The 72,089-nt window shown below is 38.7% G+C and overlaps 1 protein-coding gene across 2 annotated transcripts; it reads right to left on the reverse strand.

The window, feature by feature from the left end:
- Positions 1-10,378: 10,378 nt before the first annotated feature.
- TMEM161B (transmembrane protein 161B) lies at positions 10,379-54,417 on the reverse strand. Of its 2 annotated transcripts, XM_065656116.1 has the most exons (12): positions 54,374-54,417; positions 43,380-43,483; positions 38,200-38,280; positions 33,184-33,281; positions 31,456-31,612; positions 23,885-24,036; positions 23,289-23,349; positions 21,458-21,598; positions 18,413-18,526; positions 17,127-17,301; positions 14,900-14,996; positions 10,379-14,006 (listed from the first exon to the last, which is right to left on the reverse strand). In XM_065656116.1, exons 1-12 carry the CDS (start codon positions 54,374-54,376, stop codon positions 13,729-13,731), a joined length of 1,461 nt encoding a protein of 486 aa, XP_065512188.1. In that variant the 5' UTR covers positions 54,377-54,417; the 3' UTR covers positions 10,379-13,728. The 2 variants fall into 2 exon arrangements, with proteins under 2 accessions (XP_065512188.1, XP_065512189.1); XM_065656117.1 differs by lacking the exon at positions 21,458-21,598.
- Positions 54,418-72,089: the final 17,672 nt, after the last annotated feature.

Genomic DNA, 72,089 nt, shown 5'->3' on the forward strand with positions numbered 1-72,089 from the left:
AGAAATACTACTAAACCTACTTAAGCAAATATGCCAACTTTCAGGGCACTTCTTCCTGCCTTACTGAGGAGCTGCTCTGTTTAACACAGGTCTACATCAAGAGACATCAAGACCTGACTTTGGGTATATTTATTCCTATTTAATGTCTTCTACAGCAGGCTACCTCCTTCTTTGCTACAGCTCTGCAATGGACAGAAAATACCTGTAAGTTTTTTGTGTTGATTGGGACATTAAGAGAACACAGATTGAAAGCCTGATATTAATCAAAATCTGGTAAAAATAAAGATTATTCCACTGAAAGTAACAATTAACCGTGTAATAAGAATCCCTTTTCTGTGAGTTTAGAATAACTTCATTTTGTATAGAAGCAAATGTCAGGAACTTTGTGGAGCTGAGAGAGATTTGAGGGTTTTATGAAAGGCAGCAAAACTGGGCTTTACACACTATCCCAAAAAGATAAATTTATGCTGCCGAGTGACTTAAGCATATGTCAAGTCTTGCAACAGCTTGTTCTCTAAAATGTGTAAGAAAAGTGATTTCTCTGGTGGGAGTAAAGAGAGAAGATAATAATGGTACCATGGAAGGAGTAAAGGAAACAGAGCGAGAAGAAAGCCAGATTTCATTCTTAACCAAACTCAGAACAAAACCAGCCAAACAACGGCACACAAATAAGAGGAAGCATTAAAAAAACCCTACAATAGGCAGGCAGGGACCAACCCAAGACAGCTAAGAATATCTAAGGAACAATGGAAATAAGAAGGAAAATAAATAGCTGTCTATTAATAATAGGAAAATTAAATAAACAAGCTGCTGGAATGCTCCTTAACTTCTTTATTTTTTTCACCATGGCAGGCCAGGATACAGAAAGAAAAGACTAATGAATATTAAGAAAAGTTGGATGCATTTAATCAGGACAGCTTGAGGAAGTTTCACTGGGGTCCTTATTGCCTGGTGACACTTTTTGACCAGTGCAATTATTGACTAGCCCCAAAAAGCTGATCAAACGAGAAGTTTCATGGGGCTGTAGACAGAGAAATATGACATCACCCTATAGAAAGTGTGGGGTAAGCTCGGTAATTGAACCGCCCAACTCGAACTCTAACAAGACAAAAACTGAACAGATTTCTGATCAGTTCACAAACTCCCAGAGGGCGAAGCGATCAGGAAAGCTGACACAGATCTTCCAAGGACGGATGACACCAAACCAACCTAATTTATTTCTTTCACGCAACTGGTCTGATGGGGAAGGGGAAAATAAGAGATTCCACCTGTCTTGCCTTTGTCAAGGTCTTTGAGGCAATCTAGCATGAAATTTTCAAAAACAGATTAGAATATTTGGACAAAGACTACAAAGCATGTACACGCCAGTTAGGACACAATGCAGAACTACTGTGAGCATTCCACTGTTAGGGAGTATATAATGGGGGTAGTGTTCATATATAAAAACCACATACATGTAAACATATACACAATGCATGTGTGTGCACAATCCTACAAGGACAATACGCTTCAATATTTTCTTAGCATCTTAGTATATTTGTGTAGAAAATACATAGTAAATCTAATAGACTCAAGTAACAATTTACTTGAACTTAAAGTAACTTTAATACATTGCAGAAATGGTCTAAAATTATTATTTTTAAAAAAAGTCAAGTATTACACTTAATAAAAAATAATATATACAAAAATAGGAAATAACTGTCTTACAACAGTACTGCATAAAAGGATCTGGGAACTATAAAATATCCAGAAACAATCAGTGTTGCAAAGTTGTTGCAAAACAGGAGGCAGAGTTAATAGTGAGAAGCATTAATAGGGTTGTCTCATTAACACTTGGGACATGGTCATCTGGGAGGGTTGGAAGAATTGGACTGGCAGTCAAGGGCAGTAGGAAAAAAGACCAAGGACATAGTAGCAGTTTTTGGGAGTATAGGAAGGGTGAGTAATAATTGGCTAAATGTGTTACTACAGGTAAGTAGTACAGACACAATGTGGGATGCAGAGAGATGGTAAGTGCACGCCTGGGCTGGCTGAAGGCGAAACCTCCAGGTGGGGACACGGCCAACTCAACAAACAGCTGAAAACAACACCCTACAGCTAAAACCCATGCTCTAGAGAGCAGGCTCCACACTGAAAACTAAGATATGAAAGAAAAAAAACAACAGATATGAATAAAAAAAAAGTTAACAGAATATAGATGCTATAAAGATGCCAATCCAGCTGATGAAGAGTTTGATAACAGACAAGGAATCACTGAATTCCTACTGAAATATCGTAAACCAATGGCAATAGCTTGCTTGAGCTACCATCTTCAGACATTCCTTTCTCAAGTAGGGTTCTGATGAAAAGATGGGGCTGCAAGGGGAGGATATATCTGCAAAGTAGAGTTTTGTGACAGTAGCACAAACGTCCCAATAATATATCCACCAAATGGGTAACAATAGTGATAAGAGTAAAATAGTAACAGTAGTAGTAATAATAAATATTAATAATACAGAAGAAAAGAACAAAATGGCTCTTACCTCTGGGAATTTAAAAGAAGTGGAACCTTAAATTGCAAGCTCAGGCCAGTGTGTGCACAAGCAAGTCTCCTGCTGACAACTTCTGCCGCTTGGAAAGTCAAAACTTGAACTAAAATCTAAGCACCAGTTCTTGATCTCTTACTCAGCTGCTTATCTAAGGAACTCATCTGCTCTATTATTAGCTGAGAAGTAAGAATCATAAAATTGTAGCATCATTAACAAAAAGTTCAAGCGCTCAGGACTTGGAACTTGTTAAGAGTAATGTTATGACTCCAGTCTTGACATGGAATTAGATTCAGCATCTTTTAGGAAAAGAATTTCCAGTTTTCGAAGATATCATTATGTCTTTAAAAAGACAGAATGTAATATTTACATTTCCTTTATATTTCTGTATTTTCAAACTTACCTTTTTTCTCGGTATCAGCAAAACTATATTTTAAAATCTTGCACCACTTACATTTCTAAGGCATTTAAACCTATGCAATATAAAAAAATGGCTACCGATAGTCTGTGTTATATAAACTAAATTTGTGCATTTCCTCCTCGTTGTGTGCCAATCCAAAAGTTCCAAAATTCCAATGTTTAGAATAAAAATGAATTAAACAGTGGTCTAGTTGTTTGCCCACTGGTTCCCTTTTTCTTGATTATCTTCGCATTGAGAGCAGTGAATTGTCACCCACAGCAGCTTATAGAGAGGATGTCTGAAGACAACCCAGTGCAGAATTCACCACTTCATGCTGTAATACAATTATTGACTCTCTATGTTAAAACCACAATTTCTACTACAGTTCATTTATCCAGCATCAAGTTCCAGTCTCTGGCTCTTGTTCTGTCTTCCTCTCAGATTAGGGTACTTGCCTATGCAGATTTTATTCCACATTAAGTTACTTTAACCTCTGTATCTTCCCTCAGTACTTTGCAGAGTTCTTCTTACATTTCTCACTAGAAGGCATTTTTCTAGTCCTTAAATCCTCTATAGCTTTCCCAGGTTTTTGCAATGAAAAACGACGACACAGAAAACCTCACCCTGCAGTTTTATGGCATTGGTCCCTCTTACCCTGTGCTACACAGCACAATCTCCAACTCACCCCTTTTGTATTTTTAATCTGAGTCATGGATTAAAAAAACCCGCATGGTTTTTAATCAAATATATCGAACTGCCAAATCACCACATTGCGTTCAGCTGCGGTCAACAAACTCCTGCCCAGATAAACTGCTTCCTACGTCTTTTATTCTGTAAATCGCAGCCTAAATTCCTTGGTACATGACTCTGCTGTGCCCCCCTCGTGTTCCCATCCTCACTTCCGTGAGCTGCCTGGGAGATGACAAGTCACAGCTTAATTGCACTCCGTGAACAAGAGGAACTGGCAGCTTTGGCAAAATACAGACATTTGGCCTGAAGACTTTTATTTTTCACTCTTCTAATCAGGTTGATACCAAAAAACAGGACCAAGGACCAAAACTTGTGGGTATATCCTTTTTCCAATATAACTCAAATGAATGGGAAGCAACCGGACAGTTGTAATCCTAAAACATCAGATACATTTGACTCCAACCAGGAGTCCACATTATTTTCGTTTCTGATGTATGCACAACTGCTTCACACTACACCTCATACATTTATAAAAATGAGCATTTCAAGAAATCATGCAAGTTCTACACTCCTTGAAAAACTGCTTTCAAATTTGACTGCTGAGAAGAACATGGGCACGTATTGGTTATCCAAAATGACTGAAATCAGGTTGTGAATTTTCGAAATTCAGAATGAAGGATGCTTTATTTTCCTTTCAGCTTTGAAGAGAGACAGAACCACCAAGTGGCTCCACACTTCACTGAGAAGCCACCTTTCCCCCAGACCCATCAGGGCTGGGAAAGCAAAACACAAACCCTCAACAGTGTTTCACACAGGTCTTTAAACACGGGTATTATGAGAAGCAGAAAAAAATTGCAGGATTGACGACAGAACAAGTCTAACAAATTATTTTCTATTTTTTGATGCAGATTTAGAGGGAAACTGAATATTTATCTGAGTGATCTCCCAGTCTCTGCTGCACCTCTTTTGCAGTCCACCCGTTAATAGCCTGTCTATATTAAGCAGGCAGGCAACAATAATTGTATTATATCTTGGAAAATTCTTCATAAAATGTGAATCAAAACATTAACATCTTCATTATTTTCTCAGCCCCGTCCAGAGCAGCTAGCACAGGACAGGTACCAGATGCCTCTTGGCTGGAGTGCATTTCCAGTCCTTCCTCCACCACAGAACGTGTCCTGCTAAAATTAAGATTTCCAAAAGCTGGATGGTCTTTAGGCTGCTACGCTGGATCACGCAGGCTTGTGCTTGGCAGCAGAGGTCAGCCTTGCTAGTTTTCTTCACTGAAGACCCAGTAAACGAGTGGGGCTTTGGAGTGTGAAGCTGATGTGTTCGAAAAGCAAGACTTCAGACAACCCTTGAAATCAAAGGCTCACCTCCCTTCCAGGGGCAGCTGCCAAGGCTTTCACAACTGCTTCTTGCTGCACAGCAAACAAATGTGAAGAGCTGGAAGAGCAGAGCACACATCTCCATGGCAGTGAAGGCTGTAGCGAGCAGAGGGATGGATGCTTTTTTAATTGTCTGAGCTCTGTATGACACAATCACAGAATGTCAAGGATTGGAAGGGACCTCAAAAGATCACAAATCACAGAATCACACAGAATCACAGAATGTTAGGGATTGGAAGGGACCTCGAAAGATCATCTAGTCCAATCCCCCTGCCAGAGCAGGAACACCTAGGTGAGGTTACACAGGAAGGTGTCCAGGCGGGTTTTGAATGTCTCCAGAGAAGGAGAATCCACAACCCCCCTGGGCAGCCTGTTCCAGTGTTCCGTCACCCTCACTGAGAAGAAGTTTCTTCATCCAGTCCAATCCCCCCGCTGGAGACTTTCCTCCACTCACCACATTGTACAGCTGATCCTTTCAGAAGAAGTTAAACTGTTCCCAAATTGTAATTCTAAAACACTCAGAAAGGAAAACATTTATATCAAATCTATAAGTGGTTCTTTGTGGGTAAACTCCTGCTCATGTGATTTAGACACTATCTACATTTACACTACAAAACTGTTTATTCTGCTGCACCCCAAACAAGGAGGGGATAAATGGTCTACTCAGTTATTTTTTAAAAAAAAACAATCTGGGCTACCACAGAAACTGAGAAAAAGTCTGGTTACTACACATGCTTTGGCAAACCTGGGGATTTTGCACAAGTTGATAAAAAGCGGGATGCATCATACAAAATTGGTAACAAAAAAATTCACACTGATAAGACAATAAACATTTATTGATCTTTGGCTTTAGAAATTGCCCTATTTTGGATATGGGAAATACTATATAAAATAAAGGAAGGTTTTTTAAACCTAAAGTACTGTTAAACAGTCTATCCTTTTACAGTGCACAAATGCAAGACATGCAGAGTACATGTAGGGATACTAAAATACTATAGGAGCATCACTGCAATAGACATTAAATGTCCAACATGGATCGACGCTTTACAAAGGCAAACAAGGTGATGGGGCAGTTGATACACAGCAGACATCACAGCTTCTCTTAGATTTGCTGTGGTATTACCACTAGCAACTAAAAGATATAAATTTAATAATGTGTGCATTATAAAAACGAAGTTAAATTATAACATTTCAACAGAGTGACCGGGGAATAAGAATCTTGCTTCACTTTGCAATATGTACTGATATTAAAGGAATTTTGGTGTTTAAAAGACAGATCAGTTCTTAGTATTTTCACGTTAATAAAATGCTGCCTGATCCGTGGTAACACTAAGCAAGACAAAACCAGCTTCTTCAGTGCTCTACAGTACAAAAAGCAACGTAGTTCCTTACACATAGTGTAAGGAAACGTTTAGTAAGCTTACTGGAGCAAGTTTTCCCAAACAGTATACTATATACAGTACAGATTGCTACAGCCACTTTTTAGAGCTAGGAGCTCAAAATGCTTTTATAAGCCTTCCTCAGAGGAAGGCTTCCTTTGGTAGATTAGAATCAGCAACACCACCTCAGCTTACAAGCACTTCACATTTAGAACACGCAATTAACTCGAGAGTAGGCACCTGCTGTTTCCTCACGTTTTTAGTTTCCCTGCTGAACCAGACCTGGCAGGTTCCACCTCCAGCTCTTGCTGTTCTCAGAGGCAGGGAAATATTCAAAAGGTAAAGGTGGTTTCACTACTCGATACCCTAATGGCATCTAAAAAAGAAAAAAAATAATAAAAGAATGTGTCTTTCTGAGCTCAAGCAGAACTACTTACCTGGCTGAAATCACTCGTGTGCCTGCGGAACTGGGGCATAACAACACCCAGGGTGTCCCTACAAAACTTTGTTAAAGTCGACCCTTTCAGAACTGTGCAAGTCCTCTCCCTCGGTCACAAAAAAAGAAAACTAGATTCACAGGCAGCAGTGGGGTGTTCTACAGCCAGAAAGGGAATGAGCAAAGCTGTTAGATTATCATTAAAGTAACAGGAATGGAAAAGATTTCTTCAGACTCTGATTTGTAATAACCCATAAACACACATGGACATTCTATATGCCAAAAACTGTAAGGAAACAATAATTTTATAGCAAGCAGTCCTTACATTTTCTTTCCAAAATTTAACCTTCTGCTATGTAGCAAAATAACTACAAAGCGACATGCAAAAAAATTAAAGCATGTCCTCTAGAGACCACCCACGTTCAGGCACTTCAGTCTAGAGTGTACAAGAATAATGCAATGTTACTGTAGGTTGTTTATTATTTGTTGTAATTGTACCTAAGTATTACCCACACCAACTCAAAAAACCCAAGAAACCAACCAACAAATGCCCACAAAATCCCAACCCAAAACAGAGCAACTCTCCAGCTTTTCCAATGTGTGCTGCGCTCTCCTGTTCACAGACCCTGATTAACCTCCAAAGCTTAAAGCAAACGAGACAATTTGTTCTGGAACAGCAGGTAAACGCAACACCCGTCAGGACAGGTCAATATAATGCACTAGCCATTTGACAGCACTGCCAGGTACGACAGTCTTAACACCTGTAAAGCTGTAACTATAAAAATTGTGTTTTAACAGTAATTTAGCAATAAGAGAAAGCTAGAATTTACATAGATAATATCAGTGTCTTTCCCATTTGGCAAATAATGAAATGAAGGGAAGGGGAGTCTTTTGTTTGTAGGTTTGTTCTAAAGTAGGAAGTATTATGTGCTTTTCACTTAAAAAGACAAAAAAAAAAGACTATTAACAGAACAACAACACTGAATTTATCTGTTCCCAGCAACAAAGAGACATATTTAAAATAAAATATTTACAACTTGGAGCATGTTCCCTGTGCAATTTATAACAAGTCTACCTTACGAGAAGTTTTAGGCTTAAATTATTTAATAGCATCTTTACATTAATATTTGCTCACACAAATGGGAAGACTGAAACATTAGACAAAGTTTCCCGTGATTGCTATTACAGAGCATATCCCCACACGTATTCTTTCTAGAAAACGTTACATATTGAAAATGTGCGAGATTGTTAACAATGGGACAAAGGAATGATTGAAGACACGAAAAATAAAAACTGTTTGTTGGCACATCATGACACAGGTATGAACTGTAGTTATGAAATAAAATTTTTGGTGCATTTTTTCTTTGTCCTAGGTTTTTATCAAAACTATAAATATGCATTCTTGAAGCTCAGAACATACATGGGAAGCAGAGTTACAATGAACACAGGAAAAGCAAATAAGGTTGACTTTACGCACAAGATATTTTAAGCCAGGTTTTAGAAAACACCTAGCAGCATCATAAAATAAATAGAAATGGCCTACTACTAAGGAATTGGTGAAAAGCTACTCTCAAAACTCTGAGGTGTTTACTTTTTTTTATAAATAGTAGAGTCATATGGATAGCATGCTGCTGAGAGAAATGCTGCAAATTCTAATATGGACAGATTGATGTGTGACCACATATGAAAAAAGTTTTGTGAATTTCACACGTCACTATAAAATGGCATACTTGTTAATACTTCAGTCCGGACATCAAGTTTAAAAAAAAAAATTTAGCATAGAAGTATTTGACTTCTACTTGCAGGCACTGATATTAATTAAGAAAACGAAAAGATGACCCATGATATCAGGATTTAAAATTATTTCCATTAAAAACGCCATCGAAACCAAAGTTATAAAAATACATGCACACTGGCATGAGAAACTATGTCCAGTGCAGCATCACTCTCCCGGCAATCCACAGTGAGAGACCTGAAAAAGTGCAGCATACACAGATCTCAGCAAGAGCAGCCTTGAGATAATGTCTTGGCCTCACAACCTCACCCATGGTGGAGGAAAACCCTTCAGTCTCGTGTCAGGACGGGAGACACCACATCCATTTCAGCCCCCGTGCTGCAGGAGCCACCGAGCACAGCAAACCTTCCTAAAGAAGTTGCACGCACACAAAAAATCACCCTGATGCACAGACTGAATGTGCCAGCTTGCTTAACTAGATCACGTATTTGTTTTCGATACTTGTTGCCTACATGCTCTTTAGAGTAAGAATCAGTGAGGTTAAAATATTGTTCTTAGTTTACCATATGGGATTTAGGCTGCAGATGCTGAAAATAACAGTCATAATGGTAAACATTCGCATTTAATACTTCATTTAGGATATAAAGTGACTTGCTGTTGCCTTCCCCTATTAAGATTTTGCTCAGCCATCATAGAAAGATTTCTCCAAGAGAACACACAACTTTCTTTGGCCTCATTTCCAATCAATGTTTCCATTTTTACCAAGCACTAAACTCTTCAATCTTAACTAAAAACATTCTAGTAACTTTGTAGTGACGAAATGAACTGTGGGGTTACGTCTAGAATTTTTGTGGCTAACAAACACATGTGCAGCTTGTGTCATATGACAAAACGTGAAGTATCGCATTTATAAGACTGTTCAAAAACCTTCCCTGGAGAAAAAGCTATTTTCAGAAGTAAAACAGAGGCCTTTGAAAATAAAGAGGCATAAGGCCTTTTACTTTGTATGGCCTTCCAGCAGCCTTAAGATTAAATACTTTTAATTTTCTATGTGGTAAATCCAATATTACCATTGAGCTGTAGTGACAAAATACAAAACTTTTAATAGTTCAAGGTTAGCTGACATTTTTTCAGTCACTAACAATTTTATACACTGTACCTAATTGTTATGTTCATGTATATTGGTGGCATTTTCGTTCATAGGTGAGTTTCACTTTACAACCCAGGTAATCACACATCTCTCGTCACACATCTCCAGTATTTGTGACTCGATGACGGTGAAGAACAACTGCCGTGGAAACGAACTTTCTAAAGCACGTCCTTCTGTACCAGGCATGTTTTCTTGTACTGATACTACCTGGTTTTGCCCCATTACTTTATCTGTTTACTCTTAAGCAAGAGAGTTCTGGAAGAGGAAAAACTGTGCAGCTAAAAATACCTCAAAACCTGGCAAATCCTGTATCTTTAGCAAATATCCAAAGAGGGTAAGTGCAAAGGGGAAGAATGGGCTTGTTATAATCCATTCTCCTTTTCGTGATCAAGTTCTCTAAGTTCAGAAATAGCCCAAGTGTTATGTTTGGACTTCTTGCTGGAAGACTTGGATTTATCACTATCTTAATACTTTGTCTAAAGCAAGGGTGTCAAAGTCATTTTCACCGGGGGCCACACCAGCCTCACGGTTCAATCAAAGGGAGGAATGTAATTTTAGGACCGTATAAATGTAGGAGTAGTTACATTATACGGTCCTAAAATTACATTCCTCCCTTTGATTCAACCGTGAGGCTGGTGTGGCCCCCGGTGAAAATGACTTTGACACCCCTGGAAGAGATTCCCATAATAAAAGTGCAGTATTTAAACAAGCATTCACAAGTTTGTTCATATTTCGGCTGGGATCCAAAGTGATTTAAACTATTTTAAAGGAACTGATCCTTCAAAAATAGATTAATTTAAACCAAGACAACAAAATTCAAAATATAATCCTGAACTAATTTACCCCAATCAATCCTGTGTAGGGGATGTGGGGAAAAAGCTGTGCCCAGGAAAAAGGAGATAAGCTAACGAGTCACATTACTGGAGTGAGAAAGGGAGATCTGAATCAAGGAGGGAAGAAAGAAAGAAACATACATTTGTTCTCAAAGGTACCTTTCCTTCTAAAATCTCTCAGAAATTAAGTGTTTAAGAATCCTGAATAACAACTACTAACCCCTCCATCACCTTTTACTTGGTTTTCCATTCCTGTAAGTTGCATGCCCTCATTGTCCCCCAGGTGCTGATAATGGACTCCACGGAAAAAAAAAAAAAAAAGGCATTTGCCAGCTGCTGTTTTAAAGGAACTTACTAAAGAAATTAGCAGACATTCCTTTGAAGCTTACATAATATATTAATATACAGAAGCCAGGACTGCCAGGGTTGCTATTTTACTTTAAAAGTCACTTTTGAGTATATCAGGTAGTTGTAGGAAGAAGTGCTCACAACCACAGCAATACACGCCCTCCAGTTTCACTGCCACCTCACATTTCAAAGGCGTTTACTGCTATATTTCAGTTTTTAATAAGCCTCCTAGACTCATATAAGGATTAAATAGATCCAAAGATCATCTCCCACGCAGATCAGGCTGCTGACCAGAAGGTCAACCATTGAGTTCTGCAGAAAAATGAAACAGCAACGGCCACAAGCGTTGATCTTAAGATGAGTGGCATCCAGGTGCTTATTTTTCACTGTGGTCAGTGTGATGTCTGAAGAATAAGACAGTGTCAGCTCCTACCAAAAGCTCTGTGAAGCTCAGCTACGTACATAATCAAATACCTTTGCTGAATGCAATATTATAGCGCTACAGTTTGCTTTTACTTATGAGCTTTCAGAATAAATATCTATGCCAACAGAAACTCTGTTACTTTACATTATTTTTAAGTCTTCTCCAGTATCCAAAGTTTATTCCTACCCTTCACGTTGCAATAACAGGTTCTCTCTCCTACACAGTGAGCTTCTTTAGCCAAGTTCACCATCAGAATCACACCGGATGATATTGTTTTATTTTCCTGAATAAAACATTAACATTGGATATCTAACTATAACTTCAAAGCTGGCTCTATTAATTCTATTAGTAGTGATACATTTTGAACTAATAGAAAGTGGGTCCAGTATTGTTGGACCTGTCATGTTTTGTCATTCTAATAATCTGAAAGACATTTCCTAGGAATGTTTCAAGATCTGAATCCATGAAGCCAAATATTTTTCTTTAGGCCAATTCACACAGCTAAGCCTTTGTCCCCGTTAGTTATAAAATAGTCAGCGTCAAAAAACAAAGCTTGCAGAACCAGCAGCACTGAAATACCACGCTGCAACGAAACCAGCAGCATCATGCAAAGTGTTCTCAAACATCCAAAACACATGCGGTAGGTACTAGCTGGTGCACACAAAACCTTCCCTAGTATCAGTAAATGCAATTTAATAAACTAATAAATAACTTAAAAGGTATTCAACACAGTAATACAGTTTGTCACCAGCTTAAATCCTTAATTTTCTGCATTTGTTGACAGTTTGTTTTCCCATATGGTAAGTTTGCTACCTATTAAATATTTAGTTAAGCTTCTCCATTTATAAATGCATATTATATTCCAAAGCCATACACAAATTCGAGAAAAAAAGAACAGAAACATAAAAACCAGCTAGTATTAGTTAAAAAAAACCCACTGACCCCTGCAAAGTGTAATATTAACTTTTGAAAAATGCTACTTTATATAAATTCCCATCTCTGTTTTGCCATTACACAAAACATCTGAAAAACTGCCATTATACTTCGTTTTACAATGTTTTTATACTTGGAATCTATCCCCTTAGTTAAGCGAAACTTGTAAGGTTAATGCTTTGTTCCTCCTTACTATAGCTGTTTTGTTATACAGAAAATCTATTTCTGAATCCAAGAGATATTAGTTGTTACTATATGGCCAAGTTAACACAGATTACAGTGGCAAAAGATGATGATCTGACAGAGCAGAAACTTGAAGATTAACAGTTTAGGTAGATCTTTTCTTCCAAAAGAATGTAAGTTCTCTAGTACAGCTAAGTACCTTTGAAGAGGCACCAAAAACAAATAGCCCTTTCAACTGAACTTTCAAAATCAATTTAATTTTCATTTCCAAAGGGATCTCGAAATTACTAGATACACATACACCCCTCTCCCACAGCCCTGTAAGATACATTCAGAGATTTAAAATAAAGTTTCCATACTTTATAACTTCATATATATTATATATTTAATATATAATATATATTTATATGTACATTACACAGATACATACACTCTCAGTCAGCAGGATTAAACTGTTTTGAAATGTTTGATTGGTGTCACAAATCTGCTGCATTGTTTTGTGAATTCAATGGAATTTATCTATTACCTGAAAAGAAGAAATTTAAAAAATCCAAATGGAATTTGTGGATCAATATTAGCACCAATACAGATGGCCAGTACTTCAAAATGACTACAGGGACAGAAATAATGTATTTTTTTATAACTCTCCTCTTACTGCACAGGCATTCCTGCAAAATATTTAGGCAGCAATACCTGTCAGGTTCATACATCTACTCTTGTTAAATTTAAATTTTATACAACTTCCCTTACTGTAATATACAGTATCTCTTTTGTCCTGTTGGATTATTTCATTTTTCACAGAGAAAAGTGATCAATAGCTATCCAACAGAATTTTTTTTTTAAATCCCCTATCTCCTTTCACTGTATGGCTCAGTTTCAAGATTTAATCGATAGGCAGCCACCATCACTATAACCAGTACCCTTTCTAACACAGTTCAGTCACTGACTGTTGATGCTTAAAACACAAAGTTTTGAGGTTGGCTTGCTATTTATGGAAACCAAGGTACCCAGAGGTCACAACTTTTCAGCACGCTCACCACCACCTGCCACACAATAACTCCACTCAGTCCCGATACCATAATTCAATTAGTTACCTACCATTTGGACAACAAAAATAACAAGCCCAGTTGCGATTTTAAACATTATAAGAATATTCACCCTGAGAACACAGAGGAAGTGTTTAAAAAATATTCTGATATGTTTGCTCTCCATTTATAGTTTTCTTCTTTTCTCTTCATCTCCTCTTGGGTACCTGGGTTTGTATTTAGTATTTGACCTTACACTTGCTTTGTCAGTTGACCTGTTCACGCCACAGTCAGGTACTGGTGATAGAAGAGCCCAAAAAGGCTTGTAGAAAAGAGGCAAGCAGCAATCCACCACGTTAGGAAAGACAGGAGTCCCCGGAACAGGAGAGGAGTGAAAATATTCTTCAGGCTTCCCAAAGCCATTGTTATTTGTACTACAGTTACTTTCATCTTTCCATCAGCAGGTGGAGACTCAGAATAAACCGAACTGGAAAGCAGACTGTTTTCTACTGGAGTGTCAGAATTCCGTTCCGGGTAGATGCCCCAAGAATAATTGCCTGTTAAAAGGAAATGAGTAACACATTTTTGTAGAATTAAATTCAAGTTCTGTTATTTTTGTCACCCTATAGATCACCTTAGATATATTTTTCACACACACACAAAAAATGTTCTTAGAACTCAAAAAATACTAACTGTATCTATCTGCATGGCCTCCTGATGATACTAGTAAGCTATTAGGGTGGGATTCATCTTAACTTTTGACATCCTAACATCTGCATGTGATATAGTTGCCTTAAGACCCCTATCAGTGCTGGGTATGATTCATCTCAGAGGTACATGTCTACTCCAGAATGGGGTGAATCACAGCCTAACAAAGCCTTTCTGCTGACATTTTGCAAAAAGAACGCCACGACTGTGTGGCAGGCTGTGAAATACACCCCTCACAAGAAAGAAATTAAAAAAAAAGGCAAAAAAAAAAAGCCACAACACACACCGCAAAAACCCACAAACACAGAGTAACATCAGATTTCCCCATAATGAAATGAACAACATGTCTCCCAATTTCAGTTCAAGAAGACCAGTTAAGACTGAAAAGCTGAAAGAAATTCCTTTAACAGATGCTCATAAGGTTAGGTCAACAATGCTTTATACAGGTCACTTTTAAAATAGTTTTAAAAAGACAACTATTTCAATGCAAGTAAGTAGCTTAATTTTTTGTATTACACAATTTCTCAGAAATAAATCAAGCAAATTAGAACATAACTGGAAGATGTCAAAAGGAGCAACACGACACCTTAGAAGTGGCACATTGGTATGTTTTAAATTGAAGAAAACTACAATGTATGTCTGTATTGCAAGTACCCATATATTCTAATTCTCTTTAGTAAGCTGAAAGTATAAAAGCCCTATGTAGAACAGAACACATTTTTATTGATCCAATTTTGCCTACCTAGTGTTTTCAAGAGCAGAGTTGTGTGAAGGAGCATTACCAACGGTGCAACATACTGCAGTGCAATTACACAAAGATAATAAAATACCCGAGCCACCTGGGAAAACAGAAGAAATTCATGAGTTCCGGCTGATCAAAGCGAAGCTTTGTGAACATGTCTAGGAAAAACAAACAATTTATTAAAAAAAACAATACTTATGCATGAAAGCTGCTTTAAAATTTTTCTAGCATGTCTTGGCATGTGACAGTCTTCAAAAGACCTAATGAAAAAGTCTTGCTTGAGGATATTTACAAACCTGAGAGAAAATGCTGAAAGCAAATAAAAACAGCAGTTCTGTGAAAACAAACTGAATCAACTTTGCTTCTGCAAACTGCATGTCTTCATTCAAAGATTCCTATTTCAATAGACCAGAATCAAAGCTAAATATAAGTTTAATTTTTAAAGTCTCCAGTGAACTACAAACTAAACTCCATTTCAAAAACAAAGTAGTCGTCACAGTCCAAAGCCTCATAAAAAGTAAATGAAAGTTTGGTTAATATTGCAGTCCCTTTTCAAAAGCAAGATATTTTTAATATTTCCAACTGTGAAACACTAGTAATTTAAAAACAATGCCAAGATGATTTTTCCTTAGTAGTTGATCAATAACAGTGTTTAAATGGTCTTAATTTCATGTATACATTACAGTTCATTGAAATCCACTCAGATTTATCCCTCTCTCTGCTCCAAATCTGTTCCATCTTTCTCCAGATTGTTACATTACATATTTTATATAAGCTATTGAACTAAAAGACTAGATAAAATACAGGAAAAAAAAATCATAAAATCAATAGGAAGCAAGCAATGAAATAAAGCTAACTGGATTTTAGAAAAAAACAGAATACAGAGTGCCAAAAATTCTGAAGGCAGACATGGCATTTTTGGAAATAGGCTCCAAAACCTCAAAGAGTTTCATGATGAGCAAGCATCAAAAAAGTAACATAAGAAGAAAATGTAGTAAGACACTGACAGAAGAAAAAAGGCATGAGACAAAAAATAGTGTAAGGTAATGGATAGATTATAATAAAGAACAAAATAAAAAGTAACGATCACTGTAGAATGACAGATAGGAAAGCCTTCACTGGCAGTTCAGGAGATAAAGCAAATATGGCTAGCAAAACAAGACAGGACTTCATTTTGTGGCCATGGCCTTCTTAAAGAGAAGATACAGAGATACTGGATAAATGGACTTAAGAACCACCGCATAGAAAAGATACTGTTCTTTTACAGATGGGATGGAACCTCTCAAAACTAAAATCATGCATTCACAGCACTCAGCACAGTTCTGTCCTAACCAGTGGCTGCCACCTGTATTTCCTAACCTTTTTTCTGAAGGAAATTGCTAGCCACTTTTTTTGTAAATAACTATTGCATAATCCACTTACAACCTTCAGATACTCAGTGAAGCCAAGGACAAGATAAGTAACAGTGACAATCCTAAGAGAGGAATCTTTGTCTTCTGGTAAACTCCAATATTCCTCCTCCAAAACACCCCAACTCATAAAGATCACCAGGCAGCACTATCATCTAACGCTAGAAATATAAGTTTATTTTGCAGGCAACACACAACATCATTCTACATGCTTATGAATTTCTACCTCCTTGTTTTGTTGATGGTACGTTTTATTACTTTTCTTTGAAAAAAAGAAAAGCAAATAAATTTTTCCTTTGCCACAGTAACAAGATGTGCAGTTTTGTAACTCCATGAGTGTACTTGAGAGTGGCTTGACAGAATTAAACATGTCCCATTTTATCTCAAAATATGACCACCTTATCTTAAATTTTGCCTCAATTTAAAAAATATAGTTGGGCTTAATCAACAGTATTTTACTCTTCTAAGTTCAATTTTTTTTTTCCCATGTTGTAGCTCCTGTGCCCTCCCCAAGATCTGCTACTCATGCTGAACAGCAACACTGCATGTTTGTAAAGAACAATTCATGACAGGACCTCTTATAACAACTTCCAGATAACTTAGGACAGGCCATCTGTGTAATATGGATGAAACATCTCTGCATGTTTTTGGTCGCAGAATTCCTCTGTAATGGTGTTATTTTTATAAAGATACAGTTTAGGAAGTTTCATTCAGATTTCAGCATCAGTGCCCCAGAAGACAAAAAAGTGGGGGGAAAAAAAAAAAATTTGTACAGACAGAGCACTCCAAATACGTAACCTCAGTGCCATCATACTTACCATTTTTTGTAAATCAACCATACTTATTCTGCCAGCTTCCTTTTTCATCTGATCCACACTTTTCTGGGCTAAATTCAGATAAGCCTGTAAATGACGACGCATCATAGCCAACCGTAAAGCACACAACAGGATTATAATCCACAGCCTCACGGTGTCAAATGTATCTTCTGACATTCTATGGATAAAAGAAAAGAAAAAAAGGGTAATGCTGTTTTCCAAAGGTCACCTAATGTTACAGAGTTATTTGTTTGTTTCATCTGTAAAGAAACCTTGAAGCGTATTGTCAAAAATACTTAATGCACAAGCTACAGTTATGAAGTTCATGTGCAAGTAATATTCACTTTTGCTCTCTGCTTCTCTCGCTACTGCTGCTTTGCAGTAGCCCTATCACAGCATCAGATCCAAATTAGTAACCAGAACAGCGCTTAAATGCTTAAATTCTGAGTAACCAGGACAGGACACCAAAAAACAAGCTTGCTCAGAAAGTTGCAGGTTTTGAGACACACAGTTCTAGATAGAAAACATGTACTTCAGTTGCCTTAGGTACCCTTTTATAGCACAACCCTCATTTTAAGATAAACTGAGGAACAAAACAGAAGCACAGAATATTTGCGATGTTCCATGTAATAGTTCAGTGGTCACAGAATGACCTTAGAAGCATATCATAGACCTAGAAAGCAACAAAAGATGTCAGCCAATCATGTCTGTTTCAAGTCTATTTGAACATTATTTTGAATTATCTAGACTTATAGTAACAATGACGATCACCTGTGCTACCTTATACAATTTTGATTTCAGATACCACTCTTCTTGAAAATTCTTTCCCTTTTTATGTTTTAAATATTTTAGCTGCCAATTCCATATGCACTTCATCTGCACACAGATCGTAAGAGAAATCACTTAGGTCAGTTCTCATGCTGCCAATGTATCTCAGCTGTCTTCCCTGAAATCACTGCTCTCCTACACCAGTGTGTAACATACAAGGTTCCAGAAGATGGCAGCGATATGATATTCCACTCCTAGGAAGAATAACCCATCACTCCCAAGGAGACTCCAGAAGACAGCAGCTTTTTGGGAAACTTAACATTCAATACTCTGCAACTAATTCTCATTCTTCTGAAATAACAGAAGCTCTTCAGAGCTCAGCTGTAACTTCCACAATACCTTTGACGGCAGATACTATTAAATTTTAAGCGTTCTACATTTCTATGATTTTCACAGGGCACTACTTAAACTTATGGTTTTTCTCTCAATACCCCAGAAATAATTTTTAAAGGGAATCTTACAAAGGGATGCTGTCTTTGCCCAAAGGTGGGTTCATAATGTAGTCCTTAGTGATTGGTTTTACCCACAGCAGAACCATAAATAAAGGTGCCAAGAAGTTTATATGTAGCAATGTTCTGAAAGAAGAGAAAAAAAAAAAAAGGAGGGGAAGTTATTAAATACAAACAATGACCATACTGCTGAAACTGGTGGTAGAGATTCAAAAGGAGAAATCCAAAGATTCAAACAGTTGAGAGAAAGGTAAACAAGAAAATTACTTCCCTATTTTATAGGTATGACTTGTGTTTCAACAAAACAGTAATTTTATATACTGTGAAATCACACTGGTTGCAACTTAAAGTGCTCTTTGGAATAAATCAGGTTTTCAGATATTTTAATAATCTAACCAAAGGAGCTACCTGTATTATGCCACACTTTAGTAAAAGACAGTTGTTGAAAATTTCCGTATGATGGCATAATACCAAACTGCACTAGCTATTACAGTTTGAATCTAGAGAGTCAGCATCTCAGATGGATAATTACAGAAAATATGCTGTTATATTACTTTTTCTTTTTGCTTTATTAAAAATGTACGCAGATTAATTTCCATTATCTATACAGACCAGGGGAAATGGTTCTCAGAGGTCGGATTTCCGAGTTTAATGAAGATTTTTGCTTAGGAACCTTGACTAAATGTAGCTTGGTACTTACATTCAATTAAACGTACTCAGACAAAAAAAAGGCAAGCACAGCTGTTCCATTTTAAAAGCATTGTACAAAATTGCACATTTAATGTAAAAGTAGTACGCTTTTGTAGTCTTTCAGGAGTTTTTCCTGAAATTAATATCTATAGGTCTGGTGGCTTTGCTAGTGCAATGCTTCCTCACTATCAGCTTGTCTACATTTCCATCTCCAACCAAAGCACTTCTACACTACGGAAAATGTGAGGTAATCAAAAGTTACTCTAAAGAACGTAAGACCTTACTGATTTCCAACTATCAAGCTTCCTAAAACCATTAAAGCATTTTGCATGTTTCAGAAAATGTCATCACATGCACACATTTGAGTCATCGGTTCCAGATGAAGAAAAAGACACTGCTATAGTTATTCAGTGTTGCTAGGGAACAGAACAGCATCAAAGAACAGTCCAAAGCATTTCGGTAACTCGTCAAAGAGTTTTTACCTGAGCTTCTGCTGATTTAAGACATCCTACTGAGCTAATGGACTGGAACGTGCCAAAGGGTGGCAAGAGTCCCTTTCTGTTTATTTGAGTACAGGGAGAAAGGCTGAAAGACTCCTGAAGCAGGCTCTGGAAAATGAGGAGATGTGTACGAAAATGGTACAAATTGATTAAGGAGACTTCAAAATATATGCAGGGAAAGGATACTGCTGATGATGAAAAAAAAATGGACCAAGCTATCAAAACTAAAAGGGACAGCAGGTTATTTTTATTCTGTTTACTTGAAAAAAGGAAAAAAAAAAAACTTACTCCCATTCCGCAATGCAGTGGGAAAGGAAGCTTGTCCCCTCTGGTTTTTTTTTGGTTGTTTGGTTGGTTGGGATTTTTTGGAGGAAGCTTGGAGGCTGGTGGTTTTCTTGGGCGGCTTGAGGCATTTTGGGGAGAGTGTTGGGATTTTTTGTTGTTTGTTTTTCCAAAAAGTGGACCATGTATTTGACTGCAGAGAAGGGCACTGTTATTCTGCACTCAAAGAGATTTGTATCCACAACACATCATCCTCATTTACTAATCCCCTTTAGTCACTGTCAAACAACTGCAAACAGTCAATAATGATCTACTCATTGATAAAAAAACATATCACTAAGGAAAAATAGCAATCTCTTCAGGCCAGGCAGAACCTAGCACTTGGCAATGATTCTTGGTTTATAACTGCATTACCTAATCACATTGATATCCATTTAATGTCATTTTTATATTGTTCCAGTTGAATAGTCAAAGTACTAGTAGACTTTTGAAGATAATTTTATATTTCTTTCTAGGTTTTCATGTCCAAGATCAAGGAAGATGTTGGAAAATTAGAAGATGCTTACAGAAAAGGCACAAGAAATTTTAAAAATATTGAGAACTATAAAAATGAAAAACTAAGCAGTTTACTTTATTTAGCTGGAAAGAACAGATTAGGAAGTGACTTAGTCACAGTCTACACACAGGAACTAAACAGCAGATACAACAAAAGGCAACAGTTTGCAGCTGTACCTGGAATGCATTCAACCAAAAGGAGTGCAAGTATAACACAGAGCACTTGCTTATAAATTTACCAAAAGTGAAGGACCCACTTTAATCACAGTTTAATTTTTAAGCTGGGCATTTCTGGGGGATTAAAAAAAAAAAAAAAAAAAAAGGCAGTTTGAGCATAAATAATTTATGTATCAGAAGAATATAACGGTTCTCTTAGGAAAGTGACCAGATTAAATGATCACAATGGCCTATACTGCAGAATCTGTCATTAACATATATTAAACATCAAAGGTCAAGATCTATGAAAGACATTTGGAGTTTCTCAGCCAAACAACACTGAAGAGAATAGTTAAATCGAGAAAACATTTTACTATCAAACTCGACGATGGCTAAAAACTGAAATATTCCTTTAAACTGGTGTTAACATCTGACCCTTAATTAAATATTTTGGGTCATCTTTTCTTTGTGTCTTACCCTAAATTTATTGAACACATGACACACCCCTGGAGGTGGAGGTGGAAAAAAAATGCTACGGTTGCACCTCTACTTCCTGACAGTTATCTAAACTTCCAAAAATACATGATGGGAGAAAGGAAGCAGTAAGCAGAAACATTCATGGTGGAGCTCTTGCTGGAGGAAATGAATACTCCTTTTAATTGGTACTCTAATTACCAGGCAAAGAATGTAACAGACTGGCAGAGCACAGGTTGAGCAGAAAGAGGCAGGTGGCAAGTCTGCTTGAGATACAGAAAGCAGCAACAGAAGTCTTAGTCACTACCTTTCTTGTTGGAATAGTTCGCTTTGTTTATGTTCAGACATTAAAGATTTAAGACTGAGTAGCATATATCTATGTGCATATATTTTCTCTTACTGTGTTATTTTTTCTGTTGCTAAATTCAGAGCATCCAGATGCATTTGAGCCAGTCGCAAGCCAGGGAATGTCAAAAAAGCACCAATAAGTGAACACAGAACAGCCAGGAACAATTTGAAGGTTAGTTTAGACACAGGACCCCTAAAAGAAAAGAAAGGAAATAAGCATTTTCTTGGGGAAGAAGTTGGGTAGGGGAGGTATCAGAGACTACTTTCAACTCAACAGTATCTAACATTCAATCAAAAAAAACCAAAAAACCAAAACAAAACACAAACAGTATTCTATAGTTTTACTCTGGAATACCAAAATTATTACAAACCAATCAAGAGTTAAAATTTTAAAAAGTCACCTACTTATTTCCTAGAAAGAACAGAAAACCTAAGCTACTGCCTATAAGATGTTAAATTTGTTGGTATAGAACAAAAAAAGAATAACTTTATATTGTAATTAACAACAAATTATATAACAGCTAATAGAATGAATTTAGTGATTATGTTTTTAAGAGAGGAAGAGATGTATCATAACTTTACCTGGGCAAAGGCAAAATGGATATTTAAGTTATACGACTTACATTCTACCGTGATCCATTAAAAGGCACTACTAAACTGTTATTACTACAGTTTTTCACAGATTTATCTAAAACATACCCATGGCAAATCAACGTGTCTCTTCCAAGTGACCAATATAGTTTGTTTTAATGAACTATGGAGTTAAAAAAAAAATTGCAGGAAAAAAAATAGCCAGGATCAACTGAATTATGGAATTAACGAATGCTGGATTACATTAAAAGAAGACGTGACATGTAACTAACACAGATTAAAGAGGAGCAAAAACAAATCTAGTGATCCATGTGACTTTCATATTCTTTCTTAATCTTTGTCATATAAACTAGCATAAGACACCATCATCAACTCAACTGCTTCTGTAAACAGCCAAAGCACTGCAAAAGTTCAAAAAATAAACACTTCAGAGAAAAATTAATACAGAAGTTAGTAAACTTGCAATAGCTCTGGAAAAGCAGAGTGAAGAAAGGCTAAGAAACACATGGGACGAATTTCCCATGAGTTTATTCATAAATGACACATTCATCTACTTTAAAGAAACTCCTGTTCCTCAAAAATAAAGCTATTCCATAGATTCTGCATGACACATAAGAACTTCCAAGAAAGAAATTAAAAAGTTGCACTCCCACAGTGATGACATACCCCATAAATGCATTTTGGGGCATGTGTATAAGGAAAGAATTGTAACAGAAATCATTTTTACAGTACACAAAGGCTGTTTACAACAGCAACTGTTTATTTGTGTAACATCACAAGCTATGGCATGTTCCTCTGACAGACTATACAAAACTTGGATGTCCTGTAGCAAGCAGATGATTTTGCATAAAAGGAAAATACTATTCCAACCTGAAAACAGGACTGAAAGACAAAATATACTCCTCCTAAAGCTCTATCTGTAGCTTCTGCTCACTCATCCTTCTTGTGTACCACAGGAATGGCAAAAAAATACCTATTTTTTAGCAATCCTTGCAAAGCTGAAGGGAATTACCATTTTAAAAAATGTTCATAGTTCTGAACTGTATTTCATGAGCTGCAACTGAAATGTCAGGATTGAAACTATGTCCAAACTAAAAAGAGAAAACACAAATGTAACAAGTTACTTGTGAGTACTGACGAATTATTTTCATTAACCTACCTCTTCACATTATTACAGAATTATAAGCACATACGAGTGCAAAAAGTGCAAGACAAATGCTTGCTAAGAAAATCCAAGTGGTTCAATTATAAATGCACACACAAAGCAAACAAACATATTTGCAGAAACTTACTGGGATTCCAAACCCTGCTTTTCAAGAAACTTCATAGCGCTTTCTGAGAAATTCGAGAATCCTGCAAAGAGAAATGTATTTTATGTATTTTATTAAGGTGCAAATGTAGAATCCCCTTTTCTAAATAAAATGCTAGGTAACAGGTCATCTTTTAAACAACTTTTCATTTGTCCAGCATAGGTCTTTCATGTGCTAATTAGTACGCCATAATGCAATAAAACTTGATTATTAACAGCTCTGGTATTTGTACACTTCATGAACATGAATAAAACTAACATTATTTTTTACAAACCTAAGTACTTTTTTTTCTAGTAAAGTAGCTTCACTTTATTACAAAAGGCAAAATAGGTTATATGTAAAACTGGAAGGCAAATATAATTAACAAAACGACCAACCTAGGCAAAGAGTACACTAATTAAAAGAAAGCAGGGAATATAGTGAGGATATAGCTCAGAATCTGCATTCCAAAGCAAAATTTCTTAGAAGTGTACAACATTATAGAGTTCATTTTAACACAGGTATTCTCAAAAACACCTAAAACACTAAATTTTTCAGATCATGAATGCGCTGTTGCAAACACTAAAGAAAGGTGTTACCCGATTCCAGTCCAAACTCCAGATAGTTTTCTGTCACAATGAGAATTGCCATCGCTTTCACGAAGAAGAAAAAACCAAAGGTGACACAGACTGATCTTTCACCTCCGTCCTCTACTTTGAAGTAATGGGTAGTCAATGAAAACAGTATCTTACTACACAAGGTCAAGGAAAATTAAGTCTGTAAAATAACTACATTTAAGAATTATAAAGCTGTATTTTGGTCATCTACACTAGGGCTGTTCAGTGATAAGCAATTTTTTTTTTTAAGTAATATATGTTTGGTCAATTTCAGATTAAAATTACAGAATACTGTAAAGCATAACGATCACAAAATGGGTAGCCAGGAATACACTACTGTGGGGTATAGTTTTGATTTAAACCAAAGTTTAAATGTAAACTACTACATAACCATAAGTTACATCAAACAAAAAATACGACAATTGTATCTTCAATGCAAAATATCGACCTAAATGAAAAATGTTCCACCAAAGTGCATAAATCAAGATTTAATATATCTTAATTTCAAAATCCAAATTATTACTTTTGAATGCAACAAGTGTGATGACAGGGAAGTGAATAAACACATTTTTAACCACATATACGTGTCCTTCCTGGATGCACAGCCCTAAGGTGTGCAGACAAACAGCAAGAACAGGAGGCTCCAACAAGCACTTCTATCAATAATGGGATAAAATTTTTCGGCTGTGAGAATTTCTGCTCACAGTGGGTGTAGGCCTGCCTGACAAGAAATTGTGACAAATGGCACAGGATCCTTGCTTAGATTGTTAGGTGACTGTTTACTAAACAGAAAACATACTGAACAGAAAACATACAAAAAGATGAAACTTGTATTTCTCTGCTTTCACATGCATGCATTTGAGATTTCTTAGCTATCAAAGAGAGTAAAACAACAGGAAGGTTAGCACTATCTAGGAAAGAAAAATCCATCTCATGCTCATCTGGGGGAAAAAAAAAAAAAAGAAAAAACCAAAAAGAACAAAACCCACGCCATATAAAAACCCCTGTGTAGTATGGTACAACATATTAAATCCTTTCATGTAACCCCAGTGCCATAAATAGAAATACCTAAGATATCACCTGTTCTGTTCTGTTATCAAGTTCTTTTTAAAATGTTGAATTCTAAACATAATTAGCTCCAAAGTTAAATGGTAGATTAGGATAATTTTTTCATTTCATATCGTCGACTCTTATTACTATGAGCTGCAGCCCATTATAATTGGTTTTTTTTTTTTTTTTCAAATGGCAGGTAATATCAAATAAACTACTTGGAGGTCATTCCAGACATTACATGCTTTGAAAAACTAAAAAGGAAAAGGAAAAAGATTTTAAGTGTAAACTGTACTCTTTTTTTTTCCACTATGCAATAACATATTCATTCATGTTTGCACTTTTTTAATACTGGAAGTATTTTGAGATGTAGGTTACATGAAAACACGTTTTAGAGTATCTATTCAGTAAAACATTTTAACAGTCATCATTTAATCTCTCAGGAAACCATATGATTATGCAATATCGCACTTCATTATGCAGCACAAGTCTAACATTCACTTTGCTGTATTCCATGTCTATGCAGAATGGTAACTCATATGCATGCAATGAAGTGGCCTAAGCACAACAAATAATCACAAAATTCACAGTAATCAACTTAAGCTACCTTCATACTTCACAGAAAGAACCGATTTATCTAAAGGAAGACTTAAATAATCCTAAAAAGAGTTATATAATAGGTCATATAGACTGTGTTCTGGAAAGCATTGTTTCTCTAATGCTACATTCTTAAACTAAGTGGCTTCTTATAGCTAAGGACATTGATCACAAATTGAAAGCACATTAATTTCAAATCTTTAAGTTACAAAGGACTTCATGACAGTTTGTGATCAACAGACCTAACCTATAAACAGATTTTTAACCCCCTAGATACTTCATGTTTTCAACCATGGATTGTGCCTAAAGGATGTGGAAAATGCAACCAGGAAAAAGAAATATAGTGAAAGTAATTTCCAATTGCAGTGCAGATTCAGAACCCTATGGTAATGATTATGCAAACTATCTTTGACTGAAAGCCTCTGTTAATGGAATAATCACCACTGCTGCCTATTTTAGGGTTGGAGAAAAATCAAAGCGTTATGGCTCGGTTCATCACTTCCTTTCGCTGCTTGACCTACTGAAGAAATAACTGGGGAGGACATAGTGCTAAGTTAATAGATTTCCCACTCCCCCACTCCACCTTTTATTACTTTCTTTTTTGTCTCAAAAGGTGATGTGCCTGTAGAATTTATGGTATACAATTTTACAAAAATAATTTTATCTTTAAGTTGCTGCAATTATGGAATTGTTTAATTATACAGTCCACTGGTATTTATACAGGTGGTTGAAGATAGAAGTTCCATCTTCTGTTTCTATTAAAATTCATTAAACTTCTTGATTCACAAGTGAACACCAAATACACTTCTTTGTATTATTTCTAATCGCCTGTATGTAGAAAAAAATTATCATTTAAGGCTTAGAGGTTATTGTAAGGTATTTGATGACTGAGTTTCCCTAGATCAACCTTTACTCAAGTTAAGAAAATACTGTCACCTTCCTTTGCTATGCCGTTGATATTTTCCAAATGCAGATATTGAAATCTATTATTCTACCAATTAAATCAATTTATTGAAACCTTTTCAGATAACAGACCGCTCCCCAGATGATAATTACCTTACTTCTGCTATACCACATTAATTTTCATAAATACCTTGCCTTTGCAACAGAAATGATTGTGTACAACACTACTTAAAGGTTTATAGACAAAAAGTTCAGTGAGCTGACTTATTCAGTTCTTAGTGATCAACTTTATATAGCTTTAAAGTATAAGAATTTAAATCAGGCACACACTACTATTAAGATGGATCATCCCTTAGTGTTGGCTATCTTTCTCTATGCTCATGCACATTCTTCCCCTCGCCAATGAAGCATTTAGTTATTTTACGAACCCAGTCCTTGGCAAGTAACCTGGCTGCAACTGCTACATTTAAAATTGTGATCAGTAACTCAGTTTACTAATTTTGAATGTCTGTTCTGACAGAAGACACCTTTCCAAATTTAAAAATAATAGCAATCATCAATCTGTGAATAGCTACTATCTGCAGCAATATGTAAAGAATAATAAAAAATAGTAATTCAAATATTGTGGCCTACACCACAATGAGTTTTCAAACATTAGTTTTTCAAGAAAAATTGCAAAACTAATTTTTAAGCAAAAATTCACAATCAGCAGGTCCTGAATAACAATCTGTCATTAAAAAACCTCAACATCTTTGCTTTGCTAGATTTTTTTTTCTTTTTTACCCCTCTTCAGGCACTGGAAACCGTTCAGCAAGTACAGGTGATCACCATGAAAAGTGAACAACCAACATAGTATCCTGCAGCCTTTCAAAAAACACTAAACACGGAGCAGGTGGTGCAGGAGGTCTTCTAAACGCTGCCTCCAAGAAACACCTGAGCATCCATCCAGTCTGGCAGGGGAATGTGGCATCTGTCACCCACGTACCTGCTGATGCACAAACATTTGAGTGGGTGAAACGTGTTTAAAGCTTTAGTTGTGGGAGCACAGCTAACACCAGTGTAACGCAAACATACTCCAACATTGGAACTCAAATACTCAGTTCACGTAGTACTCCTTTTAGACAAAATTTCTGTTAACATACAAATGTATAGACTAGATCTGCTTTTGGAACACCACAAACATTAAAAACTGCTAATAGTGGGTTACTGCACTTTCTGTACTTAAGAGGGGCCAATAAGAAAGATGGGGACAGACTTTTTAGCAGAGCCTGTTGTGACAGGACAAGGGGTGATAGTTTTAGGGTAAAGGAGGGGAGATTCAGGCCAGACATGAGGAAGAAATTGTTGGCCCTAAGGATGGTGAGAGCCTGGCCCAGGTTGGCCAGAGAGGTGGTGGATGCCCCATCCCTGGAGACATCCCAGGCCAGGCTGGATGGGGCTCTGAGCACCCTGAGCTGGTGAAGATGTCCCTGCTCATGGCAGGGGTGGCACTGGGGGATCTGGGAAGGTCCTTTCCAACTCAAACTGTTCTATGAGTCCATGGCTCTATGAAAACATTTATTTTTGGAAGACATGGCTGAGAAGATTTCCAGTCATCACTTCCAATTTCTCAAAGCTTTTTTTGGTCCTTCAGTCAGCCAAATCCTCAGTACAACCCATGACCTCTTAACACGTCATAAAATAGAAGAAACATCTGCCACCAAACCACCAAATTGTTCTAGAATTAGTTATTGACATATCACGTTGACTGCTTTCAATTGAAAATATGGAGGCAATCAGTTTTTTCCAAAACTTACATTATGAATTGTTTCTGGTCTTGACAGACTGAATTAGTAAATAGTTGTACAAATTTTAAAGTATTTTCAGCATCCCAGAAGCCTGATGTCATAACACAGGAATGAACCAGTTTTCTTCTGAAACTGCCCAGGTTCCAGTGATCACAAGGATTGTGTTATCAATATCTCTGTATACCACTCTTTGCACCAGCCCCATTCACCCAAAAAGCTGTCATGCCCAGAATAAGTTATGTTAACACATTTATGGAGATGTTTAATATAAAGTTTAGACTGTGCTTTCTGGTACTGCAGCCTCCTGCGTTGCCACAAACCCCTCAGACTGCACAGCATCACACATCTTCATCCCATCAGCCCAGGAACTGTACCAGTAATTAAGCAAAGCCCTATTCAATAATAGGAAGAAGCGACTTCACAAGGATTTCTACAAAATCACCTACTCTGTGCAGAAGCCTCCAATAAAAAACAAGGTCTATTTAATGCCACAGAAAAAAGAAAAGGAAATAGAAGTTGTACAAAATGGCAGAAACCTAGTTCTGACCATTTGTTTTCTTTGTATACTTAATAAACAATTGTTCAGCTACCTACTATTGGATTAAGTAATTATATTTTCTATTGTATTCTCTCTCTCAAACTATCCAAAAAGGTACAATTGTTTTTGAAGTGATTAATTAAAAACCTTGAATTTAGGCTCTAATGTTTGACTACACATTAAAAAAAAAAAGTTTACACTCACTCGTATACAGGTTTCTTATTTCCCAGATTTCATTTATTTCTGAAGGTTTGGTCCTATATATCAGACCATTCTTTTCTATGCTTTCCCAAATTGGCATATGTGCACCACGAATTTTAAACTTTTAACTTCTCTAACCTTTTGCTCACATCAACAAACAGAAGTCCTGGAGGATTTTCTTTCCACAACATACTGCCTATTAGCAAAAACTCAAAACAACATTGGTCTCTTAGCCAACACTTGCTTAGGTACAAAAATGCTAAAGCATGTAATTAACTCTTCACAGCTTGTTAAATAAAATTTAGCTTTTAGCACATGATCTTTCACTTTTAATACTATTCTATCTGATCCTACTTTCCTTTCAGTAATGTCAGAATGCTAGCAAGAAAATACAGCTAATGTGCTTCTAACATGCAGGGAATACTAGATCTGTTTCAGTCTCCTCCAGCTGCAAATGTGCAATTAGATCTCAAGCGCTTCAGCCAGATTAGGATAAAACTAGAAACGTTAGTTTAGGCTTAATTCATATTTAAATGGCAGGTGAGAAAGAAACCATCAAAAAAAGACCCTAATAACTACTTGCACATTCACACCACTGAGCCAGAAAGCTTGCACTGCCAGGCAGCTTAATCTTTTTTTAATTTCTACATTTGGTTTTGCCCTGAATTGATGGCCAAATGAAAGCAGTGATTAAGATTTTATTTAAATACCACTGTAAGAAAGAATTACTGCAGTGGGCTTTCCTACAAAATATAATTCACAACTCTCGTTGCACCTAGAATTGCAATCACTGTATTATTATTTAAGCTGGCTACACCCAAGATTTGAAAGATGAAGCAAGTGGGGTGTTGCCACCAATAAATTTAAGAGCACATTGTGGCTTTAGTATTTCAAACTTGCTTTTCCATTAGCTCTGTTAACCTCCTCCTCATCCTCAAAATGGGAGTCAAAGGTGTTGGCTTTAATTTCTGATTTCTTAAGCAGCAGCTGCCTCTCTCTCCTTCTCTCTGCCAAGATAAAACCAGAATTCCTGAGTTACCCAACCAAATAAAATACAGGCTGTGCAAGACCATAGCTATATCATCATCAAAACCCTCCTGCCACTACCCAGTAGACTAGAAAAAAACATATTTTGGACTGTGGATCTGTCCACTGACAAGACAAAGAAATATTTGCTCTAGAAGCAAGCTACAGACAGTCTTTTTTTTTCCATAATGAGTTGACTCCCTCTTCTAGCAAGGTCTTACTCATTACAAGGAAAATTCTGGATATTATTTATACTTCAGGCTACTTAGAAGAATCCCTGTCCTTTTCATAAAGGCGGCACACATTTTAAGAATTATCAAGCACAGACAAGCATTAAGCATATCCAGAACGGTTAGCCAAATATAAGCAAACATTAGAGCTCAAGGGTTTTACATACCACCACTACCTACTGCTAACACACACACACAAAAAAACCACCCCACACACAAACCTACAATACAGTAAGAATCTCTGTTGAAGAACAGACATTTTTACAGAGGAATCAACTTTGAATATTCAAGTGCTGTACCAAACCTAACTTAGCACTTTCTGGTTGTCAGCTGTCGAGGAAACAGAGGAATTGCAGAGATTCATTTTCTAACTCACCTTTCCATAACCTGCACTCTTCCAGGCCCTTATTCAATTCCACTGCTTTATCACCTCTCATGTCTTTAAAAGGCAACTTTCCTCTCTAATGTGTACATCTGGATCAGTACGTGGAAAGCAGTTAATTGCCGTGCAGGCATTCATGTCTGGTACAGCCTCCTCCAGTAAAAACAAACAAAACAGTTGCTTCTTTTTATGGTTCGATATTGCCCATTACCTAAATACTCTGCTTCTGTTTCTCTCACTTCCAGAGGAGAGTTCAGCTTTCCAAATAACTTTGAAAACACACCACGTCAGCTCCTACAACTGTCTACAGATTATATTTTCTGTTAACTTCGTAAGAGTGTCTTGAATGTACTTTAAAGTTATAAATTCATGCTTGTATCTTTGCAATAAATTAATATACACATCACTATACTATTTTGTTCAGGAAGCACCAGACTAAACATATTGAACCCAAAAAGTGTGCAGTTAATTGAACACGTCTACAAAAGTTGTAAACATCTTCTGTACAAAAATCTATTTCTGAATGCTAAACTGGGTAAAGCCAATTTAATTTATAATAGTACCACTAAATACTACAGATGAGCACTAACTCTATGTTCATATCCATATACTTTTTCCATAAATAGTCTGGTATTAATGTTCACAAGCTATTGATATCAGCAAATACAAAGAGCATGTACAGCATATACATTACCCAAAAATGGCACTAGCTTACACAATCCGTTTTCCAAATGCTAAATCTTTGTGTATACTACCAACCAACAACACAGAGCTTTATAAGACTTGCAGAATGATGTAAACTGTGGAATGGAGTGATTTAAGAAAACAGAAAAAGATACACTGCAAAAGCCAAGACGAGCAGGCACCAGACGATGCTGATATTCATTTCTTGTGAGGGCTTCACAATACTGTAATAGGCTTCCGTCACCACATACACAATTGTAGCTGCAACGGTGAAATCCACCAACCACTGATATTCTGGAAAGTAATGCAACGCTGAAAAATACAAGTTTGAGGATGTTATAGGTGTGATATTTAAAGCAGTTACTGACATACATAGAATGGAGCAACAACAGCAAAAAAAGCCACATTTCTTCCCACTCAGCAACCTGAACTTCACTTCTGTCATTCCATCCTTGATTACTACTCAAATTTATATGGCTACAAGATTTTACTACTTTATGTCATACATTAACATTCCAAATTCAAAAAGTGTACTCAATTTAGATCTCAGCATCACAACAGAAAATGATTTTCCAATTGAGTGTAGCTACAAATCCAGGTAAGAGTTTTGACTTTCTATTAAAGATGAACAGCTCACTGGTAATCATTTAAAAAATTACAAATAATTGCTTCCTCTTTTTCTTAAAAGAAAAAAAAAAGAAAGATACTGATGGTTTGTTCTTCAAGACAATAAATCATTGTGTAAATTCCATCATAAAAACTCTGAGGATCACAGTGCAGGCTGGGTGATTTATGGAGTTCCCATAGGTGACAGGAACTGCGAAGAACAATTTGTGACAATGAAGTGCAGCCTGACCCTCCCAAACACCTTCCCTACATCTACGGGCTTAAAAAGTCACAAAACTTTACAGAGCATTTGTTGACTATGGGCCACTTGGTGTTAAACATGAAACTGGTCAAACTCAAACTTCCAAGTCCTTTACTTATTTTGAAACGACTGTCTGGTTAGATCTAACAAAAGTCTGTACACATAACTTTTTAAAGACAGTTAAACTCTACACTATATCAGTATCTATAAATAATTAAGAAGACACTTAAGTGCTATAATTTCTAGCCAATAACACTAATTGAAACTTGTGAATGCTTTATTTATGTGCCAGCTTCAAAGACTTAGTGTTTCTGTAAAAGGGATTTTGTACGCTGTCTCTGATAATTTGAGAAGTCTCCTGCATAAGACTATGCTTTCTTTCTTTTCTTCTGTATTTATGCATACAAAAATGTAGAAAGGAAAAAAATACATATCACACATACATACGTATTCATATATGAGTTTTCTGCAAAAGAGTGACTGTTTATGAGTAAGGAGTCAAAAATTACCACTTAAAAAAATAGCAAATTCCAAAACACTTCATGCTGCTTATTTCTGCACTGTCACTTTCAGTTTCTAGGCATTTTACCTCAGTGTTCCAGAAATGCAGTTGAAAGGTCTAGGTTTCAAAGCTACAGCACATTTCCTATTTTAGATGAGCAGAAAATACATGTTTCAACATCTGCCAGCTGTCATTTTGTTGTAAAAAGCTATGATCTCTATTTCAAATAGACTACGATGTGATCCTTCCAGTGTTGTCTCATATTTCTGTGGATGCCTGATGCAACAATAGACAGGCTTTATGCTGGATCCCACCTGCTATTACGATGTCACCCATGGAACAACAAAGAAGACTTAGCCCTAATTCTTGCCTTCTCATTTAACTTCATTATCAGTTGTACTTCTATTCATTGTCTATCAAAAAACCATTTTCCAGCATTCATTGCAAATAAACGTGATAGAATAAAAATATATTTGCAATAATATACTATTATATGCATCCACTTATTCTTACCAATAGTGTCCCTTTCAGTCACAGATTTTGTTTCCAGATGAAGATCAATGTCTTTTGGAATGGTTAAGGGTTTGTTTTCAATATGACCATTATATTTTCTGAAAAAATAAATAAATAAATAGATAATACACAGATGGCTACAACAAAACGAACTTTTTCAACACAATTTCAAATTTAAGTAGAGCGCAGACCACCTTTTTGCCAAATACAAACATTACAATCTGTCTAGCTAAAAGCATTAATTCAAGTTCAAATCTTGAGAAAGCAGGAGGAAGGTCAACCATTCCTAGCTTTACCTTGCAAGGCTCTGACATACTTACTGTGGAATTGGTTTAAATGGCCTCTATATGCTGCACCCTGAGCATATAGAAGGGCAAGATCCAGTGGCCAATATTTACTTCAGATCACCAGTTTTCTCTGTTCAGGGAGCTACAGGGTGTTCTAAGTTCCCACAGTCCCAAAAGGTTAGTGATACAAGTATAGCTACAGAGCAGAATGTATCCACTCCACCATACAAATACCCTGAAGAAAATCAAAATTAAACTAAGACTTTTTAATTGAGGTCTAGACCAGGATGCTGAAAGACAGGAGTGTTAAAGTCTCTCAACTGAAAGTAAGTAAAAAGAGACAGACAGACTTGGCAGTGGTAATTCAATGAACATTCAATGGAAATAAGAAGCAGTAATCTATCTCAGAAGATAGATGATATGGAAAAAAATTTTAAACTAATTTCCAAAAGAAGCATTAGGCCTTTTTGTCAGAACAGGGTGCTCAGTCCACATGAGCTAGACTAACCTAAACTGTTGAAAGATCCATCCTACTAGCCATCAAGCAAAGACAATTTAAAGATAGTTTTCTAATCTAAAAGGGTATGCATAAAAATACTACAGACTTGTTTCAATTCACATTCTGCTTATGAAAATAAGAAAAAAAAGAAAAAGAAAGTATACACTATTACTAGCTATCCTAGAGATCCAGTATGTCTGGAAAAGAAATAATCCATCACGCTCTCTTTGAGGAGACAGACAAGGGTAGGTAAATCACGATACAGCACCAGGGTTCAAAGCTGCGTTCCAGGTTTTAGCCATTTCTGCAGAGCACAACAGCGATACACAGAGGCTGCAAAAAGCGTAACACACAGATTCATTCGCTCCTCTCATACAGGTGGCCACATGTTTTACACAAATAGAAGGAATAAGGCAACCAAAGGCTGATCCTCACACTGCTAAACCCTTCCTGGTCTCCAGCATTAAGCAACGTGGGGATAATCAGAGCCAGGTATGAAACCACCATTCTTCAAAACTCAGAAAAATTTGCCTCATCCCTTTCTGAAAGAATCAAAAATTTGTTAAGATGTGTAGAGTGCCTTGCGGCACCAAGTTCCACAACGTGTGTCCCAAGCTGAGAAGTCCTTAAACCTACCCTACAATGTTATTCGGTGCCTCCTTGTATAACTCAGTAGTAAGTTTGCTACTCCCTATCCACCTTCTGCACACACTGGACACATTCTGTTGCCAAACAGTCCCTCAGCCAGTCCCAGACCAGGAAACCCTGAGTTTCCCCTCCCTGTGAGGAAGACTTCAGTGTAGCCACCATCACTCCTCTCTTCCAGTTCTACTGAATCATCTTTGAAATACAGTATAAACAAAACGATGTCTTATACATATAATATGAAGTTAGACGATGTTTTCCAAATTGCTGGTTAGAACTAACGGATGCATAAGGAATAATTTTTCACAGCAGAGACACATGTATAGACCATAAAAACGACATCTTCAGAGCAAAAGGTGCATTTTCATCTGGAGTTCTGAAATTATACCAATGTTGTGATCTTCACTTTCCTGAAAATAAGCCACACTACTAGATTTTAAATTGAAGAAAATAGGATGCTCTTAAATAAACCTGAACAAAGTCAAGTTACATGAAATTGGGTTGAGAGATTACCATTATCAACAAAGGTAAAACTTACTTTATCGCTATTAAAAAAAAACCATGAAAGCAAATCAGAAAATGTTTTGCTAGGGTAAAAAAAAAACCAAACCAAACCCAAAACTTATAAAATCTAAATGGCTGGAAGGAAAGAGTAAACTGCCACAGTTTAGAATAGCCCATCTCAAATTAGAAAGGGAGAGGCAGATTTTCCATAGAAATATGATTTCTTGGGACGTTACAATTAAAAAGAAATGCAGTCAAAATTCAGTCATTCGTGAACTTGTTTTTAAGGAATGATGTCCTCTCAGCAAATGTGTGAGATAAGAATAAAAGTAGAAAGCATTAATAATTTTTTTTTCCTGGTGATATTCATTCTTAGTGTCACCTGAAGCACAAGAATTTTAATGGGCAAACTGAAAACTGAGGATAGGAATCTACAGCATCACTCCAAAAAATTCAGGTGCTCAAGTCTAAACAAGAAGTCCCAAACGCTGCACAGCCACTTGAGCATCTGCAAGTATCTTCTGCGTGCTTTCCTGAGCCAGATGTGCTCTGATGTTCTCCTATGCAGGAGTACCACCACCTTGAGCAAAATGCACATTTGGATTACTGAAGCCATTTCAGCTCAACAAAATTTGGTGTTCCTACACTTAATTAGTGTAAGTCCCAGCAATACAATCAGAGCATATCCAGGATCATTGACAGCTTTAATTCAAAGTAATTTGTAGTAGCTATGGGCCTTCTCATTAGCCCAACAATTTAATATAACATAAACGTTTCTGAAATAGAAAATCTGCCTAATAGTCATGTGCTATTATAACCTATAGCATAATATACTGAAGTCTAACATGCACTGAATAAAATGGACTAAAACTTCACACCACAGTTGTTTCTAAGGCTAATTTTCAATAAACTTCCTTGGATGTCCTTTTGCCATTTCTCTTTTAATAAGTTCAGATTGGAAAAGTATTTAAGTAAGGAGAAGGTACTACATTTTGCAAGACTATGGGCTTGACAAAACAAGTTCTTTATCTTGAAAAGACTTAAGGGAAATAATCGAAAAGACATATAGTTATTTCTCTTGCATTATCTGTTCCACATCTCCTTGGCTCAAAGGAGCACTGCACTCCATTTTGTGCAACCTAAAACAGCAAGTTCATCCAAACGAACTCAACAGGAGCAATTCCTATTTTAAACTACAGCTCTCCTCTGGCTGCTTTAGAGAGTACAGAGGTATATTTATTGACTAAAAAAAAAGTGTATTATTCATTCTGTTGTTAAAAGAGCAAAGCAACCATCAGTTATGCTTCCACATTACCATCCTGGTTTCTTTGAATTTTCATATATCCCAGTGATTAACATTTACCCTAGTAGAAACAACTATCTCCAACTATTGTATTACAACTGTATTCTCTTGGTTACATGTTAACATAGTAATATAATTATATCAATCTTATAATAACTAAATCACACCAGCAAAATTTGATTGTGCAGACATGAAAACATAGTATCGTGTTTGAAACATAAAATGTAGAGATTTAGTAATGGAACAGACTTAATGCATACATAGGTGACTTGTGATACATGTTCCTATTGAATTTCACAGTAAATTTTCCAAAGACTACAAAATTGAAGCTTATATGTCAGTACACACTAACATGCCGTGCTTCCACTCAGCTGAGAGCATGTAATTGCTCTGGTGAAAGTGCAAACACACATGGTTTTGATGGGACAAGACTGACAAAGCTAAAAAGCAATGTACAATTTTTATTTGGCAATGTCATTGTGGTTCTCTGTCTAAGGCTCCTATGGGAGACCTTATAGTAACATAATTAAAGTTAATTTTATATATGAATAAATATTACTGGTTAAATGTTATAAATTGTAACAGTTATAGACAGTTATAAATTGTAATGCTATACACAATTATTTTGCCTCAATTTGTTAAAGAAAACTCTTAGATAAAATGAGTTTCTGAATTTGAAAGAATATTGCAACAAACATGTAAAGTTATTTAATATTAAAGGAACAACTTAATTCTTTAACCCAAAGTGTGGCAAATAAGGTTGCTAGGAATGTAGCTTAAGAACTACGAAAGAAAAACAAAATATTATTGCAATTAACAGATTATATGTGCAGTTTGTGGATTAACAGAAGTGTTAAGAATTATAAGAGAGAGTTCATACTGGAATAAAAGAAAAGCAACTAAAGGAAACTTCCTACGTCACCAAAAAGAAAGCCAGAGGGTTTTGTTTGTTTGAAACACAGCCATTTCAGAAACCTTGCATCAACACACCCAGCTCCACCACCTCAAGATCACTCTTGGCTCTTGCCACAGTTGTATTCCTAGGAAGAATGTTCCAGAATTTCATGCCTGGATGTCAGAATTCTGTTTCCACCTTAAACTGACAGAGACCTATTCGATCCCTTTCAGTCATCTATTTGCTGGGTTAAACAAGCCAAGCTCTTTTAGCCTCCTCTTGTAAGGCAGACTTTCTCTTTCCTGCATGATCCTGGCAGCCCTTTGTTCAGGTACAAATCCATTTTTCTGGAACGCGAGTGATCAGAACTGTGCACAGGAATATAGATTAAGTTCTACACTGGTGCCCTGTCCAAGACGATTAATATTTCACTATCTCTTCTACTAGAAACACCTCGCCTAATACATCCTATGGCACATTTACCTTTATCACAGCTGTGTTTAAGAGGGGTGGCTCATAGTAATCCTACGTTGAACCAATATACTCAACATCTTGCTTCTCTTGCTTCAAGATGAAGAGCTTCAATCCTACAGAAGATCTGTTTCCTCAGTTTTCATTCAAATGAATACATTCACTAAAAAAAGTCCTTGACACCAAATTATCAATTTCATAGACCAATTCTGTGGACTGGAAATCATCCAGTCCTGTACAATCTGTTCTCTGTTAAACTAAACACAGTTCGGTATAAAGCTGTGATAATTAATGCAAGCAGGGCAGTCATAGACAACTAGCAGTTTGTAACTCACACAAAGAGAAAAGTCAGACAGCAAAGTTACTATATGGATCAAGCTGGGGAGAAAAATAAAATAAAACAAGTATTTACCTATCTTTTTTGCTCTTTCCTCTTTGTTTTCCTGCAAGAATCCGTAGTTCTTCTTCAGTAGGATGCTGATACCACCGTAAACTAAAGAAAAATAAGATCTTAAGTAAAAGAATATCAGTATTAGCAATTTAGAGTTCTTTTCTTTTTTAAGACTATATATCAACACAGGTCTATATGCATTTTAAAACACTGGTCATTTGCAATACCTAAGCAAAACATGCTTCTGTGCGAGTACCAGCCCTGCCTGAACCGAACAACCACAGCCAAACTTAAGCTCTCTTCAGCATATCAGATGCTTATTCACAATTAGAAAGCTTTGCCACTGTCGTTCAAGTGAAAGCCCTTCACTTCTCAAAATAGCAATTTTTCAAGTTATCAAATACAGCAAACAAGGTCGTACCAATATTGGAAAAAGTTAATTAGAATAACTATACCATTACAGTAACCCCTCAGAACCATATTCTAAATGACTTTATAAAGTATAATTATGCCTCTCAAAAAACCAGTAATCTTCCAGAATCTGGAATAGTTGTTATCAAATAACCAGTCTTTTTTCTTAGGCAGAGCAGATCTTACCATCAACATTCCTCTCCTAACCACCTCCTCAGTGATACCTTCAACTCCTACCAGAAAAGTGCTATTAAAAAAAAAAAAAAAAAAAGCACTAGTTTACATGTAGCTGAGCTGTTTTTCCACTTTCACAAGTCAATGCACCATCCATTGCTCATTTATTTAAAAGGCAAGTAGTGGCAAGGAAATTCCGAAGAGGAAAGAAAGAGACAGTTAAGTATATTTTACTCTAATATCTAAACATGTCAGGAACCACAGTAGCGGAAACAAGGTTTTTTCCACATTCCACAAGGGAGGGTTGCTGTCCAGATGCAGGAAGGATGTCACTGTGATGTCCACTTTGAAGTGCTGAGGCAAAAGAGCCCAAGTATTGATGGGAACGGACTAGGGAAAGTTATCTGTATTTAAGTGTATTCTTCTGGAGTAGGAGGCCACTAATTGGTGACACAGGTTAACAAAGAGTAACAGAGATGATATTGGAATCCACCACCATCAGTACTTTTCATGTTAAGAAAACCTTGATAATACTCGGTTCTCAGCTCTCATCTGGAAAGGATTCCTGTCCCAAGTAGAAGTCTGGTCCACGCATCTTTCCATTTGCAGAATATTGGCCTTTCATGTATATATATACAAAAAAAAAGTCATTCTTCATGGAATGTTGCCTACATGACAAATACAGAAGGAAATCAACTTCTACACAACCCACACTAAAAGCAGAAATAGTCCTAAAGGCAGCAGCCACAAGAAGCAACATGATACATCTTCTGCCTTCCTTACAATGGCTTGAACACTGTGTGTGCATGCTTGTGCTGCAAGAGACACAAGATAATGACAACAAGAAATAATAGGTGCAATTTTAATGAAACGTACGTACCACTGAGCATAGGCCTGTCTGGCAGATCCTGAACAGGAGACATAGTCCCTCTGTCCTGATATTGTCCTTGACAAGACACAAAAACTTGGCTCAGGACAGGCAAGTGGGAATGAAGAAAAATGGTGCGACAAAAATACAACGTTTCACGAAGAGCTCCCAAGTTCAGCAGTTTAATTGCTGGCATAATGAAGCATTAAACAGGCAGCTGCACAGAGCTCATGGACATCATCTTAAAACAACTTAAAAACTGGTGTAATGGATAAGTAAGAGTTCAAATTAGAAACACTACAAAAGAATACAATCTGATTAATAGGGGGTTCCATGACTCTGTGTCAGTAAGCACTGCAGAGCTAAAGAATCAGCTGATGCTGGGATTTCTTCAAAAGAAAGTAACTTCAGTACCAGCCAGTAATATATCACAGAGATCCAAACCGTTGCACACTTGAAGGAATTCACTACCTGTTCAAAAACTGAAAATGGCAAATACCACAGACTTTGCATAAACAAGGAGTTTTGAGGGGCAGAAGAGGGGCTGAATTTTGCTTGTTGGGGTTGTATTTCTTCCCCAAGGTATTGGTAAAAGTGAAAGTTATTCCATTATTTTATTTTTATCATGTGTGGAAAATGTTCTGTTTGCAAACTTTGCTGCAAAAGAGACTTTAAGACTGAGAGTCACACAGAAAACAGAGTATCTGCTTTTTCATCCAAGACAACAAACTACATTGCAGATACTAACTTCTTCTTATCTTTCACACAACCTAGAAAAAGTGGGTGAAAGCAGAGAAATAGTCTTCTGCTTTGTCATTCAACATCTCCCAGATCTGAACTTGGCATGCTGAAAGTCCCACAAGTAGTTCTGTAATGATGAAAATCCCCAGTGTTGGAAAGTAATTTTTCCACAATCTTTCCTACACAGACAAAGAAATAATACAATAGAAAAGACAAAATTCTTGTTCTGTGCAATGTACTAGAGCAAATCAAACATTTAAACTACAATTTGCTGTTAATTACACTACAGAATTATGTTGCAAGCAATTCCTCATTACGACTAATAGGATACAGGAGTTGGGATTTTTTAGTTAATAAACTCTATACACCTTGCCTTTAAAATCTCAAAACCAAGAGATTTGAACATTTTCATAAAGGTAGAGCTAAAAAAAAAAAAAAAAAAAGTATTTTGTATCAGCTTCAGCTTATATATATTTAAAACCGAGACCCCATGACTGATTACTCTGTAGCTTTGACATATCCAAGTTAGTCTGAATAGTAGCAGCAACAAAGATACGCCCCAGTTAATTTGAATGAAGGTCATTAACAAATGCACAACAAAACATCCATTTTCTCCTGTCTTCCTGAAGTGGCCTGAAAAAAGAACATAGCTGAGCAACTTGAAGTAACATTTTGATAGAAAATATTTTATTAGTTAAAAATGCGAAGAACTATGCAGATACTTAGCTGCCAATTCATTGACTTCAAAAAAATGTGAATGTTCAAATTCCAGTAAAGATCCAAAAATAGCATTGATTGAAAAAGCTCGTATTTCTTTACAAATTTAAGTAAATAGTTTTTTCAGTCAACGATAGCTGTTCATTCTGTAAATGAATAATTACCTTATGTCTATCTATTACAAATTTAAAAGAATTGTTAGAAATGTACACATACAGGCATCTTTAAACCAACTGGTCACTGAAGAATTTCTGGCTTGCCTGGATATGTGTTTATCCTCTCTCCAATTTGGCAAGGGCTATCTTGCTTAGAAAAGCTTCCCAATCCTTCGGAAGAAAGACACTTAAGCCAAATAAATTAAAAAACAGTTTGGGGAACCGAAGACTAGTTGAAGTGTATTGACAAAGGAAAAGAGGAACAGGTGGTAACTTGTTCTAGGAAAGCTGAACTGCATAAGAGCATATCTGCTTGTACCTGTACACTTAGGTGTGTATAAAACCCTTCATCATCCCACCCACACAAGTCTGTCAAAGAGAATATTGCTGGCAAAAAGACAACACTAAGGAAAAAGGGTTAAACATGAAAGAGAGTTTGTCAGCCAAACTAAGAACTATTTCCTTTTCTGCCATTAAAATTCAGATTCTTGTTGCAGTGAAGCTTCTGACTTGTTTTTATTTCTTAGAACACAGAATTATTTCTGTCTGTTTATATAATTCTGGTATTCAGGAGGTTGTTCACAATGACTGAAGTTACACTGCACTAAAATAGTTACCAGATAAATAGAAGAACACTGAAAAGCAACAATGAGATTTTCAAGACTACTAACATGAAAAACAGTAAGACGACTCCCATTGACTTCAGTGGGAGCTGAATTCCATAAGCAAGTGCAGAAAACCTGCTTTAGATATTCATCAATCTGCGAGTGTGCAAAGATAAAAGGAGAAAAGGATGATGAAAAATATTTGAACTGCAAACTACTCTCTCTCATTGTCACAAGGCATGCATTGGAACAAGGATACAGAAAGTGAAAACTTCACAAGAATGAAGAACAGAGGCAAAATATGGAGCAATTCTTTAAAAAGGGCAATTAAATATTTAAATCTTGAAATAAAAGTTTAAATAAGTCTTTTAAATAGGACATAAAAAAGCAGAAAATGTCATTTGAAGAATGATAAAAAACACTATGGCAGTAACACACCTTCAAAATAAATGGTACACAACTTCATATTCATTAATGTAATATTCTTTTTATAGCCCAGAAAAGTTGACCAATACCCTACAGATGTGGTCATTAATGAAACTTCACACAACAATTAAGACTATGATTCCTACTTGTATTATTCACCTGACAATTACTGTTCTCCATTATACTTAACCAGCGATACCTGACAAGCAGCTGAACAACATTTGGAGTCATTTTCCATTAGTAACTCTTTGGGCGATGAAGTGGGGAAAATTAAAAAGAAAAAAGCTGGTAATTCTGAGATGCAGAGGAAAAAAGGCAATGGAAAGTTATACGACACTGGTTAAGACTCCTGTGGAGCACATTATTATTCAAGGATCCTCCTTCAGAAATCATGGAGTAGAGATTCCATATACTCAAAATTGTAACAATTACAAAAGACAGCACACTACCTTCTAACCATACAAAGTGTTTTTCTTCTCAAATGAAAAAACACAGTGCCTGTGATTCTTTCAATATTTAAGATACTGATTTATATTCAAAACAGCTGCTGGTTTTCATTGTTATGATGGATACAGCCACACAGGGAATGCTCCCTTTGCAACTCATTATGTCTGTTTGATCTACTGTTACAAGGAAGTAGTGTACTGAAATTTATACTAATCCTGCCCTATGAAGTATTTAAAAATAGAATTTTTAATAAATACCTAAGCATTCTTTATATGCAAGGCTAATCAGCAGGTGGATTATCAAGACCACTGAGCCAGTACAGAGAAAAAAATCCTTCCATTCTTCAGTGTCTTGTATTCAGTTTAGCTTTTTAATATTAAAGTACGTAGCTTGTGCCTTTAATAATATAAGATCTGGACAACAGCTAACTTTATGACCGATGTAATTAATAGCAACAAGTCTGTTCTTCTACAGCAACACTGCCTTTATATTATATCTTGAGCCTCTAAGTCAGGTGTTACAATGCTATGGTAACAAATTTAAGAAAAGTTAATCGTTTTTTAAGAAAACAACCTAAATTAGTATGTTTTACTGTTACTACTCTAATGCATAAATGCATTACCATACTCACAACATAGCAACTGTTTCTTGTCTTACCTGCCACTACAGAGAAGCCAACGAGCAAGAGAATAGTGAGGTATGATCTTCTGTATGACACTGGCCATTACCATGGTAACCACCAACTGCACACCTATCACACCCTGTAAAGGAATAAGTAAATAATAAGTCAATATGTGTTTTGGAAAAGTGCTGAAGTACTTAAAAAAATTTTAAAAATAAAAAAAAAAAACCACCAAACACACCTTGTACAGTAGGGATAACATTTTTTGGTTCTTTATAAACCAGAGAGACAAAATTAAAAAAAAAAAAAATTGGTTTTTGAGAAATCCCATGGAACTTGCTATAATCAGTTACATATGTCATTGAAGGGAAAAGGCATTGCCATGTCACAGGGCTGGTAATGTGTGTCCTGTTTCACAGACTGTAAGGCCACATGTGGATGTGGCATTTCATCAGACATTACATCTTAAAATTTCATCACTGATCACAATCCTGGGTTTTGCCGTCTGTTCAGTCCTGACACGATTTAACAGCTGCTGCTGCACAAACCCGCACGAAACAAAGCTAAGCAACAATGAATGAAACATTGCATTGTACTACTTTTATCAGCTAACACTAACAGCAATTTGAAAACCAGTATGAAGCGTGTACACCGTATTTCCTCTGTTTGCATTCAAGATTTTCATGCTTCAAACATCACAAGCAATAGTAAAATGTATCAAACACAGATATGCAAGTTCAAAGACACTAAGAATCAGCCAAATCAGCTATTTCCACCCTTTTAAACTGTTTTTCAGAATACCTTCTCATGGAAAGGAATACAGGAACTTTTCCAACCAGTGCACAAAATGCCATATTTCAGTGGTGGCACATAAAAGTTTGTATTCACTTTCATTCATGGATATCAACTTTTTGTTACTGTCAGTGACTAACGATATATTTAAGATAAAATATTTCCCTCTACAGTTGTAGAAGTTGGGAATTACACTTCACTGGCTTTGTACTGACGCAACGTGCTTACAGAAGGTCAGGAGGCAAAAGTATTTCTACATATGGAAGCAGTACGCAATTAACCATTGGCAAATAGAACACAGATGAGCTCATACACTTGCGAAACATTTTCTTCAATATTCCCCAAAGGAAGGAGAAAGATTTGTACCTCAAGAACGCCTCAGTAGCAGCACAGCACGCGGTGTTGCCATTCACACACATCCCTGGAGGGTTTAGAAGACGTGTAGATGAGGTTCTTAGGAACATGGTTTAGGGGTGGACTTGGCCATGTTGGATTAGTGGTTGGACTCGATGATCTTAAGGTCTTTTCCAACCAAAATGATTCTATGATTCTATTCTATGATCCCCTCCCACCCGGCACACCTGTTGTCTTGGAGGAAATATAACCACGTTATTTTTACTAGAACTTTATCTCAATGTAAAGATAACCTGGAAGAGGTATGCGCAATTCTTACAGAAAGCAGCTGAGGTTGGAAGGGACCTCTGGAGATCAGCTTGCCCACCCTACTCTGCTAACAGGAGCATCAACTATAGAAGGTTGCTCAGGGCCACATGTTCAGTCAGGTTTTGAACATCTCCAAAAATGGAGACTCCACAACCTCTTCAGGCAACTCATGCCAGTGTTTGACCATCCTCACCTTACCCAGGTTTTTTTCTTTCTCATGTTTAAATGGAATATTCTGTATTGTGCCCATCACCTCTCATTCTTCCACCAGGCACTGCTGAGAAGAGTCTTACTCCTCCTTCTTTATTCCTCCCCATCAGGTATTTATGGATGGCTCCTGAACCTTCTCTACACTCAACAGTCCCAGCTCTCAATCTCTCCTATGACAGATGGCCCAGTTTCTTCACCATCGTCGTGGCCATGTACTGGACTCTCTCCAGTAGCCCATGTCTCTCTTGTACTGGGGAACCCAAAACCAGAAGCAGCACTCCAGTGTCTCACCAGTGATGACCACCTTTCTCATCTTACTGGTGATCCTCAGCATGAGGCAGCTCCCCCATGCTGCTGGCCTTCGTTGCCACAAGGGTTCACTTATAGTTAACTTCATGATCCCCAGGACTCCCAGGTCCTTTTCTTCCAAACTCTTTTCCAGGTGGACAGCCCCCAGCATGTACTGGTGCCTGTGCTTATTCCTTCTCAGAAACATTGACATTTCCCTTTGCTGAGCTGCATGAGGTTCCTGTTGACCCACTTCTCCAGTCTGCAGAGGTCTCTCTGCATGGTAACACAACTACCAGATGTAGCAGCCACTCCAAGTTTTGTATCATCTGTGAATTTCCTGAGGGTGCCCTCTCTTCCATCTTTCAGGTCATTAATGAAGATGCTGAGTGACAGTGGCACCAGTATCAACTCCTGAGGCACATCACTAGTGACCAGCCTCTACCTACGCTTCGTGTCGCTTATCACGACACTTTGAGCTCAGCACTTCAGCCAGTTTTAAGTCCACATCACTGCTCACTTAACTCGTCCATACTTCATCGGTTTGTCTATGAAGATGTTATGAGAGATGGTGCTGAAAGCTTTGCTGAAGCAAAGATAAACAACACCCACTTTTCCCCTTGTCCACCAAGGTAGTCATTTCATTGTAGAATGCTATCAAGTTAGTTAAGCATGACTTTCCCTTCATAAATCTAAGTGACCACTCACGAACCCTTCTTGTCTTTAATATGTTTGGATTTACTTTCCAGGATTATTTGCTTTATTAATTCCTCAGGGATAAAGGGGAGGCTGACCAGCCTGTACTTCACATATTCTCTCTTCTTGAAGACAGAAGTGGCACTTGACTTCGGAAGTCCTCAGCAACCTCCCGTGGTTGCCATGACCTTTCAAAGATGGAGAGAGGGTGGCCAAATAGAATGACCTCACAACATCGGCCACTCCCTCAGCACCAATGGGTGCATCCCATGAGGACCCAGGGACTTGTCTATCTACAATTTGTTTAAATGTTCCCTAACATTATAGTCTTCCATAGAGGGAAAGCCTTCTTGCTCCAGACTCTCCTACTGGCCTTGGGAGCTTGGGATTTCAAACAAACTTTATCAGGAAAGACAGCATTAGTACCTTGGTCCTTCCCATGTCCTTTGCCACTAGATCTCTTGCCCCAGTCAGCAGCAGGCCCATATTTTCCATCATAATACATTTGTTGTTGATATAATTGTAGAAGATGTTATTGTTGCCATTCACGTTCCATGTAAACTCAATTCCAGCTAGGCTTTAGCTTTCTTAACCCCACCTCTGCATGTTCAGATGGTTTCTCCATGTTCCTCCTGGGTGACCTGACCCTGCTTCCACCTCTTGTATATCACCTTTCTATGTCTGAGTTCTGTCATGAGCTCCATGTTCATCCATGTACATCAGGATGAATTGCTCTAGAGCTAGGAGGAGGTGATCCTTGAAAGTCAACCAGCTTTCCCAGACACTTCTTCTCTGCAAGACCATGTCCCATAGAATCCTTCCAAGCTGAGGCCCGACCAGGTGAAAGTCTGCTCTCCTGAAGTCCAGGATTGTGAATCTGCTACCTGCCTTTTTTCCTTCTCTCAGCATCCTAAAGTCTACCATCTGACGGTAACTGCAGCCAAGGTTGTGCAACCTTCACACCACCAACCAGTTCTTCCTTGTTTGCAAGTCTGAGGTCCAGCAGAGCACCTCTCGTCATCAGCTCCTTAATCACTTGTGTTAGGCAACTGCCATCAAATTACACAAAAAAATCTCCTCGATTGTTTGTGCCTTGCTGTGTTGTCTCTTCAGAAGATACCAGGGTAGCTGAAGTACTCTATAAGACTAGTGCCTGGAAAGCTGATGATTCTTCCCATTCTCTGAAGAAGGCCTCATCTTCAACCTCTTCATGATTACGGCTATCTACAGCAGACACCTACAACAACACCAGTCATTTTGCTCTGCCCTCTAGTTCCTACCCATAAGCTCCCAGATGGTTCATTACTCATCCCATGGCAGACCTCCAGGCATCTCCACTACTCTGTTGGCAAAGATGCTTTTGCTCCACTTGGTTAGGTGGATGCTGTCCCTTCCCAGCAGTCCTCAAACCTCAAAGAGGATCCTGTGGCCATACAAGCCAAGTCCATGCTGCCATCTGGAATGCAACCAGGTGTTAACCCACAGGATCCACCACTCTTCGTCAACCTTCCCGTCCTCACCAGCAATACCTTCTTTGGTCTTACATACTGTACTAAGGAAGTTCTTCTCTTTTCTCCCTTCAACACTTTTATTTTTTTCATTTAAATAAATCAGAAATTGTGTCAATACTGCTTTTATGAAAAATTGCAGGCAGATGAAACGTTATACGTGATGTCCAGTATCATCCTTAATAAAACATGACTAAGGAGATTAAGATAACATAAATTACCTTTCGGCATTTATAAACACTTTCAATATGTCACCACGCATCTCAGAGCAACGTGTCAAGTATCATTTAAGAGTAATTGTCACTTTTTTATTACTTGAAATAACACCTTTGGGTTGTTTTTTTTTTTCAGATATCATTAATTTTATTTAGTACTCTAGCCTCTCTGCTAACCCCTCCTCCTTCCTTGAAATTTCTACTGTTCTTTTTACATTGGTGTCATCAATTCTTTAAAGTGCCTCAAAAAGTAAGACCTCACTTTTGCTAATGCTCCATGACACCAAGACCAGGGATCAAGATCAGGATTTGAAGCTGCGTGTATAATTTTAAACACTCTAACTTTATTAGGAATTCTTCACATCTTTGAGTCCCGTGCATAAGATTACTCAAACCAATTCCCTCACTAAGGGGAAATGTACCTAAAAATCACAGGAAGTATTATTAAAACAAGCTGCCTGCATAATATATTTGATATATTTTAAATTACTAAATTGCTCAGGAAGTATATAGTCTTTAATTTGTTTACACAACAAACCACGCATTTTAAAATGGATTTTTTTATTCTGACCACCTCACAACAAGCCTAGTCACTTTCATCCAATATGAGAGAGAAACCAGTCTCTCCATCTAGCCGGCCTAGCAAGCAGTGACCCTCAGAGTTCACTATCTCAGCGTAAACTTACATGAACATTTCTCTAGAATAACATTTTTATTAGGAGGGATGCCTGATCAGGTGCCAGTGTGTCTCTTCAGTTACTCCTAGGGCTTCCTATTTGTAAGGAAAGAAAACGCCTTTTCAACTCAAGAAAACAGGAAGGAAAATTATGCAAATCAATGCAGCTATATTTTTATACAGGGTAGCAGGTCCACTAAGAGAGCTAAAAAACTTACAGTTCAACAGACTATTTAGAAGTGCACCTACAAAACCCATCTCCTTACTCAAGTGAAGGCTGGAAGTTGTAACTGAACCCATTAGGATAATTCTATCTTAAGCCACTGAATCTCTCCCTGCATCCTCCCCACCAACTTTCAGCAGAAATTCACCACACTCACTCCCAAAAAGGTTATTGCTATATTTCTTAAAAATAGAAATACCTACAAAAGTAGTTCAACTTACAACCGAACACAACCTAGCAAATTTTAAGCTATTAAAAAAAAAAAAAAAAACACACAAACAACACTATCTCTAATCTTAAATCTGACTGTGGTGGAAATATACTTCTGGTATTTTTCTATACGTCAAGCAATTAAAAAATGGTTATATCCACTCACTTGATCAGGGCATTTTTCTCTTGATTTGTGAAGGTTAGCAATCAACCACAAGCAATATGTTAACAGAGTAAAGCTGTCATATGGAATTAAAAATTTCCACTGCATTAATCTTCTTGCAATCAGCCAAGAGCACAGGAATACTGTAGGTGATGTGGCCACTGAAAATAACATGCTATGTGCACATCTTCCCCCCAGATTTCCCCTAAAACCACAAAATACAGCGTTCGCTCCCACTCAGGCTCTGTCTGGGCCAAGTCTCCCACAGACTTTTAAGTCTTCCTGTTACCACTAATATTAGTTTAAATTCAAAATCACTTGTTTAAGGAACAGGAATGAAGATTAGGTGCTGCTTCGCACCACCTCTACTTGCTATACTCTAACTTAGAGGACACAGAGTTCAGAATTTAGCGAGAAATCCACAAACAATCCAGCCTTGCTTAATAGAGTATAACATGTATTTGAGAGAGAAGATGTTCAAGGTCAAAGTCCACAATCACATGGGGGTTTTGAGGGCAACTGGTGAACAAAACCTGGAAACCATCAACCCATGTGATCTGTGGTAAAATAATTGAGCACACAATCATCAACAGGCTTGACTCAAAAGTAATAGAAGCATTATTCACCTCAGAGATGAGGAACTGCTGTACAGATTAAATAAAGTGTCTGCAGTTACTGAACAGTTTTGGGAAAATTACATTATTTGAGTCCATTCCATAAGACTTTCGGCACTCACTGATCCCACATATAGCCATGTCCCTGTCATACTTCTGCCTCACAGCTTGGAATTTGAATTCCAAAGCCAAGAAACCAAAGAGGAGTCAGTATCTCACTAGTCAGAGACACTTCTATCAATCTGTACAACACAGAGGAGCACTCAGCGAATAGAAAAGACGAGTAAGTAAGACAGTTAAGTCAGTTTCCCAGCAAAACAGTAGCTGGCAAGCAACCTCACAGTCAAAGATGAGACTGAAATAGTACAACACATAAGGACTACACTATCTAATAAACATCAGTCTGGCTGTGTTTCTGCAACAGAGGAAGATCTTTGATTAGAGGTGTCTTAAAAGTCTTGAGCCCAGTTCCAGGTCCTTGAGTAACTACAGGATTCTTACTCTTGCTTCTGCAACACAGCATGTTTTACAAAAATGTTTTAACAAAACATAGCAGAGAATGTGTACATGGTCTACAAGAGAAGTGATAGCAGCTACGTTAAAGGAAAACCTGCCAGATTTCTTAAAATTGTTTAAAAAACATGACAGGTCCAAAAGGTGACAGTATAAGTTTGAATAAAGCATAACCTAGACTTTAGTTTTCTTTAGTCCATACCTTTTATACTACATACCTGCAGACACTGTTGCTGATAATTTGGAGAACAAAAAGACTAAGTAATTAAGATAAAGTTAGAATACTCTTATCTACAAGTTAAGTGTACATACAATACACCAACAGCTACCTCAGAATACTAACAAAAAAAAAAAAAATTTCGAAGTACTTCTACCTAAAGGACATTTTTTTCTTTTCATCATGAATTGATTTACAGAACACGCAGACCAAAGATAACCAAGGTAAATAGTTTTATGCCAAGACAACTCCAGTCTCCTCATTTTGACCTTGCCCAAGGTTATTCTCCCACACCTGCAGTAACAGGCCAGGTCTCTCCCTTACCACAGGCCTAGATATCACAAATAATTCAAACACCGAGATTTACACGGGACTTTGAAACTACTTGTTCTCTAACAATCACCATCTCCTCCATTGCAGGACAAGGAGCTTGAGCTGAAGCCAACTTCTGCATGCACCAGAATTGCAGCAGCAACACAACCGCCCAAAAAAGCGGCTGGAATAATCCAATTTACAGCTTCACCTTCAGAAATGCAGTGCCAGCTGCTTACCTTCTGAAGTAGCAAGTCTTGTAAAAACAAGCTTTTTACATAAGTGTGCTGGAGTATTCTATAGATGTTAATTCAGGGCATATTAATCTTTTCCAATGATAGCAAATATACAAGGTTGTAAATTTTCAAGTAAGAAAAGGAAAAGCTTTTATATCAGTAGCAACCAGCAAGATCTACAGGAGAATATAACAAATAATCTTTTCTTCTGTGATTCAAAAAGTGCAATGGTATTTGTGAAGCCTGGAGCTAAATCAATACAAACTATCTGAAATGCCATTAATCAATGACACATTATTGCTCTTGCAACTAGATGAGACTTTTCCACATGCAAAATCTTCTCTATATGTACACATCCATGCTCAAGCTGCACCTTGCAAAAGCATGACAGTGCTCTCCTGAAACACAAATGCAGTTCAAAATTGTTTGCTGAACAGTAGAAAACATTATATGGAATGGCTAAAGAAAAGAGAGCTCACTGTGTTTTAAAATGAATGTTTCCTGTGTGAAAGACCACTTTCACAAAACACCTATAAGCAGAATGATGTCTTGTATAGTTGGCAATCTGAGGCGGGTAAAATCTTATGATTTGTAAAAATCAGGCATTCATAAAGCTAACTTTAGGAAATAAATCTATGCCAAGAGACCTCTTCAAAATTAAGATTTTTTTTTTGTTTCTTTTCCTCATGGCCATGTTTTCCCTAAATTTGTGTTCTCCTACACTTACCAGTGCTACAACACAGCAGAAGTGAACCAAAAAATGCATAAAGCTGCATGAAGAACATACAGAGAATTCAGAACTACCACCAAACTGCTCACCTTCGCGGTCCTTCCCACCCAGAGGTCACTTCTCTCCTGACCAGTGTCTTTCCATACATTCAAAGGAGAGCTATGAACTGCCAGATGGAAGCAGTCACCAGCAGCACGATGCCCTTTGAAACAAGGTGTTCTGTTTAAAGCCAAAACTACATTCCAGTCAGCCAACTGTATTTCACCTGGCAGTCTGGCTTCTTTTTCCACTGAGGTTCTCCAAGCACAAATATTACTGAACTACTGATCATTAGGCAAATCAAGTTATCGCTATAGAAATCTCATGACCGGAACAAAGGCATTTATAAAATCACAGAATTATCATTATTACTGAAGAAGCCAATAGAGAATGTCTGCTGTGCAGAACACCAATATATACCCAATGTATTATTAAATTACAGGTAAAACTAGTTCAGAGAACTGATCTACAAGGTGGGGGGGGAAAGGTTATATTCTATTATGACTATTCAAATATTTTTAAAATCTAGTTTGCTTATATTTCCCGAGTCAACACGAGCAGAAACTATGAAGCCCTCAGTCTCCAGAACGTCTGCTTTTTTAAACAGCAACTCTACCATTACAGGAGTCATTCCAAGTATAAAAAACTGAAAAGTCTTTAATGCCTCTGATGAACAGGCAAAAACACCATGGCCTGACACAGTATTAAGATACCTGTGCAGAGTTTAAAGTTGTGAGCGTAACTGGCATTGTCACTATATAGACGAGTCCTGAAGGTCCCAACTTGGCAAAGTGCTGCCAGTGAGTTGGTTTGACGACTTGATTTATAAGCTTCTTGATGCGAAAGAAACTGATGAACATTTCATTCCCCTGTTGCTGTGGAACTGGAGAATACAGCTTCCAAGTAGCATAAAAGTAGATGATCATCTTTTCACTTCACTCACACCATGGAATCACACACAAAGATTATTTGTCCACAGTACCAGCAACTAGCGAAGAAAACTGGGCCTGATTTTGCAACTCCATCAGGCAGCAGAAGCACTCACTTTATTTAAATAAGGATCTACACAGAGAGGAAAAGCTATATTTGCTTGCAGCGTTCCAAAAGCAGCTTCAAATACAGAGCTAGACAACAGCACCCATGCACTCCTAGAATTGACAGGAGTCTCTCAAGACCTTTTGATTGACCTCTACAGAAAAGGAAAAAAAAAAATGGTGGAAAAGACATGAGAAAAAAACCTACGCAGTTCCTTTTAGATTTCAAAACATACATAATTAAAAAATACCTTAGTAGAATCAGGTGATTAAATACTTAAGTATTAGAACAGTTAAAAGTCATATTTTACTCGAAGTATAACTCTAAAGTATATTCCCTAAGACTTCCATCATTCAAAGAAACACTATATCACCATAGTTCTATCCATATGGGAGATAAATATTTGTATTAATGGCACATACAAATCATGTTTTTATACCTTCACTCATGTATCCCTATGGTGCTCTATATACCTAATATCTGTAAAATAAATATGTTAAAAGCAGAACGAATCAACTCATGTGTTTTAAATAGTAACTAAAACATAAGCATCCAATTCAGCATGTCTTTATAGAGAGATCCATTCATGAAACACTCAGCCTCCACTACTTACGCCACATATATGCAATAAGATTATGTCATTAGCAGCAACTACACTAGTCAAAATTTGCTCTTCTGCAACTACCTGTATTACAAGAAGTGCATTTACTGTGAGTTATGTGCAATAAGTTGTGTCTGTGCTAAAGCATTTGTTGAAAAAAGTTAATCTGAGGCAGGATTTTTCTTAAACCAAACATATTTGCGTGCTGCCACAGCATATACTACACATGCCATATACCACACATGCTATATACCACATGTGCCATATACCACACACACCACATACCACACACACCACATACCACAACTGTTGTGTAACGCAGAGTGCTGAACATGAACTAGTAGTAATGAAAACTAAAGTGGCTGGCAGAGTTTTCCAGATACATTCCAGACCACAGCTAATTAAATGATCTATTTAGAAGGGATCTACAGAAGATGTGAATAGACAGTCCTATATATTTATGAAAACATGTTGTAAACATGATACAGACTGTTATCTCATCTGTATCAACTGGAGCTCATCACTGTGCTTCTCCATGGAAAAGCTGTAAGGAGGGAAATAACCACTGGGACATAAAAACGTGTCGGTGCAAAGCCACAGTGAGAGTGCTAGCAGGATGGTATTGAGCAGGGACATCTTCACCAGCTCAGGTTGCTCAGAAGCCCATCCAGCCTGGCCTGGAATGTCTCCAGGGATGGTTCATCCACCACCTCTCTGACCAACCTGGGCCAGGCTCTCACCACCCTCTGGGACAACAATTTTTTCCTCATGTCCGGCCTGAATCTCCCCTCCTTCAGCTTAAAACCACCACCTCTTGTCCTGTCGCAACAGGCCCTGAAAAAGTCTGACCCATCTTTCTTATCGGCCCCTTTTAAGCACTGAAAGGCCGCAACAAGCACTAATAACAGAGATCAACAGTTTCCCTCCGCCTCCCCCCTGCCCCGGACGCCCCCAGGCCCACGAGCTGTCCCCGCCGCCCAGACAGGCCGGGGGCGGCCGGACCTCAGTCCCGAGGGCCGGGACATCGCCACGGCGCAGCGAGCGCCAGAAAGCCTCCCCTCACAGCCCCCCCGCGCTACCCCGCTCACCATGGTGCCCAGGCCGGCCCACCCGCCGCCGCTCCAGCCGCCCGGCCCGGCCCCGCTCCGAGCACATACACTCGCCGCTCCCGCCGCCCCGGCTCCCGCCCGGCGCACGCCTCGCCGCGGAGGTCACGCCAGGACCCCAGCAGCGCGAAGCCCGGCCTGAGCTGCCAAACAAATGCCTGTGCGGACGGCGCAGCGGCGAGCCGCGACCGCGCCCCGGCGGACACCCCCGCGCCTGCCGTTCCGCGCCCGAGCCGGGAAGGAAAGGCAGCAGGTGGGGAAGCGCCTCCCGGAGCACAACCGCCCGCCGGGATTTTTGAGAGAGCCGCCTCAGGCGCTGCTCGGACAGCCGTGCCCGGGCACGGCACCGGCGCGCCCCCGGCCACGTGATGCGGCAGGTCGCCCCAAGATGAACTTCCCTGCTTATTTCCGCGGGGCGGTGGGGACGGTGTCCGCCGGGAGACAAACGGGGACGCGGCGCGGGAACGGGAGGTGGAGGTGGAGGTGGGAAGAGCTTCAGCGGCGGTAGAAAGGGAGCGGGGGCGGGGAGGGAGTACGGCAGCACATGTGCGCATGCGCTCTGAGGCCCGCCCCCCCCCCCTTATGCATGCGCATGTGCAGAACTGGGAGATGAAGCCGGAAGTGATGCTGTCCCCGGTGATGGCGGCTGGTACGGGCGATCTCTGATGGGGATGAGGGGCCAGCGGTGCCTCCCGAAAAACCCTCCCCGCCCAGAGGGACCCGCCGGTGGCTCCTGAGGGGCGTGAGGCCCCAGCCGCCGCCTCGCGGGGCCGCAGAGGGGGTTGCGGAAGCGGGAAAAGGTGCGAAGGCGTTTGGGGCCCAGGAGAGTGTCCCGCCGAAAAACATTCGCGTTTTGGTCTCTGGTCCACTCGACACGTAGTTCCTGTCAGAAACGATCGCATATTGGCATTATCTCTTTAACTGAAATAACAAAACAGCTTTATTGTGAATCGTGCTACTTCCAGTGTGCTGCCATGGTCCGTCCTGCACAAACTTGAAGCTTGAATGGATAAATAGTATTTTTTTAAAAATATATTTTTCTACCTCTGTGGGTGTTCTGATAAATATTGCCTGCTTTTCAGAGAATCCCAAAGTGAGGGATTCACAGCGACTTTGAATCTTGCTCCACACACAAACACCAAGGAAAACATAATTTAACAACATCTTAACAACTGTCACAGAGACTTACAAACTGACATTCTGCCATTTTTTTAATTGTTCCTTTGATGTACGTGGCGGCTGAAAGAAAAACTCAGCAAAGCCCACTCAACGCAACAATAATGAAACAACGATGCAAACAGACTTCAAAGGAAATCCTCTCAGATACCAGAGGCTGTAGCACCAGGAACCAAGACCAGATGGGTTTGACCTGTTCATTTTATTTTAGTCAGCAAGTCTTGGGCTCCCTGGTTTATTAACGCTAATTTGATGATGTTTGTGGCAAATTCAGGATGGTGGAGAAGAGCACTGTCAGCTTAAGAAAATAACAAATTCTAAAGGCATTCTGTTTACGCTGTTAATCCTGTGTTCCTGGCATACAGAGAATACTGGGGAAAATGACTAAGTTCTTAGCAAAGTTACAACCGAAAAATGTTAATTTTTTTCTTAGTGTAGGAATAGTGAGAGATCAGATGCGTTTGGAGAGCAACTGATTTGAGACACATTTAATGCATCTGAATATAAAAGTCTCAAAAGTGTGAGACTTTTATTACAAAGTAATTTTTTTAATATAAACTTTTATGAAATTAGTAATTCATAACCTATGCATGGAACTCTAAGGCATGAGATTTCATCACTGATATTTTGGTGTTTTTTTCTGAAAAATAATCAGTATTTGTAAAAAGCAGAGCTATTTCATAACTGAAACAAGAATTACATGTTGCTTGACTCGAACTCTTAACAAGCATGAGTTGAGAACCCTAGTATTTTAATTCTAGTGCTGCTTAAAGGGTGTTAAACAAAAAAAGCGTTCAATATTCACACAAAAACGGGGCCAGAGCTGTAATCACCATGTGAAAATTGTATTTTTGAAATTATTTCTTTGGGCTGAGTAGGACCTTTGCCGCAAGCAAGCTAAAGAAGATTGGTCTGTGCATTATTAAATATAAACACTGTCTCGCCTGTGCTCTTGTGTTCCCAGACCCTCTTGTCTCTCCCATTGGGCAAGTTTTAAGGAAATCGTAGCAGACGTGTCCTTGCTGCCCGTGGTACCTGGATACAAGGCTGGGTTAAAAGCTGAACATGTGCGCCTCATTCTTCAGGAAACAGGCAAGGCTCCCCAAAAATGCTTACCCCTTTCTAAACTGTCAGATGTGGCTTCTTTAGCCTTTCCATTCTCCTTATGGCACATAGTTAAACTCTCTTTTCCTCCAGGTTACCATTTCCTCCCACACAGCAAGTATTCTTTAACCTCCATAGGGAAAAATCGAGACAAATTAAACAGTATTCCCTGAAAATAAAACAAACAGGTTCAGAACAAATATGAGGCCTATTTTTAAAATGTTCTTTAAGCTTCAATGATTGTTTGCTGCTACCCTTATCTACAGTTATGCTGAATAAAGCTATAGCTAAATGGAAAGTTAAATGTATTCACGAGGTGTTAATGTCTACATCTTATTATTTGCAGTCTCTCAGAGAAAGCAAAAGTAACTACAAATAGCGCTATGCCAGAAAGTGGTTTCTTGACCAACAATGTTGCTTCAGCATGCAATGATCTGGTTCATTCTAAAGTGGTCATAGTTGTTGACGACAAGAGGCTTTGTATTTGAATATGGCACATCTTTTGGTCCATGTGAAAACAAGTTTGAATGTTAAATATTTTCTTTTTGTGTAACATTACATGGCAATTAGCATTACTTAAAGTCTACTTCAGGTCTAAGCAGGTGTAAGTTTGCCAGTTTTTCTGACTGTATGCTGAAATCACATTAGCGGTTCAGAAAAATTTTCTGCGTGTAGGAAGGAGTTGGACTGACAACACTGATGAGCTCTGAGAACATTCTGGTTACAATCTCTATGGGCTCCTTCCTTAAGCTTGGTATTGGAGCAGATCACTGTCCCACCTACTTTACAAAGAGCATTTCCACTGCTGTGATTTGAGGCGAGCTGTTTCATCAGGGGTTTAAGCGTGGCAACGGTAGCGAGGCTGTGCCATGGGTCTCATTCTGCTGCCGTGGCTACACACAGGTAACGACTTCCAGCAAAGAGAATGAGGCAGACAATGTCATCTTAACCAGATATAGTGATAAAATATCTAAACAGGGTCCTCAGCCTTCAGAGTTCCTCATGATGTCACAGCTAATGTGTTGCCAAGGATCGTTCATTCTCAGTTTTGTATCCAGCAGACATTTATATTGTTGGGGCTGTAGAGGAAGCAGAACTGGGCTGTGGGACAATAGTTTCTGACCTCCAACACAACTACGATTTGAAATAACTTTGCTGCTGCATATGGCAGCAATCTTGCTTCAGACAAAGGCACAGTCTCAAAGAAACAGAGGAGGAAAACTTTTATCAAGGAGATTCCTCTTTCCAAGTCACGTGCTAAGGAGATCTCATGGTTATCTGTCAGACAGTACTTCGTTGTCAGGAGCTGGAGGGTTTCAGTGACTTCCATCTGTCCTCATAATTTAAAGGGATAAAATATTATATCAATTTTTTGAAGGTGGTTTTTATCTCGCAGCTTGCCACACGGCAAAAAGCCTAAAGGTTTTTCTGAAAAACGAAGCTGGAATGAGCAGTAATGTTTACAGACATTTGAGAAGTCTGCAATGTACTGTTAGAGCAAGGCAAACAAGCTGCTGAAACAAAATGTAAAAGAGAATATTTATTTTATTATAATATTAACACCATCTACAGCCCTTAGATGACAGGATGATAAACAGAAGGTAAGTTTAGATCAACAAAGGCTAAGTCACCTAATAAAAAAAAAAAAAAAAAAAAAGCCATTACTTAGCGACATTTTGAAGCAAGTTTCAGGACAGAATAAGAGCTCTATTTCCTATGGTATGCCAGGTCAAAACACAAAACATGCTAGAAATTTCCTGTATTCTTCAGTCAAGCACAGAGATGTATTTTAGGAGCCTGTTCACGGGTTGCGTCGATGTTATTCCAGAAAGGATGAACAAGAGCTGCTTGAAGTGATGAATGTCCCTGTCTGTTTTCATAGATCTGCGGAATTTCCGCCTCTTGTTTGATCTGTGAGAAAAATTAAAGAGTATCTTTGCTTGCTCTGAGTAATTTGTTCCACATCGTGAAGCAGAACCAGCTGTAAGACTTCTGAAAGTTGATATGAAATGTAACACCAGGTTTGTCACTTACAATATATTCACAAATCTTAGGGTTCACATTCCGGTGGCCTAAATACCTCCTGAGTTTCTCGGGCTAATTATTGAAGAGGTTTAACTGTCTCCGACAGTCATTTGGAGGTCTGGATTGGATACTGAACAGTCTGCCCACTACTCACCCACTGAAACTTGGGTGCAATTTTGTCCACCTGAAGATTTTTGCATATTTTTCCTGGTCGTGCCAAGGCCCTGAAGGCAGCAATAGGCGTTACGCTACCTTATCAGTACCATAGCATGGGGATCTTTGCTGTGGTTGACATTAGAGTTTACCCAGCATATAAGGGAAGTTGCTATTATTTTGTGAACAGGAATCTGAGGTAAAGCCAGGGCTGACCTTTGTGTTAAGTTGTTTAAAAATCACTGAGTTTCTCTATAGATCCCTGTAATTAAGTGAAAAAATGCAGTCCTGTATCAGTACAAAGTTATTTATGAAGGGAACAAGGAGAACACCTGTAATTGCAATATGTTCTGTTTATTCTAACTTTCCATTTTTTGGGATACTTTACATTTTTGTAAGGTGAAGACTCACTTAAAGCCTAATTGAACACATGAGAGGATGTTGAAGAAAGATGGTGGCAAAACCATCAAAATTTGTTCCAGAGAAGGGTCATTAGTTTCCTTTTTGGAAGACAATGTGTCAGCCTGGAAAGTTTCCGTTTAGATGAATAATTCTGCATCTCCTGAGTAAAATAAAAATATTTCCAAGCATTTTAAAATAAAGACATAGGCATTTAGCACACAAAATGAGAGGGGGTTTACTTGATGGTTCTTTTGACTTAGGTAGGTGGCTGCTCAGCTTATTTAAACAAGTTCTGTGAATGGTGGGGCTAATGAAGCTTGCTTTCTGGTGGATTTCAATCCCATGACTGACAGATTAGAAATGCAAGTTTCTGTTTTAAGAGTGTCTCTGGGGCATTTACGATTTTTCTGTCCTACATAGAGGTAGTGTAATTGAGAATTTTACTTTACAAAAGTGTTTGCTACAGGCCAGTGGGTTCCAAACTAAGTGAAAAATCACCAGCATGCAAGCAAACAGATTCACACATCCATATGAGTTACGAATTTACATAAAGCCACACTGCAAGACCTTATATACTGTATTTCCATAGGAAAAGAGACCAAAACGAAAACACTTGTATTTGTGCCAGCAATGTGTTAATTTCAGCTGGTTTACTATGCCGTAAGACAGAAAGTTATGACTACAAAGGCTGTGGGTCCTTTCTGATGTGTGTGTAGTAAGTCGCCTCACAGGATCTAGGTCTGGCTTGAGTTTTCTCAATCTCTACCTCCCAAGCTTTCTATAATATTTTGAAATTATGACCAAATGATTTTAACTACATATCTTTTCATATATTTGGTCCCATGAGTATGTCATGCACACACATATTCATTGAAAACTTGTGTTATCTAAAGCACATGCTCTTCCAAATGGGAACACAGCAGACAATGGACTAATCAAACTGTAGGCTCCTAATTTGCCACGTAAAATAAGGTATTCCTCGTTTTATCTACTGTCACTTCTGAAGTGGTTACTGTTCAGCTAAGCTAACTTGAAATGTACTTTGTTATAGTTAGCACACATTTCCTTTTTCTTCTAAAAAATGAGCAAGTACCTTCTTGCTTAGCAGTGCAGTAGAGACAGAAGGGCCTGTGGTATGTTGTGACTTCACTTAACCACTACATGTTAAAATAATTTAAAAATAAATGTCTCTGGCAGTAGTATTTCCTTTGAAAAAGCACTGAGTGGTTTTGATGTTTTCTTCTTTGTACTGTACCCTAAGGCTTTGTCTACATTGTTTTAATACACACTAAAGTGTCTGAAAAATGGAGTCATAACAGCAGCAATTTTATCAGCTGTGGGCCAGTACATGCTACAGTTTCCCATAGTAGCATTTGCGTGAGTGAGCAGACTACAAATTGGCAAAGTGCTCCAGATGTGTAATGCAAAAAAAAAAGGTGAAATTCTTTGGTATTTTGTTGTTAAAGCTAGCAGCAGATGATGAACGGCTCACTCAAATCTGCAGCGCGATTGGGGAAAAGAACTTGTGCCACTTTGCAGGAGCTGGACTCCTGAAGGTCTTGCAGGTCAGAAAGAGAATTTTAAAATCTATCGTCCACTTCATGGGGAAGTAGCATAATGAACAAAGTAACTCCAGTGTGTTTGGAGGTTTGGGAGCGAGTTAACAACCTGACAGGAGCGTTCTTCAAATGCTTGGTGAAAATACCATGGGCCTCTACTCAGTGTCTCTGCTCCTCAGGCATCCAGAAATGTATTCCAGGCACCTGCAGGTATCATTACGAGCCTTCAGCTGATTCTCTTGATAAAACTTAAAAAACAAACAAACAAAAAACTTGACGCTCCAAGAATGTTCTTCTATGAATCAGACTAAATGAGCAGCGTGTACAAGGCTCAGGCCTAGGAGTTCTCCACCCCCACTGATACTCGAGCACCCGCCGCTGCATTCCTCACAAGAATGATGATTTGTGGAGCTCTAAACCATGAAAGAGGCCCCAGGATGAAAGACCGTGAGTGAGTGGAGATCCGGCAACGACTTGTTCTAATCCCGTACTGTGAAAGGGGAGAAAAATTCCCCAGAAAGTCAGTGGCAGGAAAACTGTCACACAGTGAGCCCTGAAGAAGGTAGCTGTCGTTGTAGCTGAAAGCACCACTGCCGTCTAATTAGTTAATAAAATGAAGTGGTAAACCAACACGTGAGTTATGCAGATCTTCTCTTGCTGATGGGACTTATCCAGTGTCCCATGGATGCTCATTATGTGTTGTTTCTACCTGGTGGTAAAGTCTTGTGTTGATTGAGTAGCTTTAACTGGAAATGATGCTCTGTGATCACACAATAAAAGCTATTAAGGAGTTTTTTTACCTGTACTTCTTTATCTGTATTTTTTTACTCTCTGTCCTCTCTCCCTAAGTCTATCCAAGTGTTATCAGGAGCAATTCTTCACTCTGTTTAAAATAAAGGAAACCTTGAAAACATCTCATAAGAAGGTGATTATGAAGAAATAGAGATGGCAGCATAACAGGCTGAATTAATCACTGATGTAAATCCATTAATTTCAGGACAGATACACTAAGGATGAATCTGGGTCAAAAATGTCTAAAACAGGTGTAGTCAAGATGTAAAGCTCAAATTAAAACATGGAACAGAACAACACATCTGTTGAGTGCTTTCAACTGTGTCCTCCTGTACCTTACTGTGATTCCAATGTAGCCCAGAGGTAAAAATGTGAAGAAGTCTGCCATCCTTCTGTAATGTGAAGTGTCACAGAGGGAGAGTTAGCGTTAGTTCTCCAATATGCAAAGGAAAAAAAAAATCAATGAGTTTTGTAAACTGGCTTTGGGTAAATGATGCTAAAACAGTCAGTGTTACAGTGTTAACTGGGAATACGCAGTTCTGGGTGCCGGGACCTTTGAGTTTTGGGACATGTTTGGACAAGCTGAGTGTTTTCAATCATGCCCTTTTAGTTCTCTGAGAATAATAAAATAAAAATTGAAAAAGATTTAGAAATAAATGAAAATAGTTCTGCTGGCAAACTCTCTGCTGTAGAGGTGCCTCCTCTAAAATGATTCTCTGACAACCGGCAATACCGTGGGGCACAGGAAAACTCAGAAATACTGGAAGTAAGCATGTTTTTAATTCTTAAACATTTCAGCCTTTTTCCCAAGGAATTAATCTGATAGTAATCGCTGGATGTTTGTGTGTGAGTGAGTCCCATGATAGTTTCATCATCATTTCACCTGGACATGTCAGAGCTTGTTGTCCAATTCTTACCAAACCTGCCTGAAAGATTCCTAGTTCTTACAAGCCTGATGAAAAGGTGAAGCCAGTGTCAAGAGGAGACCCTCATTATTGCCACCAGCAAGGGTAGCACTACAATGTGAGCTCGCCCCTGATTAAAATCTACACAGAACAGCACGCTAAATGCTGGCAAAGCATCAGCTGGCCCTCATATCTTATTCAGAATTAGCAAATCCAAGCACAAGACACAAAAACAAGAGAGCAGGCTTCGCTAATGTGATATTTGTACTCAGACAAATTTAAGCCTGTCATGTAATAACACCCCGGAAAAGAAAGTTATCTGTTTAAAAGTGGTGGGGTTTGTTGTCGTTTTGTTTTGTTTGGTGTTTTTGTTTGTTTGGGGGTTTTTTTAGAATTTATACACTGTCTTTTATGTAATAATCTGTAAAGTGTTCTTCATAAATGGTAAAGGCAGGTCTGCACCTGGCCTTGCAGATACTCAGAAGTACATATGTATGGAGATAGATATGCTATATATATGCGTGTGTGTGATATATGTGTGTATATGAAACACTCTGATTGATGTCTATGTGTGTGTTTATGTACATGTGTGTGTGTCTATATACTATATATATTTATATTTACAGAAAACTAGCCAAAATGCTGCCGCCATCTTCTTCGTTAAAGTTTTGGGAACAGGTGTCTCAATTTAGGACTTTGCATTTAGGCATCAGTGAATAGTGCTGAGCTGAATCTTTGAAAACTGTGCCCCTTAGGTGACCAAAAAATGGATTTATCAAAACGAGTGTATGCACCTCTCATGCAAATATTGTTCTTCAAGCAGAAGGGATGCATCAGGCAAGTGCTTCCCTTCCCTGCTCTTCGCCAGGTAAGTAGAGGAGTGAACGTTCACGTAATTTGGTAGAGATGAGTCCAGCACACCTGTGGCCGTGAGAGCACGTGCAAAAGAAAGTGCATATTCTCAGTTACAGCCCAAAGACCGTGACCAGCTATGTCAATTGAGAAATATATCAAATCCGAGACTTGAAAATCCTGACACTGCTGGTTGCAGAAGCCTCTCAAGAAGAATATTTTTTTCTTCATGTGTCTTGATTTCCTGGCACATATATGCATCTACATCCTCTGTTGGAAAACAACAGGTTAATAGCAATTCTCTAACCAAAACTGCACATGGTAGCTGAACAGAGAAGGGTTTTGATGGGATTTTCTGCAGAAAGACTTTGCTGACTATGAGGGGGAAAAGAAGAGCTAAGGCAATGCTTAAATAGCCCCTTGGCTTTCGAAGTGCTTCTCTATTCACTGCAACCATTTCAGGCTTTTTTCCCCTCTTGGTCAGCATTTTATAAATATTTCAAAGCATTTAGGTTTGGTTGCCTGTGGGGGAAAAAAAAGAATAACCCAGAAAACCTTAGTTCTCTACAAAAATGTTTGAACTCAGCCTGGCTGCTGAACAAGGAAGCATTCATAACAGGATATCAGTTCAAAAGTGTTTTGAAAATAGTAGCATCAGTTACACACAAGTGTGAGCAAACCCAAAAAGAAAAACAAAAATTATTTTAGTCATGAAAGTAAATGTAATTGTGAATACAATTGCATTTACACATGCTTAATACAATCCCCATGTAAATTCTGAAGGATTGTAGAACACACGGAGAATGCGAACCCCACTCCCAGTAACCCACTAGTAACAGACAGAATTATGTCAATATTAAATTAGGAGGAAATTACATCGCACTATCCTTTCCCTCTTCACATCTCCGTTCACATCACACAAGCGGTATTCTGAGCCCAGCAGACCCATCCTCCATTTTAGACTCCTGTATGTAGCATCTCGAGGAGCGCAAGTGTTGTGGGGACATTTACACTGGGGTCTTTTGGGTGTGGGAGAATTTTCTTAGCTTAAAAAGGATGTAAACAGCACCAGCTCACTTCGCAGGTAATGCCATGTTTAGACAACATTGGAAAAGGAGGAAATTGGAGCTTTTTGCTTTTAGATATGATAAGGAATGTGTAGCCGAGACATTCTCTCACACCACTTTTTAGGCCTATTTTCTTCTTTCTGTCCCTGTCTCGGGAGTGGTTTTGGTCTTTACCATATCTGCAAGAATGCCTATGAAACACTTATTTGTTATTAATCACTTACAAAAAACTGATGGAAGTTGTGGGATTTCGTTGTTGTTTGGGGTTTGTTTGTTTGTTTGGTTTTTAGTAACAGCATTTTATTGATGCTTCCCTTGTGCTGAAAAATTACAATACGTTTATACCTCCCTCTTCCATGTGTCTTTCATTCTAATGTCCTGAAGAAGAGACCTAATCACTAAGTGCTAGTTATTGATACAAATCAAACAGTAGTCCTGAGAATTTGGTCATAATCTCTTGTGGGCAGCATGATCTTTAAACTCCTTCCTTCTTTCTTCTGTTATACTCAATCATGGTTTTTGTATGATTTTAAAAAAAAAAATTTCTGTAAGAAAATGGATACAAACAGAGCAAACAGCTACCTGAATGTTAGACAACATAGGAGAAGTGAAGATGGTGTGCTGCCCTTTTGATATGTCTATTCAATATTTACTGTCAACTTCAACTAACGTTTATATAATATGAATATTTTAAATCAGACTCATTACTACACCCAAGTACTTACTTGAGTAAATATGTTACAACCAGCTCTGCCCTCCCATGTTCCTTTAAATTCCACCTAGTTGTCTGTGCAATGAAAGCAGAAAGTCAGGAAGTAATGGAAAATGAAATTGATTTGATAACTTGGATTTTCCCTTCATAGCAAGAATTGTTCCTCCTTGTTTATCAGCAGAGTATCTTGGATATTGCCTTAAGAGTTGGCATTTTAAAAATTAGATGATCATTTTCCAGTTTTTGTATGAACTTTTGTTATACAAATAAGATAAATTCAAGACACTATAGAACCTGTTGTGAAACAGCACAATAGTCACATGAATGTGTATAGGTCATGTCTGTGCTTTCAAACTAAGGTTGGTACCCAGAAAAAGATGGAATTATAAACACTGAAGATCACGGCATGTACCTAAAATGACCTTATGTTTTTATATATCTTCTTTTTTCCCCCTCTTATCTTGTACAGGGCTGATGTTTTTGTTCCTAGCTGAGAGGTGGTGTGGTGTACACGGACTTTTAGGCATCTGTCGGCACAAGCTTTGTATCCCCTCCTGCACTCTTGTCCCCACCAGCTCTGCTGGGGGTTCCTCACCTGTTTGCTGCCCCAGGTCATTCTGTCTTTTCCCAGCTGCCTTGCAGCCTGTGTCTTGCTGAGATTTGAGTGTACCCTGGTGTATATCTCTCTCTGCACTGGACCCACAGGGAAACCTGAGTTGGGTAGAATTTCTGTCTGTGGCAGACAACTTCTTGGATTTAGCTTTAAGACTAATGTGCAATTCCAGTCACTCTTAGCTCATTATCCTGTGTTAACCAAAACTGTGACTCTTGCCATGAAAAATGCTACTGTTATCTGGAAATTGTCTGTTTAATGTGTATCACTGAGCCATTTCAACATTAGATCATCCTCATGTATTCTTAATTAGCTTTTTTTGAGCTACATTGCTTTTTTTTATTTGCCTACCTGGTTTGTTTGTTCAGCCTGTACTGAGTGGACATCCTGACTCATAAAATGTAATGGCTGTGGTAACACATGGAGTGTAAGAACACAGTAATACACAGTGAGCCTTTGCTACAAAACCACCTACGCAGGGTGGCTCTGAGGAGTGTGAGCAAAGGCCGAGCTGCATTTCGATAGGTCAGATACTTAAATAACCTTTCCAAGGACAGTCACTGGTCAGAAGCAGTCGCTTGAAGTATTTTTGTGTATAACGGGCATGAACCTCTGTCACAATTTTTCCCTGAGTGAAGAAGAAATGCATGGCCCTTACTGTGGGACGAGTCAGGAATGCTTAGCTGATATTATAAAACCAAAAGCAAACCAAACCAACACCAAACAAACAAACAAAAAGAGTTGACTCTATTTCTGCTCTGGTCAGAAGGCAGGAGCCTCGGTCAGGTTGCAATGAGTTTATCAAGAAATGTAGAAATGAGTGTAAGGTAGTTTTTAGTCTTTTAAACAGGGGAGAAACTTAACTAATTTGCAATCTGTTGATCAGTCCTGGAAAGCTGTTAGCCAAACAACTCTTGGGCTATTATCTTGGAAAGAGTTGCCTATGTATCTGGTCAAATGTGAGGTTGCTGCTGACTGGGGACTCCCTTGCTATAAAGATTATTTACATGTGCAATGTTGTTCCTTCTGTTCGGACACAGTGAAAGTCATGTTCTTCACAGCTGCTAACTGTGGAGCTACCACGCCATCAGCTCATTCTGAATTACTCAGGATATGTGCCTCAGTCTATTTTTTGAAGTTTCACATGTTAAGAGTATCATTTTGGTAATGTGTAACCCCCACCCCCAGCTTTTCAAAGCTGATCAGTTGCAAATAAAGGAAATGCTTTTAAAAGCAGGAGGGAGAATGACTCTAGAATACAATATGACTGCTGGAAAATTTAAAGAAATTATATATTCAAAATAATTTATACTGTTATTTTCACAAAGTTTTAGTTAGTTTCTGAGGTTACTGAAAAAACAAGAAACCTTTAATTGAAATCTGATACGGAAGGGAAGGTGCGGGAAGGGAAGGTGCAGGAAGGGAAGATGCGGGAAGGGAAGGGAAGGGAAGGGAAGGGAAGGGAAGGGAAGGTGCGGGAAGGGAAGGGAAGGGAAGGTGCAGGAAGGGAAGGGAAGGTGCAGGAAGGCAAGGTGCAGGAAGGGAAGGGAAGGTGCAGGAAGGGAAGGGAAGGTGCGGGAAGGTGGGGGAAGGGAAGGGAAGGTGCGGGAAGGTGCGGGAAGGTGCGGGAAGGGAAGAGAAGGGAAGGGAAGGGAAGGGAAGGGAAGGGAAGGGAAGGGAAGGGAAGGGAAGGGAAGGGAAGGGAAGGGAAGAGAACCCTTAAGATAAAGAGAATTTGAGATTGGAAGAGAGTTTTTAAGACCCCTGCAAGAGGATGGCATGGCAAGCGCAGCGGCCCTGCTGCTAGCCCAGGAATAGGGGAAGCTGCCTCCACCCACTTTGAGCGGGTACGACCTGAAAGCTGTACTCTGGGTGTGTTAATTTCCAGGTTCCATCCCTATTCTGGCTGCTGGATGGCTGCAGTTTGCTTTCCTCCTGCAGGCTGTTTGGGTTGCTCTGTTGTCTGAAGACTAGTGCGTTAGGGAAGGGTCGGAGGATCTTGGGGATGAGATGGGCAGGGGGCTGCCCCAGGGACCCACCCCACCAACCCTTGAGGAGCCCAGAAGGGGTTAATGAACCTGGGATAGAGGAAAAAAAAATTCAAAATTCAAAAAAAAAAAAAAACAAACCAACAAGAAACATGAAGGATCCTTTCACGGCAATAATCCTGTGCAGGGATTGTGTCATCAGGATGCCAGGGTCCCCGAGGCTCCGGGACACCCCCTCTCGGGAATGCTCGAAGAATATATATGGAATTCAGGAGGGTGTAGGTGATTTGCCAAGGCAAACGTTTGCCTGAAAGATGCTCAGTGTCAACCAGGATTAAACTGTCTGAGGACGGGGCTGTCTCCGTGCCGGAGCAAAGTGGATACTGTGAGCAAATCGACTGTCACACGCGATTTGACAAATTCCGGGTTGCTTTTGGGAAAATGTCTGTTAATCCAATTGGGGAAAGGGAAGGGAAAAGGCGCGAATGGGCGCGGACCGGGTGTGTGGCTACAGCCGCTGCAGAAATACGGGATTTGGCGGGCGGGTTTACTTGTCGCACTTTTTAACGCTGCTTCCCGCCCTCCCCCTTCCGCCTCAAAACCTTGTGAACGGCAGGAGGGGTGAGGCGCGGAGGGAAGGGGCGAAGGGAAAGGGAAATGCGGTGTTTCCTCCCGCAGACTTTGCAGAGGATATTTTGGTTTCGCCTGTTCCCCGTCCGTGAGTCGGCTCGGAGCGCTGTCTCTGGGACAAGTTGCGGGCGCCTGCATTCCCGCATCCCTGCATCCCCGCATCGCTGCATCCCCTCATCCCCTCGCCCCTGCCTCCCTGCACTGATCACCCCTGCACCCCTGCATCCCCGCACCCCTACATCCCCTCATCCCTACATCCCATCATCCCTCCATCCCCTCATCCCTGCATCCTCGCACAGCTCATCCCCGCATCCCCTCACCCCTGCATCCTCGTACAGCTCATCCCCGCATCCCCTCATCCTCGCACCCCCGCACTCCCTCATCCCCGCATCCCCTCATCCCTGCCTGGCGCCAGGAGGGAGAGATGCAACGCAGCTCCCACTTTCCAGCACCAAATTTCGCCTGCGCCGGATTTTCACGCCCCTGGGCGGTGCTGCTGGGGCTGCAGGTCTCCGTTTACCCCGCCAATGAGGATCTGCAACTTCTAGCTGCAAAAGCCAGTTGTCCCGTATTTTTAATTTGTATTATTTTATATCTTATATTTATAGTACGTGCACGTATTATAGACGTTGATTCCGATCCGCTGGAGTGGCCTTTGGATTTGTACAGTCTCCATCACGCCCGTAATCGTTTTCACGCAACATTTCGCTCACGTTTGGAGGCTTTCTGGAAGTTTTCCACCGAAGTTTGGGGGCAGGCAGAGATACATTTCAGGAGGGGGTCTCATGAGGGCTTTCCCGAGAGCCGGGAGGAACGGGTGGGAGAATAACACCCCAAACCCGGCGTCCCTTTGGAGTGGGCGGCAGAGCACCCTGGCTGTCCCGTTGCATCCTTCGACAGGGACGGTGGCTTTGGAAGAGTCCTGAGGAAACGTCCTTGAGAAAAGAGGCGGTCCACGCTTCGCATGTAATCACTGGCTGCCCGTCTTCCTCATAAGCATTCAAATATTACTTTAATTACCGCCACCGCAGACTTCCATTCAAGTTCAGAGGGTGTGTACGCATATTTAATTTCACCCACCTACCAGGGAAGACCTGGCTACATTTTGTAAACCCCCAAAGCGGTGCATGCCTCTGTATTATTATTGGGGTGGGTTTTTTGCCGTTGGCTTGTTTTGTTTGGCAAAAGACTGGTTTTGAACCGGAGGGACATTGCAGTTGTCTTGTCAGCTACCGTGATTTGAAAGTGAACCTGTGCAGCGCTTTAGCCTGCCCTCAGCAATCAGGCTTTAGACTCACGAAGCTTTGATTGTAGGAGTTGCCTTATTTGCATTGATGAGGATGAACCAGCTGCTGGAGCATACAGAACTGCACCTGACACAATCACCGAGCTCAGGATTAGCACAGGGAATCAGGAATCCACGGCGCTGTATGGCAATCTCAGACCCACATTAGACTCACTCATGCCAAATGACCCAAATTTGCAATGAGCACAATTAGCAATCCAGAGATGCATGTTAATGTAGGGGCTGACATTTTCTTGTGTTCTCCTTATTAAGTATAACGATTATGTGCAGCTTAGTATGCAAGGCTGAAGAAGATGAGCTTTTTACTCCCCCCATGAGCCCTCCAAAGCATTCTGACTACAGTCTCTGATACTTAGGACAGGCAAGAAGTTTTGTACTCTGTAACCTAAGGGGTGCTCCTTTCTCTTTCTTTCTCTTTCTCTTTTTCTCTCTCTCTTTCTCTCTTTCTCTCTCTTTCTCTCTCTCTCTTTCTCTCTCTCTCCTTCCTTCCTTCCTTCCTTCCTTCCTTCCTTCCTTCCTTCCTTCCTTCCTTCCTTCCTTCCTTCCTTCCTTCCTTCCTTCCTTCCTTCCTTCCTTCCTCTCGATTCCTTCCTCTCTCTCCCTTTCTCTCTTTCTCTCTTTCTCTCTTTCTCACTTTCCTTCTTTCTCTTTTTCTCTCTATAAAACCGAAGAGGCTTGGGGTGTTTTACCTTTTTTTCTTTCTTTTCCCGTTAAGCGGTCACTTACAACTTACAAGATGAAATGTGGCTGCGTTATATTCCCCTATTCCCCTGCAATTGTTCAAAGCATTTCCACACCTAAATCACACACCGTTCCTTTCCGTGGAAAGCGATGGGAGGAGCGGAATCTTTCACCAAAGTTAAACTGCTTGAGTGAGAATTTAGTAAAGCAGTTTCCCCCCGCACACTCCCTGACACCCGAGGATCTTGAATTCACAACAGAAATTAAAATTTGAGATCTATTTTTCCCATAGCTTTTGTGTGTCTAGGTATTGAAATTGTCACCTTTCACTCTGTGGGGAATAAAAAAATAGAGTAAGTGATAATGGAGAAAAGCATGCAGTTCAAAAGCTAAAGCTCCCATTGGAGAACAGAAAATTTAATGAGCTTTTAATGGAATGCAATGCTCAGAGTAGTAAATTATTTGTTGGTTGACGATGCAATCAGCATGCTGATTAAGGTTGCTTGGTTTTTTACTAAACATTAAGTGAATGAAACCGTTAGTCCTCGTTGTTCTGCTTGGGGGGCTTTCCTGAAGCAAATGGACTTTCAGAACAGAGATTGTCAATAAAGGTGAGTGCACTCCAGGTGTCATTTGAATATGGCGATAAAATACTTCTGATAAATATTTAAAAGCGTTTTATATCCACAATGTTCGCCTACTGTATTGTGAACCCTGTTTAAAGAAACAGTGGGCCTAGAAAGGCCGTCTATCCATCCCTGCTTCGATACTGTATTTTATTCGGCAATTTTTTAGCATTACCTTCAAAATACACATTTGGGCATAAATGTAGGCAAGTTACAGAATATGGAGACTCAATATGCAAGACGAAATAAAATCTATTTAAAAGAGAAATTATTGTTACCGGCTAGGAATTGTAATTAAAGCTCTTCTAAATCCACCCGCAATATTTATGCACTTAAAATAGGTAATTTTTTAGCATCAGATACTCTGTTTTTTACGAAGGGAAATCCCTTCGTTTTTAATGTGGAACAAGATTTCTTATTACTTTAGTGAACTCGAAGAAAAGCAACAAAACAAAACTCCGGTGGCATTAACACCACAATAGGGAGGGTGGTTATTGTTCTTTTATGAATGTTGACTGTAAATATTTAGCCTATTGAATCCTTAGACAAGCCTTGGATTGCACAGATCAATCCACGTATTGACTGAGTATGCGCCTGTTTTAAGACAATGTTTAGGGTTTCGGTCGCCTGTCTGCTTTGGTCTATTGATTTACGAGAGACAGAAAGACAAATTAAAGAAAAATAAAAATAAAAACTATAGACTAAAAGCTTTGCATTTTGAGTTAACGATGACAAAGTTCCTCTTCTATAAATCCCAATTAGTTAAATCATCGCGTCGTTCACTCACAATGATGAGATACCTTTAAAATCCGATAAATAACTATCTATGTGTTTTAACTATTCCTGTTTATGACCCAAGAGGTTAAAAGCCTTTGACTGGCATTTGACTTCTGACCTCATATAAATGTTATCTTATCAGTTCCTGCTTGTTAACTTGTATTGAGTGCTTGTCCCTGATGGCTTTTAGATAAAGGGGGTTTTATTATATTTTCTATTGAAACTGAACCATTTGCTTTGTTCTTCGTCCGTAGTCTCAGCCCACATAGTAACCTTGTAACCTAACAATTTTTGCTGAATAGTCTAAAATCCAAACTATTTACAGTTTAT

This window comes from Caloenas nicobarica, chromosome Z, assembly GCF_036013445.1.
Source record: "Caloenas nicobarica isolate bCalNic1 chromosome Z, bCalNic1.hap1, whole genome shotgun sequence".
Classification (NCBI taxonomy): Eukaryota; Metazoa; Chordata; class Aves; order Columbiformes; family Columbidae; genus Caloenas; species Caloenas nicobarica.

Bases quoted from the DNA above. Each gene is read 5' to 3' on its own strand.
- TMEM161B (XM_065656116.1), bottom strand. The intron at 38,281-43,379 runs GTAAGACAAGAA...ATTTTTCTTTAG, and splicing joins TGGCTTCTCTGTAGTGGCAG to TTTACGGTGGTATCAGCATC. The intron at 14,997-17,126 runs GTAAGTATGATG...CTGTTTTCCCAG, and splicing joins TGGTTGATTTACAAAAAATG to GTGGCTCGGGTATTTTATTA.